Source organism: Cupressus sempervirens, chromosome 5, assembly GCF_028749045.1.
Source record: "Cupressus sempervirens isolate cs-2001-9-10 chromosome 5, ASM2874904v1, whole genome shotgun sequence".
NCBI classification, from domain to species: domain Eukaryota; kingdom Viridiplantae; phylum Streptophyta; class Pinopsida; order Cupressales; family Cupressaceae; genus Cupressus; species Cupressus sempervirens.
The window spans coordinates 267,047,036-267,119,124 of record NC_143122.1 but is presented as its reverse complement, the minus strand read 5'-3'; the positions used below and the strand labels follow the sequence as shown (position 1 = coordinate 267,119,124).

At 35.3% G+C, this 72,089-nt stretch overlaps 1 protein-coding gene across 1 annotated transcript; it reads right to left on the bottom strand.

Moving 5' to 3' along the window:
• Positions 1-33,456: 33,456 nt before the first annotated feature.
• On the bottom strand, positions 33,457-58,710 carry LOC149555583 (nifU-like protein 4, mitochondrial). Its single transcript, XM_089833658.1, has 4 exons — positions 58,434-58,710; positions 56,684-56,845; positions 35,715-35,863; positions 33,457-33,862 (listed from the first exon to the last, which is right to left on the bottom strand). The coding sequence occupies exons 2-4, from the start codon at positions 56,829-56,831 to the stop codon at positions 33,794-33,796; spliced, it is 366 nt and encodes a 121-aa protein (XP_089689784.1). The 5' UTR covers positions 56,832-56,845; positions 58,434-58,710; the 3' UTR covers positions 33,457-33,793.
• Between the last annotated feature and the right edge of the window lie 13,379 nt (positions 58,711-72,089).

Genomic DNA, 72,089 nt, shown 5'->3' with positions numbered 1-72,089 from the left:
CTCAACCAACCAAAAGAACCTGCGTACCACTGAATTAAGAGTCCCCCCCTGTGATAATGCTAAACTACACCAATCAACAATGCTACGAGCATCAAGAAGCTCTATTGTTGAAATCTTCAGTTGCTCCTTAACTAGAGCTCTCTTCACACATGCCCCTGCTCCATCATGTTCCCCTTTTCCATGGCCGGACTCAAAAAAACTCCAAATATGAGGCACCCCTCTCTCTACGTGCATCCTACACAACCAATAAAACATGCGAGCATTCTTGAATTGACCTGTACAGTTATCTGACCAAATGATATGTCTATCCATAGCAATTGCATGCTCATGTAAGAAATAAAAAAAATTCTCGAAACAATGTTGCACAAACTTGTGAGAGTGAGATCTATCATCACTCATATAAAAATGATACTCTCTAATAATCTTTCGATTATCTTCCGCACTATCAGGGGCATGTCTATATGTTATGTGAACAAAAATTGCAATCTGAATAGAGTTGTAATACTGAGATTGTGTCTCATTTTGAGGTTACAATGTGTAGTTCTCAGCAAAATCAACAACTGATATAATAGTGCCAATGGGAAAAGTCTCCTTACACGTTCTAAATTGTTGATCCAACCACTGAGACCTGTGACTATGTCTTGCATACTTGTAAAAAAGATTTGCCTTGAAATCTGAAATAAAATTAGCCACATTGATATCTTTTCCAACCAATTCACATCTAGAGCTCTCACTCCCACTCTTCAATGTGTATTTCACCATTTCATAGACCCTTTTTTTCACTATTGTCTTTCCAAGATCTTGTTCACACCTCTCATGGAAACATGTGTCAAACTTGGATAAGCCACCACATTCTGAACACTTCTCATTTAAGCAAGCATTTTTATAAAAGGAACAACCATCAACTCTACGACATAAGAGTTGATCTAACAAGTTTCTTGATGATTTTGGAAGCCCACTAGCCCCACAATCCTCCAACATTTCTTTACTATGCAAAGTAGAACGAATGGAGCATAATAGTTCATGGTGCATAGAAAACTCAACATTATATTTGCAACATGTATTTCGAATTTTGAGTGGCACACAATAAAATGGCTTCAAAGATTCAAAAGCCCTTTGTGATATATGAACACTTGGATGACTCTCTCTAAATTGTTTGAATAACATAGTTTGACTTACCTCCAAATAGTGTTTAGGATGTGGCGTGCGGTCTCTGATGCCAATTCTCAACTTTAAGACATCTTTAGCATTGGGTGATACTCGTGAGTTAGAGTGCCAAAATTGTATAATTTTTTCCTTCACATCGTCGGATAGCTTCTTATCAAAACGTGGAAGTCTCCCACCAAATGCCCATGTTTCATTTTGAAGAGGATCATCAATTTTCTCTCGTCGACTAAGTGCTCTTCTCAAAGTAGTACGATTTAGATTCAAATCAATACAAGTTTGTCTCATATATCTACCCTTTCTCAAATGATGACTTACCAAAGAGGTTGTAATAACCCTTCGAGCAGCTCTATTATCCTTCTCTCTGCTATTTTTCCCAACGCTATTGAGAGCACTAAAAAGATTCTTCACAATAATGGCATTTCTTTCCAACTTTTTATTGACACGAATTTTCAATTTGGAAAGCATAGGTCTCATCTTTTGCATCTTTAATAAGTGCATGAAAAGCTGACATTGCTCTACCACTGTCTTGTTGCCGAAAAACATCTGATATAGTCTTGAAGCCCATAACCGAATGGTTCTTTCTGATTTTTTTCCTTCCAAACTAGTCATAATCGTTTCATCAATTTCAATTATCCATTTTGGTGTTTTAGAACCTTCATGTCGATTATAATTAGGAGATATGTAAGGTTCTTGTGCATTAAGTTCCTGTGCATTGTCATCTTCGACATGGTCAATTATGCAATTTGGATTATGACTTGGTGGCATTTCTTCTTCAAAATTTTCAATCTCTACATTTTCAATTTCCGCATTATCATTTTCAATAGGTACATTTTCATTCCCCAACTGTACATTTTCATTATCTGACTCTATGATTTCACCTTCTATTAATTCATCGTCAACTTGATTGATATTTAGCATACCTTGTCTTTTTTTTCGGTGTTTCATTTTGTCCTTTTCCCTATATGCTGCAATGTCTTCATTGGATATCTTCCTTTTACATTTATTCTTTCGACGACTGTTGCTCCCCATTCAAATGACAAATTCGAACACCTAAGGTTATATTTTCGAATTCTTTTCGATTGGTTGGACCCCAAAACACGACTTTTTACAAATCCCGTGAAAAAAGATGTAAAAAAGTAACGTTGTCAGGTCTATAGGGACAGTCAAATATTTGAAATTGATGCCAGTATAATCGGATATCCGATATAGGAAAAGGACTTTTGGGGGGAAAACTTGCTAAGGTTTCCCTCCTTTGCCACAATAATATTAATATTATGAAAATATTTGGAGGCAAACGACTTTAATTTATAACTAAGTTAATAGTATATTAGTATTAGTATAAAATATCAATAATATTAATATAAAATAGTATTAATATACCTATAGTATCAATATTATTATTATACCTATAATAGTATTAATATTATTAATATAGATATAATAGTGTAAATATATAGTGTTTATTTATATTAAGCTACAATATATAGTATTAATATATATTATTATAGCTATAATAGTATTATTATTATTACTATACATATAATAATATTAATATTTAGTGTTTATTTATATTATAATTATTATCCTAAAATAGTATAAATAGTATATCCTAAAATATTACGTTATATATACTAAAATATTACGTTATTATATAGATATATTAATAACATATATATTAATATAATAATATTTATAATATATAATATATTTAATAAAGATATTACGTTGTTATATATATATATATATATATATATATATATATATATATATATATATATATATATATATATTATTATACATATTAATATAATAATACATAATACAAAGAGGGTCGTCATTTAACGGGTCAAAGCGGGTCATAGGTCACCCTATGACCCCATTTGACCCATATGAATGACTCGACTATGTCCCTAGGGGTCCTAGGACCCCTAGGGACATACGTCGTCGTTTAATGGATCAAAGGGGGTCATAAGTCACCCTATGACCCCCTTTGACTCATATGAACAATTCAAATATGTCCCTAGGGGTCCTAGGACCCCTAGGGACATATGTCGTCATTTAATGGGTCAAAGAGGGTCATAGGTCACCGTATGACCCCCTTTGACCCATATTACCCATTCAAATATGTCCCTTGGGGTACAAGGACCCCTAGGGACATATGTCGTCGTTTAATGGGTCAAAGAGGGTCATAGGTCACCCTATGACCCCCTTTGACCCATAATACCCATTCGAATATGTCCCTAGGGGTCCTAGGACCCCTAGAGACATATGTCGTCGTTTAATGGGTCAAAGGGGATCATAGGTCACCCTATGACCCCCTTTGACCCATATTACCCATTCAAATATGTCCCTAGGGGTCCTAGGACCCCTAGCAACATATCTCGTCGTTTAATGGGTCAGAGAGGGTCATAGGTCACCCTATGACCCCCTTTGACCCATATTACCCATTCGAATATGTCCCTAGGGGTCCTAGGACCCCTAGAGACATATATCGTCGTTTAATAGGTCAAAGAGGGTCAAAGGTCACCCTATGACCCCCTTTGACTCATATTACCCATTCGAATATGTCCCTAGGGGTCCTAGGACCCCTAGCGACATATCTCATCGTTTAATGGGTCAGAGAGGGTCATAGGTCACCTTATGACCCCCTTTGACCCATATTACCCATTCGAATATGTCCCTAGGGGTCCTAGGACCCCTAGAATCGTCGTTTAATGGGTCAAAGAGGGTCATAGGTCACCCTATGACCCCCTTTGACCCATATTACCCATTCGAATATGTCCCTAGGGGTCCGAGGACCCCTAGAGACATATATCATCGTTTAATGGGTCAAGAGGGTCATAGGTCACCCTATGACCCCTTTGACCCATATGAACGATTCGAATATGTCCCTAGGGGTCCTACGACCCCTAGAGACATATGTCGTCGTTGACCCATATTACCCATTCGAATATGTCCCTAGGGGTCCTAGGACCCCTAGGGACATATGTGGTCGTTTAATGGGTCAAAGGGGGTCATAGGTCACCCTATGACCCCCTTTGACTCATATGAACGATTCAAATATGTCCCTAGGGGTCCTAGGACCCCTAGGGACATATGTCATCGTTTAATGGGTCAAAGGGGGTCATAGGTCACCCTATGACCCCCTTTGACCCATATGAACCATTCGAATATGTCTCTAGGGTCCTAGGACCCCTAGGGACATATGTCGTCATTTAATGGGTCAAAGGGGGTCATAGGGTGACCTATGACCCCCTTTGACTCATATGAACGATTCAAATATGTCCCTAGGGGTCCTAGGACCCCTAGGGACATATGTCATCGTTTAATGGGTCAAAGGGGATCATAGGTCACCCTATGACCCCCTTTGACCCATATGAACCATTCGAATATGTCCCTAGGGTCCTAGGACCCCTAGGGACATATGTCTTCGTTTAATGGGTCAAAGAGGGTCATAGGTCACCCTATGACCCCCTTTGACCCATATTACCCATTCAAATATGTCCCTAGGGGTCCTAGGACCCCTAAGGACATATGTCGTCATTTAATGGGTCAAAGAGGGTCATAGGTCACCATATGACAATCTTTGACCCATATTACCCATTTGAATATGTCCCTAGGGGTCCTAGGACCCCTAGAGACATATATCGTCGTTTAATGGGTCAAGAGGGTCATAGGTCACCCTATGACCCCCTTTGACTCATATGAACGATTCGAATATGTCCCTAGGGGTCCTAGGACTCCTAGAGACATATGTCATCATTTAATAGGTCAAAGAGGGTCATAGGTTACCCTATGACCCCATTTGACCCTTATTACCCATTCGAATATGTCCCTAGGGGTCCTAGGACCCCTAGGGACATATGTCGTCGTTTAATGGGTCAAAGGGGGTCATAGGTCACCCTACGACCCCCTTTGACTCATATGAACGATTCAAATATGTCCCTAGGGGTCCTAGGACCCCTAGGGACATATGTCATCATTTTATGAGTCAAAGGGGGTCATAGGTCACCCTATGACCCCCTTTGACCCATATGAATGATTCGAATATGTCCCTAGGGTCCTAGGACCCCTAGGGACATATGTCATCGTTTAATGGGTCAAAGAGGGTCATAGGTCACCCTATGACCCCCTTTGACCCATATTACCCATTTGAATATGTCCCTTGAGGTCCGAGGACCCCTAGGGACATATGTCGTCGTTTAATGGGTCAAAGAGGGTCATAGGTCACCCTATGACCCCCTTTGACCCATATTACCCATTCGAATATGTCTCTAGGGGTCCTAGACCCCTAGAGACATATATCATCGTTTAATGGGTCAAGAGGGTCATAGGTCACCCTATGACCCCCTTTGACCCATATGAATGATTCGAATATGTCCCTAGGGGTCCTAGGACCTCTAGAGACATATGTCATCGTTTAATGGGTCAAAGAGGGTCATAGGTTACCCTATGACCCCATTTGACCCATATTACCCATTCGAATATGTCCCTAGGGGTCCTAGGACCCCTAGGGACATATGTCGTCGTTTCATGGGTCAAAGGGGGTCATAGGTCACCCTATGACCCCCTTTGACCCATATGAACAATTCGAATATGTCCCTAGGGTCCTAGGACCCCTAGGGACATATGTCGTCGTTTAATGGGTCAAAAAGGGTCCTAGGTCACCCTATGACCCCCTTTGACCCATATTACCCATTCGAATATGTCTCTTGGGGTCCAAGGACCCCTAGGGACATATGTCATCGTTTAATGGGTCAAAGAGGGTCATAGGTCACCCTATGACCCCCTTTGACCCATAATACCCATTCGAATATGTCCCTAGGGGTCCTAGGACCCCTAGAGACATATGTCACCGTTTAATGGGTCAAAGGGGGTCATAGGTCACCCTATGACCCCCTTTGACCCATATGTACGATTCGAATATGTCCCTAGGGGTCCTAGGACCCCTAGGGACATATGTCGTCGTTTAATGGGTCAAAGAGGGTCATAGGTCACCCTATGACCCCCTTTGACCCATATGAACAATTCGAATATGTCCCTAGGGGTCTGAGGACCCCTAGGGACATATGTCGTCATTTAATGGGTCAAAGAGGGTCATAGGTAACCCTATGACCCTCTTTGACCCATATGAACGATTCGAATATGTCCCTAGGGGTCTGAGGACCCCTAGGGACATATGTCGTCGTTTAATGGGTCAAAGAGGGTCATAGGTTACCCTATGACCCCATTTGACTCATATTACCCATTCGAATATGTCCCTAGGGGTCCCAGGACCCCTAGGGACATATGTCGTCGTTTAATGGGTCAAAGGGAGTCATAGGTCACCCTATGACCCCCTTTGACCCATATGAACAATTCGAATATGTCCCTAGGGGTCCAAGGACCCCTAGAGAAATATGTCGTCGTTTAATGAGTCAGAGAGGGTCATAGGTCACCCTATGACCCCCTTTGACCCATATTACCCATTCGAATATGTCCCTATGGGTCGTAGGACCCCTAGAGACATATATCGTCGTTTAATGGGTCAAAGAGGGTCATAGGTCACCCTATGACCCCCTTTGACCCATATGAACGATTGGAATATGTCCCTAGGGGTCCTAGGACCCCTAAGGACATATGTCGTCGTTTAATGGGTCAAAGAGGGTCATAGGTCACCCTATGACCCCCTTTGACCCATATTACCCATTCGAATATGTCCCTAGATGTCCTAGGACCCCTAGGGACATATGTCGTCGTTTAATGGGTCAAAGGGGGTCATAGGTCACCCTATGACCCCCTTTGACCCATATGAATGATTCGACTATGTCCCTGGGGGTCCTAGGACCCCTAGGGACATATGTCATCATTTAATGGGTCAAAGGGGGTCATAGGTCACCCTATAAACCCCTTTGACCCATATGAACGATTCGACTATGTCCCTAGGGGTCCTAGGACCCCTAGGGACATATGTCATCGTTTAATGGGTCAAAGAGGGTCATAGGTCACCCTATGACCCCCTTTGACCCATAATACCCATTCGAATATGTCCCTACGGGTCCTAGGACCCCTAGAGACATATGTCGTCGTTTAATGGGTCAAAGGGGGTCATAAGTCACCCTATGACCCCCTTTGACCGATATGAACGATTCGGCTATGTCCCTGGGGGTCCTAGGGACATATGTCGTCATTTAATGGGTCAAAGGGACCCCCTTTGACCCATTAAAGGACGACATATGTCCCTAGGGGTCCTAGGACCCCTAGAGACATATATCATCGTTTAATGGGTCAAAGAGGGTTATAGGTCACCCTATGACCCCCTTTGACTCTTATATATTAATAATGTAGATATTAATAATATACACATATATTAATAATATACATATCAATATAATAATAATATATATATATATATATACATATACATATTACATTATTATATTTAATGAAAATATTACGTTATTATATAAATATATTAATAACATACATATTATTATAATAATATTTATAATATATATTATATTTAATAAAAATATTACGTTGTTATATAAATATTATATTATTATACATATTAATATAATAATATATAATACATATTACATTTAATGAAAATATTACGTTATTGTATATATTAATAACATACATATTAATATAATAATATATAATACGTATTTTATATATATATAAATTACGTTATTATATTTAGTAAAAATAAGAATAATATATATTATATTTATAGATTGTAATAAGATTAACATAAGATATTATTATATATTACTAGATTATATCTTGTATGTTTACATTACGTTATTATATATATATATATATATATATATATATATATATATAATATATTAAAATATGCCTTTACATATTAATATAAGTGAAATAATTTTAAAATAAAAAACTAGAACGTTTAAATCGAATTTCCCTCCAAAATTTGAAAATTTTTGGAATTTGACTACGGAGCCATATCGGATATCCGATCAAGCTTGGTATTTACCAAGCCTGCCCGGTCAACCCCAAAGACGTGTTTATAGAAAGTTTTAGTGATACTCAGACTTCGGGTAGCCGTCTGACAATGTTATTTTGATCGAAATTGAATGAAACGAAATAGGTTTTTTAATATCGCTCTCTAGATTCGATCAATATAATTTCTGTCAAATTCTGAGTTCGATAAGTATTTATTAGTTAATTATCAATGAAGATTATTGTAAAGTGTTGATTGACATACTGAATAAAAAATAGCTATAACTTTCAAACGGTATAACATTTTTTAAATCTAAAAGTTGCGTCACATTCTATACTTCGCCTAGTATAAGAAAAAAACAAAAAAAGAAAAATTTGATCAAATTTTCTATTAGTTAGGGTGGTCAGACACGGGACTTTTTTTAATCCGAAAAAGTTTTGGTAGAAAATTCATATTTAATTATTTATTTGGAATAAAAATATCAAAAAATATGCGTCACATCTGGGCATGAGTCTAGTTTTCATATCTATAATTATATTAAAAAAATATTATGATTTGATTTTGATTAAGGTGGTCAGACATACACCTACTTTTTATTTTCGCCCTGAAATTTTCTTAGTACTGCATTAAAATTCAAACTTTTGACCAATCAATTATTTTTTTCCCCTGATAAGGCCTAGTAGTTTAGAAACTACATTCAATTTTCTACAAATTATTTTCTTACAACTTTTTGATATAAAGTCCATAACCACTTCAAAATTATGTGTCAAGTTGACATAAACCTGATTTGCTGATTTTTCACTGCCACTTAAGGCCATAGTTTGGTACACCATGATCTTGCACATACCCCCTTCTACTATGAGAAAATTGAATTACTAGATCTTCCCTCTATTGATTGGTCAATTCAGGAGTTAAAAAGTCCAAAAGAAAGAATTGCCTATGTCCTTGAAAGAACAAGGGAATGGGTCAATAGAATGAGAGCAGAAAAAGTGACTGATGAATTCCAAAATAAAGAGAGGAGAATTAATGAAGGAGAATCATCTCAAATGGTATTGGAGGCAACTTCTAATGAGAAAATGCAGCAATTAGATACTAGTGGTCTAGATAAAGATGAAGATCTAAATTAGCTAGCTAAGTTCACAATCAAAAGGAGGACAAAAATGAAAGGCAAATCTGATAGAGTGAATCAGGAAGGAAATAAACCTAAGGAGAAGGATCAAAGCACTTGTCAAAATGCGGAAAAACACATCCCAATTACATCCTTTCATGATGTAGTAATTCCTCCTTCGAGCTTCTCTCCTCCTGAGATATCATTAATAGACATCACACAATTAGATAATCAATTATCTAATCTAGAAGATTTGATGATGATTGCTGAAAATACAACAGGCGACATGCAAGTTTCACTTCTAGTTACTATGCATTCATGACTTCAAACTAGTCTCGAAAAGAAAAAGAGAGTTGTTCAGATGATCCCGCCTCCATTTGATGTAATCTCTAGCTTCTTCCAAAAGCCTCCTAAAGTGAAAAAGACTAAAGTGATGTCTAAGTTGGTTGTTTATAAAACTTCAGGCAATCTATGCATAGAAATAGCAAAGCCCATAATTGAGAAGAATGTTGATGAAGTATCTGAGTCGGATTTCATTATGGATAAGGTTGATCTTGGTCCATCTACTGCAGAAAGAGATTTTCAAAATTTTGAATTGACTGCTACCCAAATGTTACAAAGAGCGAAGAAAGAGAAAAGGTCCAAGGAGCAACTCAAAGAACAAGTTCAGATGTTGGTGTCTTACACCAATTCAGTTAGCAATTCTTCTAATACGAAGGTAATAGTTACTTTGCCAGCCTTTGCGGGCCCTGATGGTATTCTTGATCATACTGTTGTTGAAAGAGTAAACAAACACAAGTCACATAGTATGATGATCGAAGCTTGGATAAGTAGAACGATATAAGATGCTTCAAAACTCATAATTGGAGTGAAGGAAATATATGGAAAAGCCATCAAACAAGTACAAGAGATGTCTAAAGAGATAGAAAGTAGCATGGAGAAAAAATTCACCTAGCAAAAAGTAGCTGATGAACTACAAGAAATGTCCAAGTTAGATATAAACACCCTGGTTCTCAAGAAAATTATTGCTGATCCAAGTGAGAATTAGAGATGTATCTGGAGTAAAAGTATTAATTGGAAGGTGATAAATATTAGCAAAGGGATCAATGAATTTGAAAAACTAATAGCCTCATGTGAATAGCTAAAAATGAAAGTTACAAATGAACTAGTCTCTATTATCATAGGTGGATCAGTAGTAAATGATCTTCAACATATTGATTTCCAATTTCTTCTTGATTCCTTCAATATCAAAATTTATGCAGAAATGGAGAATCAAGTGTTGGATGCCAAAACTATGATGAAGCTCAGTCTAGTTGCAGTCACTGTGGAAGATTGCAACATTTCAGCCTATCAACAAGAGTCAGAAGAGATCCAGGATAAATACTTTACTACCAAACTTAGGATGGAGAATGTGTTCATTACCAAATATAATTCAATGGTGACCATCCTCGATGCTTATAGAGCTTTTCAGGATAAGTCAATCATGTCCAAATAGATAGAGTTCATAGCTAGAAGACCAATGATTGGATATGTATGCATTCTTAGAAATTCTAGTTTAAGTTTTATTTTTGAAGTTTTCCTTGTATAGGTTAATTTTACTGAGGTTAATTAACCTCTCCAAAATTACGTGTTTTGAAGGTAGTTATTAACCACAACGGGGTAGTTCTTAACCCCTGTGTCTATACAAGGAATCACTTTTGGCTTTATAAGAGACTTTTTGGACTTTTGGAAAAACCGAGCACTATGCTAAAATTTTGATCAGAAGATAATAGTTGGAAAGTGTGTACAAATTTTGTCTTTGTCATAAAAAATTCCTCTCAGGTTCTTAGTGCAAGAAAATAAAGGAATGTGCAGTTTGAGTTCTCTTCTTTCGAATCTAAATTGTTAGAAATATTGATTCTCTTTGCAGTGAGCATTCTCATAGTATTGTGTAGATGTTTATGAATCTTTGGATCAACATTGTGCTAGTAATAGTTCTCAAGCATAGATCTTGATTGTTGTTATTAGTAGTTTTAAGTTACTCTAGGAAAGCTTTAAAGTTGTGTGGTGCATTCGTCATCAATGACTTTCTATTTATCTTATAAAGTTTGATTTCATCTTTATTTGAAAAATCTCAAAATTATATCATACAAGGGAGTTGCCCCTCTAAACATAGAGGAAGACTGCATATCAAAGGCCTATCCAACTATTGTGAACAATTTGCCACATACACTCCATTGGGCCATTTTCAAGTGACAAATCTGTTTACTAGCATGTTAGAAATTTTTTGTCATTTTCCATTGTTGATTAAATTTGGATGTCTCTGTGTCATGAATTAGTATTATGAATGTTTGGTATGCTTTCTAGATTATAATTTTCAAATATTTGATATGTAAAGCATTATCCATTATTTTTCTTATTTATTTACTTTATAAACTATGTAGTATTATTATTATAAACCTCTAAAAGATTTATTATCTACTCATTTTTATAATCCTTCCTTTTATCTCTTGAATATTGTAACTCATAATCTAATAATAATAAAAATCCCTTACATGGTGATTACACTAAGCAACAATTATGTTTTCTTAAAAAAATTAAAACAATATAAAGCAAAATTATTGGTAATTTAAAAAAGAAGATAAAGAAAAGTTATTAGTACCTGCCATAGGCATTCATTAGATGCAATGAAAAACTATAAAATGTGTTAGTTTAACCAATAAGATTCAAGAATTATTTTAGGCTCTAAGTCTTTAATAAAGTTTGAACATTTTTATTATTTTTTGAAATTGAAAAAAGTTATTTAACTGAAATCTTATTGGCTCACACTAAAAATAGTAGGGGAGAAAATTAATTTTTGAAACCAAAAAAATTAAAGCTCTAACTTTTAGCATTAATTGTGCAATTAATATTATTGAAAATATCATAAAAGATGATGTGACACTTTGTCATTTCAAGAATTTGAGATTTTAAATTCTTTATAAATTTTGAACAATTTTTTTTTTTTTTTTTTTTAAATAAGAATAATATTTAATTGAAATCTTATTGGATCTTACTAAATACTAATGGAGAGAATTGATTTTTAAAACCAAAAATCAAAGAAAATTTAAAATTGTAACTTTTTGTATTAATTGTGCAATTAATTCAATTATTATAAAAGATTTGTCACACTACACTTTACTTTATCATTAGTCAAATTAATAATAATAGAATACTAACTCATAAAATTTCAATTCATTACGTCTTTAAAAAGAATTAAAAGTAATAAAAACTAAATAATGTAACAAATAATTTTAGAATGATAGTTATTGTACATACAATTATTTTTATGTATTTAAAATTTAAAATATCTTATATTATTTTTGGATGTCAAGTTGTAGATTAAATATTTTTTATAAATAAAAATAGCATATAAAGATGATAATTAATTGTATTTTTATTTTAGAATTGGTCTTACTAGAGCACATGTACTATTTCCTTACATTGGGCATTTCCTTCATATGTATAATTATACAATATGTTTTATTATCTACTCCTTTGTAACTTTTTTTGTAAAGGTGTTGATGCTAAAATTATAATGACACAAGGAAGTAAAGGAATTACGATTTTGCACTTGGTAAAAGCTATAAGTTATCTACTCACATTCAACTACAAATATTAATGCAAAATGTATTTAATTCTTGGGTTCTATGTACAATTACAATTAATTATGCCGAGAGGCATATACAATGGGAGAAACACTTCCCGGCACAAAGAATATTCCAAGGAATAATCCGTGTAAGGAAAAAAGATTTGGTGAGAGTTACAAATGAAATTAAAATATGGAATGCCATTTGGCAATCAATAAGATTTGGTGAGAGTTACAAACGAAATTAAAATATGGAATGTCATTTGGCAATCAAAATGATTTGATGAGAGTTACAAACGAAATAATAGGCCCGAGAAAGTAGGGCCCGAAAAAGTAGGAGACGAAAAAATAGGGCCCGAAAAAGTAGGGCGTAAAAAAATAGGGGCAAAATAATTTCAATATGATTTTTTTTTTGTTAAATATAATTTTGCATGCACATTCATACTTGTTTTTTGTGGGGAGTGGGGGAATTTGAAACAAATTCGTGGAATGTGAAGAGACGTCTGTTGGGGGATATGAGGAGCCTCTCAGAAGTTATAAAACCAAGGCTCACCATTTCATTTTCATTTTATGTTTTTGCAGGAAGGAAGAGGTGGAGGTTATTGGAGGATTAGATTGGAGTTTTTGAATAGGAGTAGATTGAAGTTTTGGAGTAACATTTTTGTGAAATTTCTATTTTTTATTTACATTTTCATTTAGATTTAGATGTAGATGTAAATTGAAATTCAAAATTAGTTATAATATTCTACTTTGATTTAGATTTCAATTTTAACTAATTTCATTTAGATTTAGAATTCTGTTCATAACTATTTAGGCTTGCATTTAATAGTTTAGTTTTGCATGTTTGATTTATATTTAGATTTGTATTCAAAATCTATTTGATTTATATATTTTATAATACTTTTCATTTACATATTATAAAAGTGCATGTTTCAAATTAGTTTTATATTTGCATGTTTCATATTAGTTTTAGATTTTCATATTTCAAAATAGTTTTGGTTTGCATGTTTTAGATTTGAATGTTTCACAATAGTTTTACATTTGCATGTTTCTAAGTATTTATATTTTCATGTTTCAAAGCATAATTTTATTATTAATCTGGATGAGAATGCCACCATATCAATACAATTTATAGTTTATTAAAGTTAATTATTTATTTAAAGTAGATAAATCATATATTTAGTATATATTTTAACATTATTGAATTATAAAATAAAATAAAATATTCAAAATAATAGCTAGCCAAAATAATATTAAGCCAAATGGATGTTGAAATAATAGAACCTGAAAAAATAAGGCCAAAAAAATAGAACGCAAGAAAATAGGGCTGAAATAACTTAATTAAAATTTTAAATATAAAATATTTTCTTTTTGTTAAATATATTTTTGCATGCACATTCATGCTTTTTTTTTGTGAGGAGTGGGGGAATTTGAAACAAATTCATGGAATGTCAAAAGACATCTATTGGGAGATATGAGGGTTCTCTCATAAATTATAAAACAGATGCTCCTCATTTCATTTTCATTTTGTGTTTTTGCAAGAAGGAAGAGATGGAGATTATTGGAGCAATTAGAGTTTTTTAACAGGAGTAGATTAAAGTTTCATATAGTTTAGCCTTGTATATTTGATTTAAATTTAGGATTCAAAAACTTTTTGATTTAGATATTTGATAATACATTTCTTTTGCAGATTTTTAATGTGCATGTTTCAATTTAGTTTTACATTTGCATGTTTTACATTAGTTTTAAATTTGCATATTTCAAAATACTTTTGGTTTCCATGTTTAGATTTGTATGTTTCATAATAGTTTTATATTTGCATGTTTCAAAATATTTATATTTTTAATGTTTCATAATTAAATTTAATCGTTGATGCGGACAAGAAGGTCACCCTATCAATAAAACTTGTATTTTATTAAAGTTAGTGATTAATTTAAAATAAACGAATCATATATTTAGTTTATATTGTCATTATTTAATTAGATTATATATGTGGCTACTAAATATATTAATTAAGAAAGAAAATCATAAGTCTAAATAGATTCCTTAATGATAGGGAGATTTATTGATTACAATTCTTAATCATTGCAATAAAAATTGCATTAGCATTATTAAAAATTCAACAATATATAATGTTCTCACATCATCATGGAGAAATAATTTTCATAAAATTGACTCTTATATATTCTTTCACACTTTTAACATCATCTAAATTGTTGTGTTGGGACTTATAACTTCCCTTTCATGAATTAATTTTTCCACTATTTGAGTCATTTGTATAACATATATCCCAAATTTGACCATAGTTGTACTCCAAATACTCCAACACTACACCTAAATCTCATACTTCCCTTAACCCTGTCCCTTATTTTAGCGTAACATTTAACCACTTATTAACCCTAACAATAACACTGAGTGTCATATAAATGAAATTATAAACCTTGGATCCTAACTATAACTCTTACTCTATATATGATTGTACTAATCATTTAGTAACTTATATACCTTAGCCTAACCCTATATGTATAAGTATCTAGAAATTTTATTTTTTTTATAAGTGATAATATGTATATACACACACCCAGAGAGAGAGAGAGAGAGAGAGAGCATATATGTAGACAAGAAGGAGCTCATATTATGTTTCTTATAGAGGCATGTTTTATGTAGAGAGAGAGAAAAAGAGATTATGAGGTGTATCTAGAGAGTAGGCACAAAGAGAGTTAGGGTTAGGGTTAGGTTTAAAATTAGAGTTAAGAGTTGGGATTAGGGTTAGGGTTAGAATTAGGGTTAGAAATATAGTTAGGATTAGAGATAGAGTTAGGGTTAGGGTAAGGGTAAGAATTAGGGCGAGGGTTAGAATTAGGGTTACAAATATAGTTAGGGTTAGGGTTAGGGTTAGAATAAGAGTTAGGGTTAGGGTTAGAGATAGAGTTAGAATTAGAGTTAGAATAAGGGTTGGAGTTAGAGTTAGAGTTAGAGTTAGGGTTATATTTAGGGTTAGAATTAAGGTTAGGATTAGAATTAGTGTTAGAGTTAGGGTTATGGTTAGTGTTAGGGTTATAGTAAGGGTTAGAGCTAGAATTGGGGTTAGGGTTAGAATTAGGGTTCGAGTTAGGGTTATATAGGTTCGGGTTAAGATTAGGGGTAGAATTAGAGTTACAATTAGAGTTAGAGTTAGAATTAGGGTTAGGGTTAGAATTAGGGTTACAAATATAATTAGGGTTACAGATTGATTTAGAGCTAGAGTTAGGGTAAGGGTAATAATTAGGGTTAGGGCTAGAATTAGGGTTACAAATAAAGTTAGGGTTAGGGTTAGGGTTAGATTTACAGGTAGGATTTGAGCTAGATTTAGAGATAGAATTAGAATTAGAACAAGAGTTGGAGTTAGAGGTAGGGTTAGAATTAGGGCTAGGATTATGGTTAGCATAAGGGTTATGGTTAGAGTTAGGGTTAGCATTAGGGTTAGGGTTATAATTAGTGTAAGTTTTAGTGTTAGTGTTAGGGTTATAATTGGGACTAGAATTGAGGCTAAGGTTAGGGCTAGGGTTAGGGTTAGAATTAGAGTTTCAAACATTATTAAAAAGACTCTAAATACAACCAAATCACATAATCTAAGAACTAAAACATAAGTACCCATCATAGGAACAGTTAGAATGCCCAAAATTGCTAAAATAATTGCACCTACAACTGCCGTTACAGAAGCAATTTGTTACTCCAATCTGTTACCTTTCTTAGACTAAAGGAGCACAAGAAAAAGTGAGATTGATATTATGAGTTACAAAAGAAATTTGAATGTATTTATAAGCATTTCTGCTCAGAGATTTCCTATAACATTGTGTTAATACCAGATTTCCCTTTTTTTCAATTGTATTGCTAAGAAAATCACCATGGCCGCATTCTATATCTAGAGCAATTATCACATTGGACAAGTCGTTCAGCATTGACATAATTATTTGCACCATTTTCCAATGAATAATCCCATCAGAATGCCACATGCTAGACATCATGACAAAATTACAAACCAATGGGAATGAGCCAGAACCTCTCAATCCACACTTAACCAGATTAAACCACCGAAAGAATAGGTAACGGGAAGGAACCTATAAATTGGAGCCGCAACAGAGCCAATTCCAAATGCATATCCAGATCCAGAGTCAATCATTTATCTTTAATCCATTCCCATTCAGTCCCAGCAACGCGCTAATAGCGTCAGGAAGCTCCATGCATGAATCAAAAGAAAATGGATAGATCTGGTTAGGAAAGTACATATTGGACCAAAATATTTCATAAATAAAAAAGAAGACACCCCTAAAACACTCCCATCAAGCACCATTAATAATGAAAAGTATTATAAAATATATATATCAAATAGATTTTGAATACAAATCTAAATCTAAATCAAACATGCAAGACTAAACTATTAAATGCAAGCCTAAATAGTTATGAATAGAATTCTAAATCTAAATGAAATTAATTAAAATTGAAATCTAAATCAAAGTAGAATATTATAACTAATTTTAAATTTCAATTTACATCTACATCTAAATCTAAATGAAAATGTAAATAAAAAATAGAAATCTCTCCTGCAAAAATGTTACTCCAAAACTCCAATCTACTCCTATTCAAAAACTCCAATCTAATCCTCCAATAACCTCCACCTCTTCCTTCCTGCAAAAACATAAAATGAAAATGAAATGAGGAGCCTTGGTTTATAACTTTTGAGAGGCTCCTCATATCCCCCAACAGACGTCTCTTCACATTCCACGAATTTGTTTCAAATTCCCCCACTCCCAGCAAAAAATAAGCATGGATGTGCATGCAAAATTATATTTAACAAAAAAAAAAATCATATTGAAATTATTTCGCCCCTATTTTTTCGGGCCCTATTTTTTTGGGCCATACTTTTTCGGGCCCTACTTTTTCGGACCTATTATTTCGGCCTCCATTTGGCTTCCTATTATTTCGGCTAGCTATTATTTCGGGAATTCTTTTTTAACATTTAATTTGGAAGTTTGTAACCGCTCCCAATTCTTTTTTATTGACAAGAAATCTTGGCATATTCCCGTGCTGAGTTAGAATTAGGGTTAGAGTTAGGGTTATATAGGTTTGGGTTAAGATTAGGGGTAGAATTAGAGTTACAATTAGAGTTAGAGTTAGAATTAGGGTTACAAATATAATTAGGGTTACATATTGAGTTAGAGCTAGAGTTAGGGTAAGGGTAATAATTAGGGTTAGGGCTAGAATTAGGGTTACAAATAAAGTTAGGGTTAGGGTTAGGGTTAGATTTAAAGGTAGGATTTGGGCTAGATTTAGAGATAGAATTAGAATTAGAACAAGAGTTGGAGTTAGAGGTAGGGTTAGAATTAGGGCTAGGATTATGGTTAGTATAAGGGTTATGGTTAGAGTTAGGGTTAGCATTAGGGTTAGGGTTATAATTAGTGTTAGTTTTAGTGTTAGTGTTAGTGTTAGTATTAGGGTTATAATTGGGGCTAGAATTGAGGCTAAGGTTAGGGTTAGGGTTAGGGTTAGAATTAGAGTTAGAGTTAGGGATCAAGTTAGAGTTAAAGTATGATGTAGAGTTGGGGTTAGGGTTAGATTTAGGGTTAGGGCTGGAGTTAGGGTTAGATTTAGGTTTAGAGTTAGAGTTAGGGTTAGAATTAGGATTGGGTTTACGATTAGAATTAGGGTTAGGATTAGAGTTACAGTTACATATAGTGTTAAGGTTAGTATTAGCATTATATATAGTGTTAGGATTAGGATTATGAGTATGATTAGGGTTAGAGTTAGTGTTAGAGTTAGGGTTAGTGTTAGGGTTACAATTAGAGTTAGAGTTATAATTATAGTGAGGGTTAGAGTTAGATTTAGAGTTAGAGTTAGAATTAGGGGTAGGGTTAGGGTTAGGGTTAGAGATAGAGTTGGAGTTAGAGTTAGAATATGGGTTTAAATTAGGGTTAGATTTAGAGTTAGAAGTAGAGTTAGGATTAGAGTTATAGTAAGGCTTAGGGTTAGGGCTAAAATTAGGGTTAGGGTTAGAATTAGCATTAGATTTAGGATTATAAAGGGTTAAGGTTAGGGTTAGGGGGAGAATTAAAGTTAGAGATAGAGTTAGAGTTAGAGTTACGGTTAGGGTTAAACTTAGATATATATACTTATATATACTTATATATACTCTTATATATATATATATATATATATATATATATATATATATATATATATATATATATATATATATATATATATATAATGCCGAGAGTCATCCTTCTCGAGGCACCTATTTTAATTCAAATCGTATCCAACACAAAAAAACCATTACAATTCAAATTAAAATAGGTGCCTCGAGAAGGATGACTCTCAGCATTATATATATATATATATATATATATATATATATATATATATATATATATAAGCTAGTCTAGATTCAATCATATGCCTTTACACTAGTACCATATAAAGAATCTAAGGTCCACCCGCCTAGGTCTTGTAGAGCCTAAAGAAGGAGAGTTAAATAGCCTTATAGTTGGCCCTGGTGTATGAATAGGTGCATTAAGGATGGAAGTTAGTTGGCCCTAGGTGTAAATGCTCTTCCACTAGGTTATTCAAAAGTTGTTAATTCAGAAGCCAACAGAATGCAAATTGAATGTTGTTGAAGAAGGCAAGGTCCTTATTAGTAGAAGCTTTTCTGCATATATTGAAGAGTTGGTGTAGAGAAAGAACTTGTTTAGAACTAGATGTAAATGTAAAGGATAAGTTACATAATGTTATCATTGATGGTGGTAGCTCTGATAACTTAGTTTCAAAAGAAATGGTTTGCAAATTGAAGTTGGAAAGGAGGAAGCATCCAAATCCATATATGATTAGTTGGTTAGAAGATGATTCTAGGGCTAGGGTTGATGAGCAATGCCTAGTAGCTTTAAGATTGGAACTTATTATGATGAAATATTATGCGATGTCTTGCCTATGGATGCTTATCACTTATTGTTTGGAAGACCATGGCAGTTTGATAAGCGCGTTGTGTTTGGACATGTTAATACCTATTGGATAAGGAAAAAGTCATCAAAGTATGAGTTGCTGCCTTTGGAAGATAAAGCGGATGGAAGATGTGGAGTCAGTATGATCTACCCGATTAACAATGTCAGACATGAAACTCAGAAAATTGATTCACTAGTTTTGGAGACGATAGCTAAGGAAAAGAATATCACTGGTGAACTTTTGGAGGGTAAGGCACAACTGACATCTTTGACCTCACTAGTTCAAAGGATGACGGAAATTCTGAGTACTGGACAGAATTGTGAAGCTGACTATGGACTGCAGAAGGGTCTTGTGGAAAGGTCTGAAGATAAAGTGGTTCTGGTAAGTAATTGTAAGCAAATGCAGCAAAAGGTTTGTGGTGGAGTTACTTGGATTGTGGATAAGGTGAAGGATGATAGTGGGGATTGGTTACTATTTGTTGCTGATAAGAATTTGAAAGGAATGGTAGGAAAAAGGATTTGCAAAACTTGAAGAAAACCAACGAGCAGAAGCTCAGGTTGTAGATGAGGAAGACTTGTGGATTAAGAATGAGCATGGTATTTATGTTTTGAATTCTATCAAAATTTTCATTAGTTCCTCTTATGGAACATCTTCTATTCACCTGGGGTGTCTCATGCAAGAGCCTCCTTGGGTAGCTGGCAATTTTGTATCACCCAAAAATAATTTGTGTTTTCTTTTCCTAACTGGAAGATCATGTGTGTTGTTCTTTGTTCTAGCATTATTGCATGTGCTCTTTTGGTAGCTAATTGAGAACCTAATTAGGATCATGCTTTAATGATTGTGCATCATTTGGATTCCTATTCGATGAGTTATCCTTGATTTTCTCTTAGGTAGCATATTCTTTGTTGGCACCTTAACCAATTGGTAGATTTTCACATTTGCAATGTATAATTCATGCGTGTGATGGTTTGAGGTTCTTCGTGGTAATTATTGGATCTCGAGTTACGCATCTTTATGTGCTTATTGGATCAACCGTTGATCTTGTCTTTAGGGCTTGTTCTATTTGTTGTAACATGTTTTCTTGATATTGGAGAATGTGATTCTTTGAGCCAACTTGTGAGTCTCAATGCCTACAAATATAATTTATGTAGTGTAAGGTAGGGTAAAAGGAGGCAAGGGAGCTATAGAAGGAAATGTTGCCTTTGAGTCTTGAGAGATCATGAGGGTGATCTAAATTTGGTGTTTTTTGTTTGCCTGCAACCAGGAAAACCTTACAGCCTAGGATCTATGAAGCAAGTTTAAATGTAATTGGATTACATTTTGATGATACTTTGTTGTTTTCTAATCTTGTTGTTTTCAATGTGTTACTCATTGCTACAAGGTTTGGACATCTCCTTTGGGGATTCTTGAGTTGCATCACAAATCTAGTCCTAAAATTGATTCCTCAATTCGCACTATTTGTACATACAAAACAAACCTCTCTCTATTTTGCCCTAAATCATGCATTTTCCACAATTACATAGTTATCTTCCATAATAGCTAAGGATCACAACATCTAATTAGTGTTGAAGCCTCCTTGAGCTTAGTGAATCCTCTTCCTTCCAAAATATGAAAGAAGATAGGTTTGGACTTCCTAGTTTGTCTGCACATCCTAATGAACCACCCACATGTATGACACATTTTCTTCCATTACATTTTGGTTAACCCCATACCTTGCATTTCCATTTTGATTTGGGTGTTTGGATATGACTTGGATGATTATATTTGATTTACATAAAATTAATTAGTTATATGTGCAATCATGGATCAATTTTTTTTATCATATTAGACCTTGTTTTGCATAAACTTGATGAATGCTTACATAATCTTTTTAAATCTATTTACAATGTTAGTTGACTTGAGCAACACCTTGTAGGGAACTTGTAAGTCTATAATTTCTTCTCATAGGGATGTCATATGTAGGGCTCAAGGTTATGAAACTCGTGCACAACACAATAAAAGAAGGGAATGTCTAAACACTGCAAATTACTAATAAATTGATCATTTATATTTTAAGCACTACATGAAAGTAAGTAATTTTGGAAAAATGCAACTTTCTCCATGGGAATGTAGGGTTCACCAAAATGTGATGAAGGAACATTTGTGTGATATGTGTGGGTGGTTTATTCAGATGCATGGACAAACATATTTTATTTCTTACATTGTAAGGAAGATGATCTGCTAGACTCGAGGAGGCTCAACCACTAAGTGGATGTACTAAAAGTGGAAATGCAATCTCTAAGGCAAGGTAGAGAGAGGTTTTTCTGCATGTACAAACATACAACAAACTAAGAAATCAATTTTAAGGATGGATATGGGAAGCAAAGACAATGGTTAACTTGTAAACTGAATTTCAACCTGAAACAAGAGGTCAAGTCGACAATAATGTACCCATTTTCATGAACATCAGATTCAAGGGATTAGCCTATTATTGTGACCTTTGTAGGCTGATTAATATGGGTACAGGGTCTTCTGAGGCAAAGACTTGGTTAATGGAGGATCTTATCTTCTCCATGATTCTGTATGTTCCAGTTTGGTCTTCGTTCAAGTCAAATCAAGCTTCATTTGGGGTCTGTTTGCTATACTTACTAATTTTATAAAGTCTAAGGTTGATCAAGAAGGGCCCTTTCTATTTTTAGTAAGGCAGACATATGAATAGAGTATTAAGATAATATCTTATACTTTCTATAATAGTCAACTACTTGTCTGTAGTCCGTCTTTCAGTCTAGATAGGAATGTTTCCTATCCTGTCTCTTTTTTCTTCAGTCCAGATAGGAATGTTTCCTATCCTGTCTCTAGTTTTGTTTCTAATTCCGTCTTCAGTCTACGTTGTTTCTTTTAGAAACAACGTCCTTGCAATTCTTTATAAGGAACACATTTGTTCCTCTGTTAATCAATGAATCATCCGGAAATCCGTTAATCTGCCAACTCTTCTTGAATCTTGTAACATGGTATCAGAGCCAATACTTGATTCATAATTTCATTTGAAATTATTCGCTCAAATTTTTCGAATCCCGGCTAGGATTTCTGTTCGGTCAGCAAATCACGATTTTGGAGTTTTCAAGTGCAGGGTCTACAAATTGCGGGCAGATTTTTCTTGGTGTATTTTGCAAAACCCTACCTCGGCTCGTCTGCAACTCCATTTTTTTTCAACACCCATTTTCTGCAACTTCGCATGGCATTAATTGTCCGAGTTTTTTTGGCAAATCGCGGGTCTGATTGTTGAAAATCGCGGATTTATTTTGGTCTGCATTTTTGGCTGCCGTTTTTAAACAGCTCTGCGTGTTTTCCAGCTCCGTGAGTTTTGTTTTTTTGATTTATTTTGGTCTGCGTTTTTGGCTGCCGTTTTTAAACAGCTCTACGTGTTTTCCAACTTCGTGAGTTTTGTTTTTTTGCAAACTCGAACTCCCATGCTGCCTAGACTTGGACAAACTCGTGATCAGATCAGGAGGTCGTTTTTTCTAACGTTTTTGCTAAAAACGGCTCTTCGATTTCCGAAATCACATCTCTGCTATTTCATAAATCTGCCACTGTTTTTGTAAGGTCAAACATGACTTTTTTAGTCCCGTCTCAGTCTGTCATTGTGCTCTAGGAAGCAGATTCGACCATTTTTATCAAGAAATCTGAAGATTTTTCAAGCATTTTTTAGCCAGGGCCGTTTTTTTTCGAAACCCTAATTTTTGGGGTCGAAAATTTTTTTTGTTTGCAAATTCTTGGTGGGTTTTTCGAGACCTCATCTGGGTCTTCGTCAGAATTTTCTGGGTACCTCATTTTTCGTGTCTCGATTTTTGAGCCGGCGGATTTACATTACGACTGTAGATTCCTTCTGGGTTTTCTGTCTACTCTTTTGGGCACTTGTCATTTTTTTTTCTGGGTCAGCCTCAACATTGCCTCGAACTTCGTGCAAATGGCATCTTTGACTAATCTAATGTTGGAGGGCAGTCTACGATTCAATGGCCACAATTATAATCATTGGAAGCAGCGCATGTTAACCATCTTCAAATATCGTCGTTTGGATGAGCTTGTTCTAGGCACAAAGACTCGTCCGACCTCTGACCAAGCAGAACAGGACAAGTTTGATGATCGCAATTGAGAGGCTGTTATGCTTCTTAAGCTCTCTGTTATCGATGATCAGCTACCACAGATTCCTTTAGGCAAGTCAGCTGCAGAAATCTAGAAATATCTGAAGGAGCTGCATGAAACATCTGACAAAAGTCGGGCATTCTTTCTAAAGAATCAGTTGTTCTCCATTATGATGGATGAACGTATGTCCTTACAAGAGCATCTGACAAAGATTAAGGACATCCGTGATCAGCTCGAAGCTATTGGTCGGAAAATGGAGGAAGAGGATATGGTAGTCATCACTCTAAAAAGTCTACCATCATCCTATGAGCACTTCATAGAAACACTCAACATTACGTCAACTAATGTTGATCTGAAGTTTCCAGAATTATGCACCAGACTTCTGCAGCAGGATCGTTGGAAACAACAGTTTGGCAGCAGTGCTTCTACAACCTCCTCAGAGCAGGCATTTGCTACAAAATCCTTTCAACAGAACATCGGCAACCATCAGCCTTCTCAGCCTTTCCAGCATCAACCTTCTACTCAATCCCTGGATGGCTCTACGAAGCAAAATGTGCAGTGTAATTACTGTCACAAGTTCGGCCATATGAAGTTCGAGTGCCGGAAACGTTTGGCTGCCCAAGCAAGGCAAAATGCTTCCCAGCCAACAGCACAAGTTGTCGAGCTTCCTGATCAAGGCGAAGCTGCATTTTTCGCCTTCTGAATCTGTTTCTGTTTTTCATGGGTTTGTTGATTTTCTCCTCAAAAATCATTTCAAGTTGTCTGTAATACGCAAGGTTGCGTGAGATTTTGGGTTTGTTGATTTTCTCCTCAAAAATCATTTCAAGTTGTCTGTAATATGCAAGGTTGTGTGAGATTCTGGGTTTTACTGTTTTTTCCACAAAAACGAAGTTTTGTAAATGCAACCTATTTTGAGTCATAGCACTCTTCTGGCAAAGCTTCTTGGTTTCAACATTCTGTAGATCCAGGGAGGGTCTCAATTATCACAGAATGTTCCGACATCCGTACGTTGACCATTAAGGGAGGGTATTAAGATAATATCTTATACTTTCTATAATAGTCAACTACTTGTCTGTAGTCCGTCTTTCAGTCTAGATAGGAATGTTTCCTATCCTGTCTCTTTTTTCTTCAGTCCAGATAGGAATGTTTCCTATCCTGTCTCTAGTTTTGTTTCTAATTCCATCTTCAATCTACGTTGTTTCTTTTAGAAACAACGTCCTTGTAATTCTTTATAAGGAACACATTTGTTCCTCTGTTAATCAATGAATCATCCGGAAATCCATTAATCTACCAACTCTTATTGAATCTTGTAACATAGAGGATGCAATGGTTGACTCCCTGGTTCAGAAAATTTGTTGAGTTAATGAGTATTTAATGAGATATTAATTTTTTAATGGCCTTTATTGATATTTAATTATTTGAGACTTGAGTTATATTAAAAGTTAAAATATAAAATTGGGGGCCACGTTGAGGATAATGAGTAATTAATACTCACTGATTAAAAGTGTGATTTATTAATGATATATTAAAGTCAACTCATTATTGTAAAAGATATCAAAATCATTAAAGCGTCTTGCTAATGAACATTCATGGAAGGTTATTATAAAAGAGCCTTGTAGAGAAAACAAAAGAATTCTGCATTTGACTTTTACAAATTCGTTGAGTAGTTGTGCCAAGGGTTTCGGATATTGAGAGCTGAAAGAATTGAGAATTCTTCTTAAGTGTTTTTGCACTCTAAGCTGGTGGAACTATTCAGGGAAATTGTGGCCGGAGGTGGCATCATTCAGTGCCATCCATTCTTACAATTTGTGGGTGATTTTGTAGAAGATTTTTCAATGTCTGGTCCAGATATTAATTTGAGAAGAAGTTTCAGCATTTAGATATTGTTTACCAAGGCTGAGAATGATATATGATTGCAGAATATAGGCAGCTGCAGCTTTAAATGGAGTGACAGCAGTCTTGTTTACAGCCTGTGATTAATTACAAGGCCCTGCACTTGGTTTTCAAAGGCAGTGGTTTACATTTAAGGGGCATGTTTTGGGTTAAAGGTGCTGACAATTTCAATATCCAAGCATAGGTGATAATAGTGACAGTTCACAATTGGCTGCAATATCAATTTAAATGTCAATTTGAATACATGTTGCTGCTATAGGTTTCAATAGTTACTTAATTTCTTACTTCATGCATACATTTGACATTGTAGATGGTTTGAATTAAATGTGGAAGAACAAGAATGCGCACCAAATGTTCAATGTAATGCGATATTTAAATTGCTCATAGTCAGCTTATTAAATTGCATGCCAAGTGTTTGTGAAAATGTCCATTGGGTTGTAAGTGCATGTTTTAAATGTAGAAATCATATTTATGCATTCAAAAACACAAAAAATATTGCATTTGCAATTTGGTTCTTTGCCTAGATATCTTAGAAATCATTTGCAAGCATTTAAATGTCATTTAAAACCATTCCAACTAAGCAAAAACAAGCTGAAAAATAGAAGACAGTGAGATAGAGCTTGCACGCAAAGTGTTTGACAAAATGTCAAACAATTTGGTGTTTGTTAGAGTTAGAACCAGCAGAGGTTCTTATAACGACCTGTAGGGTCAGGGGCGAGTCAAACCTACCTTTGACATTTAAGTTTTGATAAAAACAACTTGTAAACCATAACTCTCAATCTGACCTTTCAATAGTTCCTCACATGCACCACTTGATTCCTGCACACAAAAAAAGAGGGAATAGGGTTGTGGAAAGGGGTGCGCCTAAATCAAACCCCAATTGAGGAATTGCCTTGTAATCTATGTTGCCAAATCAGGAATGGGAACGAGTACAAGTACGTGAGTACAGAAAAACAAATTTGGGGGGGCTTGGGAACATTTTTGATACACACACACACATATATAGATACACACACACACACACACACACACATATATATATATATGAATTAAGTTTAGAATGTCATATACCAATACATATGCTAAACAAAACCATTACAAATTTCAAATTATGAAACATATCATTCTAATTTAAATTCAGGCTTTTGTATTAGAAAGTTCAAGCCAGAATCTCGTGATAGATAAGTTCAAAGTTCGCTAATCAGCACTCTGGGTCTTTAGAATATGTAAAAGATCAAATTAGAATCATTGAACATTTTGGCATTTTAAAACACAAATCCCAAAAGTGTACCTAGTGAAGATTTGCTTCAACATCTGATTTTAGTATGTTTCATACCTGAAATCGCCTGGAAAAGTCCCATGATTCAGCAACTTAGCATGAAATTGAAAAGAAAACACCTAGAAAGGAAGCACGCAAATATATAGCAGAGGCTTGATAAAATGCTTATACCTTCACGAACCTTCTTGATGTCAAAATGCTCATGAAGATGGTTGATATTGTCTTTGACGTTGTATTGACAATGAATCTAGGATAGGAAAATCATGAATACCTTCAAAAATGCTTAGATTTACAAATTACTCCTCTTCCATGCCATGAATGCTTGAACTTGATGCTTGCTTGATTTTCTGAATTGACTTGATTGCTTGAGGGATGGAACAGATGCTTGAGTCAAGGTGAGATTGAATTCATACCTTACCAAAATGAGGGAGGTAGCCTTGATTACATACCTATCCTAGCCATTTTGAGGTGCAAAACTTGAAGGACGCCAACATGGATTTGGTGTTCTTGCTGAAATCAACTGATTGTTGTCTGATTCAAATTTGGGGCTATTTCTCAGGGTTAGGGGCACCCCAAATTTCACACTTGACCCACAGAGTCACCGTTGACCACCCAATACGGGCTCAAATTTGGATCCAAAGTCCAATTTGATATAGGGATGTCAAAAATATATGGGTAATGAAGGTTGGATCAAGCACAACGAGCATGGAAGCCATGAACATTATAATGGGGCCTAATTGAGGAACAAAATTTATAAGGATACAATTTAGGACAATACACTGAGTCTTAGGATCCAGCATTGGCTGCAAAGAGTTCATCGTTTAGTATTTTTTTGCACAAGTTTGTAAAATTTTGGGGCAAACTTTGTGTAGTTAGTAGAAAGACCATGAAGGAAAGGGTATTAAAGTAACATTGTAATATTTAGCTTATAATGATCATTTAAGTAGTTCTAACTTCCAATTATGTAAATCAATCAGTCAGTTTTAGTAACTTCCATTTATGTCTTCAGTTCTTGATCATTTCTGATACGGAAAGATCTTTGTAGTATTTTATAAGTATTCCTCTCCTTTGTTAATAACAATCAATTACAATTTCATTGGCTACTACTTGAATCCAAAGTTTTCCTTCTCTTTAGACTTTGGGACTAATGGGGACTTCATCAGGGGGCTTGCAACACTGCAGAAGGGAGGTTGTTTTCTTCACCTCTATTCATTTAATACAAGATCGACATTGTATCCAGTGAAAAATATATATTCAATGTTTGACATGATTTATGTAAAGGTTAATCAAATTTCTAATTTAATATCAAGATATATGCTTGGATTGTCTCTTCTTGTATTGTTTCAGATTTTAATGTAATATCACTGTGGATATATTTCTAATAACTATTTGCTGCAGATCACTGGAAGATAATATTAATTGATTTCGATATTTCTTCTTGCTGATCAGGTTTACATACATATACTTTTGTGAAGAGGCACGTCCATGGATAGACATGCCTCCACATACATGGAGACATGTCTATACATAGATGTGTCTCTATGTTAGACCCAGCGATATACATATGTCTATTGATTGTCAATGGTTGTAACCATTCATGTTGGTTTCACACGATAACACTTGCTGTTACTACTTGATGATTCCCGATTTGTTTGGTTTAACACAGTGATTTAAATTGGTTTCAAATCTGGCATGGCACATCCATAAATATCAATGTTACTGATCAGTGACAATGGATTAAACAGAGGCAATCTCTCCATTATTGCAATGGCATAAATCAGTATATCTAGTGATGTTCATTAGCTTACAAGATAGATGATTGAATGAGAGACTTCAACCGTCTCTCATTCAATCATTTATCTTACCGAAGCTATTATGTTCTAACAATTTAAGTATTATTTTTAATAAGTTCAAAAGTAAATTTCATCTTTAAGTTGAAATTTTAGTTTATTTTTCAGTTTACTAAATCAACAGTTTTGTCCTTGCAGATTTGTAGTGCGAAGATTACGGCACAAAAATGCCTCACCATTCACATTTTATTCCAGCCCATTTATAGGCATTTGCTCGATTGGAGCACATTTGAGGCCAATCGCTCCAAGAAGTGCAACAAGTTGACTCAAAAAGTTAGAAGTATCTAAATGATCTCGTTTTGTACAGTACAATCTCTTATAAACCAGAAAGGCAGACAGAAGGGTCATACGATGCCATTGACCTTGATAACATGGATTGATATTCAAATTGGATCACTGATGATGTAAATTCCCTCGTCTCCACAAATGAGATCACCGATGAGGAGTTCATGGAAGAGCCTTCAAAGCTACAGAAGGGAGGATGTTTTCTTCACTTCTGCATATTTAAAGATCAATTTTGCATCCAGTGAAAAATATACATTCAGTGTTCAAAACATATATTTTTAATATGTTCAGAACTTAGTTTTATCTTTAATGGGTTCAAATTTCAATTGATTTTTCAGTTTATTAAGTTATAAATTTTGTCCTTACAGAATTATAATGGGAAGATTATGGTGCAAAAACACCTCACATCCACAATTTTGTTCCAACCCAACAACATTTATGGGTGTGAGCTCAATTGGAATACATTCAAGGCCATTTACAAAAAGAAGTGCAACAAATTGTCTTATAAATATCTAAATGACCATGATTTTTGTATGGTACAATCTCCAGAAAGGTGGACAAAAGGGTCATACATAATGCCATGGACATTGAAAACACAGATTGCTATTCAATTTGGATTACTAATGATGTGGGTGCCCTCTTTTCTTCAGACGAGATCACTAAAGTTGAGAGCAGTAGAAAAACAGGTAGCAGATGCAGTGGCATAAAGGAGGCAGAAGGTGAGGTTGAGGCATCAGTTGGGGCTTCATTGGATGTAGCTTCAAGGAACAAGCTAAATTATTGCCATACACTTCGAAAGCACCCACAAAAAATTTACTTATAAGATTAGATAAGACAGGATAAATTTATTAATGTCTAACAAGAGACCATAAGGGTCTAAGGGACTGAAAAATGTAGACCAGGCGACAACCAGCAAGAGGAGCATCAAATGGTGTTCACGGAAAGAGCAAGATGAAAGCCAAAAACATAACAAGAAAAGGCTAGATGCTCCTCATAGGAAAGAAATAGTCCAAAAAAACTAACAAATATAGTTCGGAGTGAGGGCAAGCTTCAGGCCATCTCAAAGAACAGTCGGAGGTGGGTTGACGCTAACGAGTGTACCCTTTATGAGGCCTCACAAACTTGGTGTGACCCGAAGAAGAAAGGTCGACTAACCGCTTTGTCCCTTGGGGAGGTGATCCAGGAGTGGAGGCAATAAGCTGGGCTTAAATCTGCCTCAATGGGGACTGAAGAGGTAAAGAGTGATGACAAAGTCGCATGACCTTCTAGAGATAGAGGGCAGTACGCTACTAATTGGCATATCTAAAGAATGAGGAAAGGGACATGCACCCTTTGAAAAAACAGTAGAATCTCCCCCTAATCTCATACTAGATGGGGCAATGAAATATAATGCATCTTTGATTCTACCTTCCCAAGGGGAGGAAGGCAATAGATCCTATCCTCCCTATCAAAATGATGTTCAATCTGAATATGTAACCAATTGGAGCCCACCCAAATAGAACCCAAATAGATGTAGAGGGCATGAGTCCAGTGGCGAGTGAGGTACCAAGGGTGCATGATAACCCCATCCTGGATATCCATGTAGTGCTTATTATAGAAAGCCATCCTCGGGCAAAGTCCCTCCATAGGGTTCCTCCATGTTTTGATAATGTACTGTCTATAGATGTCGGTCTTGATGTGCCAATTCAACTCCTTCTGAGAGGGGAGGAGGTGAGTTGAGGCATTTTGAGAAAATAGGAAGGGGGAAAAGGCGGTCCATCACGATCCCAATTGAGCCAAGGAGACCAAGGGTTTGGGTGAACCAACAACGAGCCCTATTGGCAAAATTGGAACCTGCCACCCCCTCTAAAGAACAATAGGCCAAGTAGGAATACCTATGATGACCCTTAGAGGAGTCCATGAAGCCCAAAAACCGACAGAGAAACCAGACCAAGTCGAAGATGGTCTTGAGCCTGAAAGGGTGGGCACCAAACTCAACCGTGATGATGTTGTGGGGAGTGCACCAATGACATTTGATAATGCGTCGAAGAAGGAAGGTCTGGACACTCTCGATTAAAGCCTAATCCAACTCCAAAAAAGAGAGGCCCCCTACACAATAGAGTCATATAGAACAGTCGGCTTGACCGAGGAGTCCAAAAGGGACATCTTGGTCATGGTATCTTGGAAGTGACGCCTGAAGGACTGTCTCTCGAGCATAGCCAAGGAACTAAGGCCCTTACTGGCCCAGGGCTACATGGAAAGTCTCAATATGAAACCGGATCTATAGAAATTTACCCCCAAATAGTATTGGAGGAAGTAATCTTCAATCTCCATGCCCTGAAAGTAGAATCACAATTAATAGTCGCGAATCACAAAAGGAGGCCAACCCATGAAGAAGTCGTTGGAGCCCCTCTAGTGAAGAAGCCAAGAGAACCATGTTGTTGGCAAAAAGTAAAATGGAGATCAAAACCTAGTGTAAGTAGCAGTCATTGTCACAAAGCGAGAAATCCCAAAGGAAAGTCTTGAGCTCATAAATGTAGATACTAGAAAGAGTTGGGGAGAGAGGGCAGCCCTACTCAGCCCAATGGTGCTTTGAATAAGATCTGAAAATCCCTGTGGAGAACTCAACTTGCCCACCACACTCATCAAGAGAGTCCCAGAGATCCCACTGTTCGTTAGCCTCTAGAAGAGAGTCACCCAAGGAACAAATCAAAGGCTTTGTGAAAGTGTATGAAACAACAATAGACTTTCGTCATAGGGTGTCATGCCTCCTCAATGATTGTCCACAGAGTCAAGATACGGTCCATGATCTAAAAATCTATATGAAACCGCACAACAACACCAACAATCAAGCTCCTTGGATAAGATGGTATTCAACATGGTTGCGTAAAGTTTAGCAAATGTATGTCCAACCATGATGGTCCTATAGTTGTCGGGGTCCAAGACCAACCTAATCTTATAGATCGGATAAATAGTACGTCACGACCAAGAGTCGGGGAAGCCAGTGCAAACCACTCTATTAAAAAGCATTGTGAGAAAGGAACCCAAAATTGTAATACCAAGCTTAAAGAGCTCCACTTGGAACCCTTCCTCATCTATTGTATTGTTGTTGTTCATGCATCTTGTTACATCCCAATTTTTGACCTAATTTAAAATATAGCCGTCAAGGTTCACATGAAGTCAGTTGGCAGTTTAATTTGTTATAATCTGGCGAAATGGTAAAATGGTTAGTCGTTATAATTTCATGTGAAGATAACATGCTAGTTGATCATTTATCACGATTTCATGGATGGTTAACCGTTATGATTATTTATGATTAAATAATTTATTATGATAATATAACTTAACTGTGGAGAATTTCCTTGTAGGAAGCACGTCGAAGGGGTGGAAGCATTGTCGGAAAAGAATTAGGCAGGAGCATCACCATCACTGGGCAAATGGATTGAGGACCTAGCGACTTGAAAATAGGATAAATCTGTGGGACCCACATGAGCTATTTAAATAAATAATTTAAGAAACATAAAATAATTGAGTTAAAATATAAAACGTACCTCAAAAGATTTAAAATGATCTTTCACCATATTATTATAATATATATGTATATACGTACATATAGATATAAAAATAAAAATGAAATGGCACCATTATATTATAATGATATAATAAAATGATGTCACCACATTAATATATTTACATATACGTATGTAAATATAAATTATAAGAATAATCGAATTATAAACTTCCAACTCTTTTTCCATCTTTTATTCTTTTCCTTGTTTGTAACCAATTAAACACTTGGCGTTCTTATTCGACAAATATTCTTTATGTTACGAAAGCCAAAGGGTCTTATTTAAACCTTTTTATATCTTGAGTCGAGAAAAAGGCAGGTAGTTATTATTTTTCAAGTATCCGACTTCTTTTATTCACCCAACCACGAATTCTTAGCAACTATGTTTCAAGATATCACCCGTATTATGAGACAGAAGGCAGTAATATTATTTCATGGCACCCGACTTATGTTTTCATGGCGCCCGATTTATATTTTCATTGCATCCGACCTTTACATTCTTTTTACTATTGATTACTTCTGCCGAATCCTTGCTAATCGATTGGTAAGCTTATTCAAGTAGTATGATTTCCATTCCTTGCCGTGCAAGTATTCTGGTTGAGAAATAGAGATTTTATGCATTGAAAGTGACATCGCAAGAAATTGGAGGAAACTGATCCATTTTGCAATTTCTTCAAAAACAAACCAAATTCTTATCATGTCTTGAGTTATCTTTCTAATGTTTTTTTTAAAATACAATTTCTATAGCAGCCGGCTAGGCACAGGAACCTCTTTTCTTTATGACTGTGTTCGCGTAATTTAACTTGCCGAATAATCCCTATGAACTATAATGAATTTCCTTCTTATTTTCATAGTAATCAGATTTATCATAAAAGAAGTTGAATAGTATCTCTTTAGGAAGAGTTTCCAAGTGTAATAAGAACTCGGATGAATGTTGCTGATCTCATTAACATGTTTTATTTTGCCACAACTTATGATAAAAGATATAAACAATGATAAAGGGCAGAATGCTCATAAACTTCCAAGACACCTAGGATTCATCGGCTGTGTAGTCATGAAAGGTGAAGAGGTGGAATGAATCTGCAAGAAAGTAGAAGAGAAAATCAGACACGATTAAATAAATTAAATTAAACATACTTAATAGCTCATGCATGATCTTGTTTATTGTATTCTCCTGCTATCAAGTCAAATGGGTGATTCAATATTAGAATGCTCGATGAATGACCAGCTGTTCCATGTCTAATTCTGGGTAGGGAGGGCTTTCTTGTTAGAGATTGTGTGGGAATAAGTTATGGTCCGAGGTTGGGTGGTTAAGCCCCTGACAATGTTTCAACTCTACTTAAGTTGTCGGACGTGCAATAGACAAAGATAAGCTATGCATTCAATTGTTTATCGGAACAAGTATGTTTACTTTTATAATGTACATGCAAGATGAAGGTAAGAATAATTGAGTTATATCATCGTTATAGTTATTTTATATTTAGTTGCGAGAGATAGATTTATCTGATGAATTTATATATCAAACTTTCTTTTATATGAATAATAAATATGAGCATATCTCCTAATCTTAAGTTATTGCCACAGTTAAACAATCAGAAGGAAAGGAATGATACAATGGTATCTGGAGCCCTAAAATGATACAGTGGTATCTGAAGCCCTAATTGATTCAATGGCATCTGAAGCCCTAAATGATACAATGGTATCTGATGACCTAAATGATCCAATGGTAATCGAAGCCCTAATTGATACAGTGGTATGTGATGCCCTAATTTACACAGTGGTATTTAATGGTAATTATCATTTGATTTTTGATATAGTGGTATTGGATGGAAGTCGTTATACGATATTGTTATAGTAGTATTTGTGGACTAATCTGAGTGATTGCAAAAGCATCCCTACAATAATTTATCGGATCAAATTCCATGGTATGTGGATTTTGATTTCTATAGTAAATTCATTGATGATGTTTTAAGTTCTTAGTTAAGAAATTTTGTTTAACTGATTTTAACGGTAAATCTCATTCTGACTGATATAACTGTCTTCCTATGAATTGAAGTAATAACTGTATTTTCTCGAGTATGTTAGTTGTTAATTGTCTTCCTATGAATTGAAGTAATAACTGTATTTTCTCGAGTATGTTAGTTGTTAATTAAGACCCTAGAAATCTGGTTGTTACACATCTAACTGCCTCACTGATGTTGGAGAACGTGAAGAGGTGGCAATGAAGCTGGGGAGTGAGGTGGAGAGGGGCTTGACAGGAGATCTTGTACAAAATGTTTGAAAAATATCAATATGGATTTGTGATTACTAATTTATGATCTTATGACACCATGATGTGTACTGACCTCCTTATTGATCCATGAATGAACGAAAAACTGCTTATCAGCTCTCTAAATTCAGTGTAATGCATAATTTAACAATATTTTTGTAAATATAATTTGCCAGGATTTTGCAAGTTACCAAATCTAAGTACAATGTGCATCTTCCAATTCATAAGTTTTTAAACAATAATTCAAAGTTCAAACATCCAATTTTTTTACGAAATAACACAAGAGAAGCATTGAAAAAAATTGGTTCTGATGTGTTGGGTTGCTTCCATCAGATGCTCTACATATCTGTTGCGTATGCTCCTGGACAGGCACTTGGTGGTTGAAGATTTGATAGTTATGAAACACATTTTTCATTTAGCCTGGAATTTATTGAATTCCATGAATCCATTCAAAACTTCAGGGTAAAAAGTGAAATATTACTTGCATAGTCACTTGTTTCAATTGCTTAATGTTTGCTGCTAAGCCAAACACTTATTGTTTTAGGTTCATATTAGACAACTAGCATGCTTCATTAATTCAGTCGATCCATTTTGCTAATTAAAATGAGAAAAGGTTATTATGTTCATTCTTAGAGGAAGAATCACATGTTAATGAAGATTTACCTCTGTAATGGCAGTATCTTTGGAAGCTCCCATTTTCGAGTTGTAAAACATGACTGCTGCAAAGATTTCAGGTTCTAAAACATCCCACGAGGCCTCCTCTAATTTAGTTACTGTTATGTGGTCAGATCCGAAATAAACACGTGCAACACCTGAAAACGCACATTAAAAGAAAAACTTTAAAATGGAAAATCAAAATATAATCTAATCTAGATCAGATATTTTATGGTGAGAAGCACCATCAAAAACAGTCAATATAAGTCCAAATATGAAATTTATAGTCATGTGAGAAGAATACAAACATCTTTCATAGTACCTTGAACAAGAACTAACTTTCATAAGAGCATTTACTTCAAAACTTTTACATAACTCCTACACTAAAAATAAACAATGTAGTATGTATTCAGACTATTCACCACACATGAAACCAGAGTCAAGAAAAGAAATACCAACCAAACATATAAAGGATTGATGATCTTATTATCAGCATTTAAATTTTAACCTAAAGATAGACACTATATAGGTTTGTAGCTTTCAGCTACAAAATGATACAGCCTTAGAAAGTTGAAACTTGTAAATGATTATTTTGTACAATTCTGAAATCTCACACTCCTCTGTTTTAGACATGTTCATTCTCAAAGCTTTTTCTCACCATAACCAACAACAATTTATAATTGTAGGGACAATAACATTTCAATCACCCACCAGTTAGTGTTACAATGCAATTCCTTCTTTGTTTCTAAAAGATTACAGCAGATACATGAAAGTGACTTTGTGTCATTAGTTGTAAAACAAACTGTTGATTCTGTTTAGATGTAGCTTGATTTCCCTTCCTCTATCAACAGACACAACTGCAACTTGTTGGATAAGATTATAATCTGACCATTATACATATATCTTAAATTCTTCGATCGACTTTTGTTATGCTCTTCTACTCTCAGTCTCATCTTCATTATGATATTGGTCTTGGCCAGCATCACCACATTGCAATGCAGGTTTTGAAAACTATAAAATTATAAAGTTACACATACTTACATAAATATAAAAAATACATATATGTAGTTGGTTTCAGGATCATGCATCATCTTCAGTAGCTGTAGCTTAATACAGTTTCTGTAGTAATCATATTATACAATTATCCTACCTTAATATTTATCAACATATTTGGACCTAACCAATGGAATTGTTTATTGATACTAAAAACAATATTATGCTGTAAGTTGCATTTATCCTTCCTGTATCTTTTTCAGCATTAAACTCAACAATATACTCCATCATAAACCTGCTCCTGAAATACACTACCAATGTTGCATATTTGCAGAATCCAATTTCTAGCATATAGCTTAGGGCACACTTTATTACATAATCTTCATTTATAGTTCCACAAGCACAATCAATTATGAATTCATAACATCCATCAAACCTCAGTGTGTATGCATGCATAATGTAAATGGGTACATATATGATAAATCATTCTTGATCTTCTTAAACTCACATGAGAATTTTCTGAAGGGTTCTTCTTGATACACTTGGATCAAACTTCAACAAAATTAGTTTCTAAATAATACAACTTTAACCTGACTTGGATTTTTGTACCTTTTACTGCACTTCGCTTACATGTCTTTTACTGTACTTTGCAATCTCTGCTTTCAAGTTATAATATTTTTCTGAACTGCAATGATGTGGCAACTAATCAGTGACATGAAGGCTTTGAAAAAGTTTGTCCACAGAGCAGATTGTAGACAACGACAAGAAGCAAAAGAACCACTAGCTCTCCAATAGCCTTCACAAAAAACCACCAATTGTAGTATGGGGTTAGGCTATTTATTGTGTAGAGATTTCTATATTGCATCGGCTTCTACTTTAGCATTGATTTCCTACTAGTGCTGACTTTCTTTTAAGAGTTAAAATGCATGTGCTAGATATTAGAGAATGAATTATAATGATAATATGATACTGAATGGGTATAAAATCCTCTTATTCACAAGTGATTTAATTATTTGACTAACTAATTGTGAGGTACATACTATAGCTGCAGCGCTGACTTTCTAAACAGTGTTGACCAAGCACATAGCTGTAGTTGACCAACTCTCCAGAGTGCAATATATATTTAAGGTGAAACTGATGATGGCTGCATTTTCAAGATATTACGCATCACATTAACCTTCTATTTATTGAATTTCACTGCGATTGTTAAAGGTTGATTGTTTGTACCGCTCAGGTTGACCACCATAAAAGATAATTACTGTTGCTCTAAGCCCCTGGTTTCAACAGAGAAAACAGAATAGGTCAGCACTTCAATCAAGAAATGTGGCAAAGACAGAACAAGCCAACAGTGGAAAGAAGATTCTGGCCAACAAGAAGCAGGATAAGGGATGCTGGCAAAACCAGAAGAGGTCAGCAGTTCCATCAAGAATTGTGGCAAACATAAAACAAGTCAACAGTGGAAAAAGGATTCTGGCAAACAAGAAGCAGTATAAGGGATGCTGGCAAGTGACGATGGCTGCATTTTCAAGGCATAAAGATCACATTGATTTCCCAATTACTGAATTTCACTGCAAAAATGAAAAGTTAATTATGTTAATGTTTTGAACCAGAATATTATAAATGCAATAATCAGAACCTTTAACATCAAACTACAAGATAAACAAACAAAGATTTACCCTGAGAAAACCCTCCTACTCGAGGGAAAAGACCTACCACACCCAGTATATACCCTTTATTGAGTTTTCCAAAACAGTATGGTTATCTCTTGCTTATGCTGGAGACTTCTACCAGTCAGTTGATAAACTTTATGATCAATTCAGAATAAGACAAAACTCTGTACGAGTATCTCTCAGATATGTCTATCACATAAAGACTTACAACTGCAATATCATTATGTAAATCAAACACAGATCAAGTACACTATTAATTATGCACTATGTATAATAACTATATCATCTGAAATTTGAAAACAAGGCTTGAGAAGCATATGAATCAGACATAGAGTGATTCCCAAAGAAGAGATGTCATACTGATGCAACAAACAACCAACAAATGTTGTTGAGAGATACTCCCAAGGATCTGCCGTAGCACCTACCAAGAAGAGTTCACACAACAGAAGAGTCTCCACCAAGGAATACTAGAGTCTGCCATCACAATAATAAACTAAAATCAATCAACACAGTAACTGTCAACGGCCACATGTAAATACGCAAGTCATAATCATCAGTGAAACCGGGGGACTCGCACCCCCCCCCCCCCCCCCCCCCCCCAAACTCTTGAAGTACCTATCCCTCAGATGTCCCTGCACTGGGTACTTGAAGTACCCGAGTATCCCCACCTCCATTCCGCAACCATGCTGTTGCCGGGATGGGTACCTGAATTTCTATTTGATTTTATGTTTTTGAATGTTACAATGTTGAATGTTCCATAGTTCTGTTTCACGTTGCACTATTTCTATGTTCAAATATTTTAATTTGGTATGATATACTGAAACATCATTTCATAAGTAGCATTTCAAGTTCTATATGTATGGTATACAGCACCCCGTTTGCCCCCCACCAACTGCCACCATTCCCCTGCCACCCCCCTTAGTCCCAAAATTGAGGCCTTTCGCCCGCACCCATCCTCTTGGAAACTCGTCCTGACATACCCCAATGTTGGTGCTACACTATAATTATGAGTCACCTCACAATGGCCATGCAATATATGTGAATGATGCCGAAACATACTATCTCAGTAATGAATCAAGAATAATATCAGCAAGAGAAACCAATCTCATGCGAACAACTTGGTCATGACTGGGAGTCAACATGATGACTCAGCTGGGCAGAACAAAAAACCTGGAGGATGCCGAAACACATTTGAAATTCCAACATCTCACAAAGAGGGAGAGAGCAATAAAAACATCTCAATGCCAATTAGATGAACTACACAAAGCCATCAGGGAGCTGGAACTCATATCAAATAACAGAGCAGAATGAAGCATGATAAGAAGAGATTATCATCACACAGAATTTCTCAGAATCCTTACAGCAGACAATCACAGGTAACTAATCTCTCTCGCAGCTACATAACTTAACCAATTATTTGTAGTTTGTACTTCTCAGGTTGACTTCCATAGAAGATAATTACTGTTGCTCTAAGCTCCCAGAATAAACATGAAAATCAGAATAGGTCAGCAGTACCATCAAGAATTGTGGCAAAAACAGAACAAACCAACAGTGCGAAAAAAATTCTGGCAGAAAAGAAGCAAGACAAGGGACGCTACCAAAGTTATAAACCAGAAGTTCCACTATGGATGGTATTAATGATAATTACGAGCTTACAGTAGCATATTAGAAGCAAACAGTCCTCTAAGAGATGGTGACCATTGTTATATGCCTAAGTTGAGAGAGATAGCACAGAATATGCAGATTCAACAGGATTGCATAAGACCAGAGATGAGTGAAATACAGCAATAGCATGAATATCAGAGTCACATTACACCATAAATGATTGATATATGTTTCATAGCATAATAGTTCCCACATTAACCACATCCTCACTTGTTCCAAGTTCCATACAAATAGACTCTATACAATTGGTTATGTCTCCAACTGTCACCATCTGACAACACAAATGACACCTCTTCGAAACAGTGATTTATTAACTAACAAAAGTCTTACCTACCTATTCATGGCATAATTGGCACCTACAACCATGATAATTAAGACTGACAACAACTAAACCAACAAAAGTCTTACTGACCTACTCATGGCATAATTGCCACCTACAACCATGATAATTAAGACTGACAACAACTACGGACAATGACCAATTTTAGATGGCAATATCATGTGGGATGGTGAAATCATTTTTAATTTACCTGAGACAAGAGACAATTTTAATAATAGCTGATGTAAGTTTTATTTTTATAAATTATCCAGCATATGTTTAATCTACTATAATTTTTAAAAAAAACCTATAGCTAACACTAGATTTCCAAGAAGTGGCATCACTCAAGCAATAGTTTTACCTCAAGCATATAAAAGATACCAACTAAGGACTCTTGTGGTGTGGCTTTGTTGACTATTGTTACAAAAGCAAAAGATCACATAGTTGACTCTGCACACTGGCTTAAGGATGATTAAAGTATAAGCAACAACAACTGCTTTTTAACCAAACTATCTTTAAGCCTTCATCTCCATTTAAGATTCATTGTCCTTTACTACGATGGTTTGGATATCGTTATTGCAGATTGTCTATCTCCATATACTCAATCCGTTGGGAGTACTATTGTCTTCTCTGACATGAGAAGCAACAGTTTAGTTTCTTGCTTCTCAACAACTTGCACTCCATGAAGATCTTCATCATTTCCGCGAGACCTTGCCACCCACTCTTCTCCCAAGAAAAACTACAGCTTCTAACATCAGCCCTAATGTATGGATTTCCTATGCTAGCTGTTCTTTACAATGTGCATGACCAGATTAATGTCTTGGTCCCTACCCCATTGCCATCAGCTACCACTATCTCCAAGTACATCATCGAGAAAGTTGTTATGAAGGTCTGCAAATTGTAATTATACAAAATAGTGTTGATCAACTATCATCTTACCTTCCCTTCACCAAAACTTTCCAACAAAATGGTTTGTTCAAACTTCTCTTAGTCTTGGCCCCAACACATAACCATCCTACTCATAAATTTGGAGGTCTCTTCAACCTTGAAATCTACGAGAACATCATGAATCAGGATCCATTTGCCAAAATTTATGCCACTATGTCAGACATGCAATTTCTAGGGGCTTGGAGAGAGGCAACATTAGAGCTCAGCAAGCAGCTAGATTCAAGAGACAATCAGACCATTGGCCACATATTGACACTCCAAGCTATCGTTATGGAGGCTCCCTATTAGTCTTCGCGATCTCTTCTTGTTTTATAGACTTCAAGGCTCTTAACTCAATTTTGAGACACCTAATTTTCTAGAGGATACGAGATGTTATTTTTCATGATTCTCTCATTACCAAAGCTTGGATGATTTATGAGACAATTATTAAGCACTTGTGTATTTCTCATGGTATTTTTAACTTTGTGAAGAGTGTCAATGGGGTCAAAAAAGGCTTTCCTCTTCCATTAACCCTCTTCAATATTTACATTGAGGAGTTGGGAGTTACTTTGGCAACACAGCCATATAAATGAATCAATGATGGTTGGGTTTTACATGAGGTCATTATAGGCTATAGCTATGCTACTTCTTTCCAATGATTTCATTCTCCTCTCCCATTTGGCCAAAGGCTTACAATGACAAATTGATGCCTTGCTCGTTTCTACGAACTTCACTAACTTGTGGTCAGCCTTAGTAATTAGTAAAGTCATTACTTATGAACTTCACCAACTTGTAGTCAGCCTTAGTAAAAGTGAAGTCATTAGTTTCAACATTTCCAAAAATTCTTTCCAGATCCCAATTCTCCCGCAATGAAGCAGCTTTGGAGATCACATCAACTTAGACATACTCAGTAGTCCAATTTTTCAGTCCAATTGCGTCTTTGCAAGGGCTATGCCTCTCTATGTCTTGGAGCATCAATGTTTCCAAATCTACTTCCAAGATATTCCTTCAAGGATGGATCCTTTTGATAAATCATCAAGGCTACAATTTTATTTGTGTTTGAAGTTTGGGGACTAGACACGGAATTCATCAAATGGACCCATATTAAGAGGGTCCGAGTCCTCATGATGTGGCGCATGAAATGTAGCAATCTAATGATCCTCAAACCATTGCCTCGATCAAGTTTATCGGCTAGCCACTACCTCTTGAGACTATCTTCTTGCTTACTTTCTAAATTCATAAACTTAGATCCATGGGTGATTCAACTTCTAGTCATGAGTGGTATCCACACTTATCTCTCTATTACTCTAAGCAGATTGCTTCATTTGGCTCCAAGTGATAACTACATTTTTTGTTGTACTGATATGTTTCTGGATTCGATTGTGTTAAGATTTTTACCATCAACGTTTCGAATCACACTACGTGATCCATCATCAGGATGAAGAGCAAGAGATGCAAAAAACAATGTTAGACAAGCTTGACTAGCTCGATCCTTTCTATCAACACCTCTATTGATAGAGTACCTCCACATATTCCACATACTCCTTAGACACTCCTACTCAACTCCTTCCTTTGAAGGTCACTTCACTAGACCTACCAAGAAGGACATTTACAAAAAGTAAAGCAGTCACTTGGACATTACTCATATGTCACTCAGTTTGGAGCTTGATTTTTACACACAACATTTCTTATAGCCTATAGTTGAAGGATTATATATTACAACATCCTAGCCATCTTTCAACATCATTGAACACACTAATTAAGGTTTACTATTGAGTATTTTAGCTTGGTTAGGAACTTCTACACAGGTTCAACATGAATATGCAAGGAAAAGTTCAAGTGGTTTGAGTTACTCTATTTTCCATTCACTTTGAAGATTAGAGTTAGTCTTTTTATTTCGCTAAATAAATCTGAAGTGCTACTATCTAATGGTGATAAACACTTATCTTCCAACTCATCCTTATAAGTAAGAAGGATATTTTGTAATCCAAGCTGAATTTAGAAAGATTAAACTTTGAGCTCAATTAGTATAAAGATAGAAGCAAGATACAGGGACAGATGGCTTCAAAAGCTTTTTGAAGGACTGAGATACTAAAGTTGTAACTTTGCAGAACATAGAACAAATTATTGATTCCATGCAATTGCGAATAATATTAGTTGTGGAGGTTGCCTTGCAAGTTTTTCAAAGCAATCAAAGACTGATTTGAAAGTATAATTTTCTATGCATGCTTCTTTATGTTGAAATTTTCATCATTGTGTGATTTAGCAATGTTATTTATATTTATTCCATGAGAACCCTAAAAGAAGAGCTTGAAACAATATCTGTCAACAATTTGGTCTTAGTTGCACTAGATTGTTTGATAAACATCATATTGGCAGAGATGAGGTTTTCAGAATCCTTCATATCGAATGCATCCACAAAATTATTTGATGCCAATGGTAAGCAGTATTAGGGAATTTGGCATCTAAGATCAACTTAGTAAAAGTTGTGGCCTTCAAATCCTATTGTTGGGGAGTGAATCCTCAACCCTATAAGTTAAGGTCTTTGTTCTAATGATTTTATATTTTGTTTTCAGTTGTATGCTTGTATTTCTTAGTTTTATTCTAATTTAGATTTATTTAGTTCTTTTATAATAGCAAGAAATCAGGTTGCAAGAATAACTGTTAATGAAAGTTCAGGTGGGGAAGGAACCGATAAATTCATGATATAACATCTCCTTTGTAGAAGCACCCATGAGAATTTCACAAATTCTAAGAAGCGGGGCATATATTTTTTAGTGTAGTTATTGTAATAATAAACCAAAAACTAGCTCATATTCTTGAGTGAAACTTCACTTTATGGGCCTTGCTAGCAAAGGGATGTGAATGTGTCAAGGCCTAGATAAGGAGTTGTATGCATACATAATTACACTTTCAAATCAGTCTTTGATTGCTTCAAAAAACTTGCAAGGCTATTCACAATTGTATGGAATCAACAATTTGTTCTATGCTGTTCTGGAAAATTACAACTTTAGTATCTCAGTCCTTCAAAAAGCTTTTGAAGCCATCTGTCCCTATATCTTACTCCTATCTTTAGACTAATTGAGCTCAAAGTTTAATCTTTCAAAAATCAGCTTGGATTACCAACTATCCTTCTTACTTATAAGGATGAGTTGGAAGATAAGTGTTTATCACCATTAGATTGTAGCACTTCAGATTTATTTAGCAAAATAAAAAGACTAACTCTAATCTTCAAAGTGAATGGAAAATAGAGTTACTCAAACCACTTGAACAGGATTTGTAAAAGAACAAGAAGAGGTTGATAGATTGGTTCAAATATCAAAACAAAACTACTTATAATTGTGTAGCGAGAAAAAAAATTAACCATTGATTTAGCTATAGCCTCCAAACATCCATTCTTGCCTATACCAAAAGTGGAAAATGCAGATGAAGTACAGGGTATTTGAAAAGGAGGGAAGAGACAATGCTGATCAAAAAATTGCACATTGCCTCTATGCCAATAGTCTTCCTTTCAACTTGGTGAGATCACAGTATTGGCGAGTGTCAGCAATCAATAGTGCACTGACTAGTTTCATAAGTTCTGGGTTTGAAAAGATGTGTGCTACCTTGTTGGAAAGAGAGGAATGCTATAGAGACCTCCCTTCAACCAATTAGAGATTCTTGGACTAAATCAAGTGTTTCTATTGTTTTCAATGTATGGAAAGATACCAAAAACCATCCATTTATTAATGTTATTGCAATGTCCCCAAAAGGAGCAATGTTTTTTAGGGTAGTTAATTATGTAGGGTAAGTGAAAGATGCACAATTCATTTCCAGAAAACTCCTTGAATACATTGAAATGGAGGGTAGTGAGAATGTGGTCCAGGTAATCACAGACAATGCAAAAATTTGTAGGGGCACAAGTGCTTTTAGTTAAGGACCCATATGAGCACATTTTTTGGACACCGCGCACTATATGCTCTCAACCTATTGGTGCAACAAATTGGCACTCAAATAGAGTGGGTGAAACAAATATACGGAGAGGTCAAGGAGATCCAGATGCTTGTGATGAACCACGAGATGTCTCTCAAGTTTGGAATTGTTGAAGGTAAATACTAAATGTAATTAATTTATTTTATTTTATTTATAACATGTTCATTTATCAATTGTATATAAATTTTCTTGATAATCATTTTTAATGTGTTATCTATGTATTGATATTGTTATTAACTTAGGTTGTTGGGAGTTGATTTTCAACCTCAACCAATAGTATGTATAGAAGGCTTCACATTCAGGGAGGACCCAAAAGGTCAAGTCATTGGTCTTGGATGAAAATTGGTGGATTTGTGTGGAATATGTATTGGAATTCACCAAGCCTAGCATGATTTTGTTCTTATTTGCTAATACACATGCACCTTTCTTAGGGTATGTCTATGATGGAATGGACACAATCGTAGAGAAAGCAAAATCGGCAATTCAAAAACATGAGGATGACCTTGTAGAATGTGAAAATGTATGCAATAAGGTGAAATCACTAATTCATCATCATTGGAAAAAGATGACTGGACCTTCTTGCATATGCCCTATCTCCAAGGTACAATAGCAAGAAAGTACTTACTATGCCAAGAAAATTAGCATCATATCGAGATGGAGTTGCTAATGGGTATTTGTGGGCATTTAGTACTCTTCCAAGATGAAGAAGTAGAGACAAGTTAGGCAAAAATTTGGCATGTTTGCCTCAAGGAGAAGTCATAGTCCAATGACTATTAATGATCAATACCCCATGGAAGTTGCCAAATGGTGGAAAGTCCATGGTCAAAAGTTTGGATTCATCCAACCTATTGCAATCAAGATCCTCTCACAAGTTTTTTGTTTTTTTACACCAATTTTATTCTACAATTTAGTGCTTAATATTCTTTAATTTACTTTGCAGTTTTACTTTATCTAGATTGCAAGTTCTTTTGTCATTGAATGGAATTGGAAAACATACTCTATCCACCCAGTGAACCATAATCAATTGGGTTCAAAAAAGGGTGAAGACTTAGTTTACATTCATTCTAATTTGCATTTTCTATCATGTAAGAAAGTACACTACAAGGATGGGGCAATAAAGCTTTGGGATGTAGTCCCTGAATGTGCCAACTTGGATGCAACCATTTAGGATCTTACTAGACTTACTATAGCTTATGATGATGATGATGACATCTCCTAAATATGGTGCATTGATGTAACATCCCAATTTCCCGGGTCTTAATTAATAACTAACATACTCATAGAAATACAATTATTACTTCAAGTTCATAAGAAGACAGTTATATCAGTCATGTTCATGTGAATGAGATTTACCATTAAAATTAGTTAGACAAAATTTCTTAACTAGAACTTATAATGCCATTAATGAATTTACCATAAAAACTAAAATCCACATACTGTGAAATTTGAACCAAGAAACATTGTAGGGATGCTTCTGCAATCACCCAAATTAGTCCACAATAACCTCCATAACAATATCATATAACAACTTCCATCCAATACTACTAAATCAAAATCAATGATGATTATCATTAAATACCACTATATAAAAATTAAGGTATCACATACCATGGTATTATGTATTAACCCCAACGGATTATTGCCTCTTTGAACACCAAAATCTTAAAACTTCAAGGGTTAGACATTTCGTCAAACAATTAGCAAGCAAGGTTGTTAAGAACCAGTGATGAACTGATGTCAAATTCTATTCTTGTAGTCAGAGTTGTACTAATACACTATGAGATTTGTCATGAAAAGAGTAATTCCTCAAATAATTCACCAATTAATATAGACGTATCAAATGCAATATAAAATCATACCTTCAATGTTCAAGGAGGAATTCTTATTACAATCAAATGTTACAATGCTTGACCATAATCCAATTATCAAACCATAGACCTGAACTGTAGAAGAAATTAAACCTGAGATTGCCTGCTAACTTACTGCATACTGAAAGATTTGAGACCCGGATAATAATACGCTGATGGGCGAGCTAATGGTCTGGCTTCTGACATAGCACCAAGCGACCTTGTCCAGCACCTACAATAGAAAGTTTTTAATGCAACTCCCCCACGCATTAATCATTATGGAGATCGCGGGTACATGGAGCAAGACGTCTAGCCACAAATTTGCGCACAAAACAGGTAATGCCGTCCTCCCAATTATAACTCAGCAGTTTGGGTCGACACTTCATCCGCAGACTGGGTAGATACTTTATCCAACTGTCTCAAGCACAAGACGGAATAACTCCCCATGCCTTATTTGTTGTCTTATCAATTCCGGGTTGGAAAGCCAAGCTACTGCAATCTTAGGCGGGTCCCGTGTATGAACATGCGTTAACCTTCATCTTCATTCCGCCCAGTCACCTCCATCTTCTTTTACCCACGTTGATGGCAGATTATGCGATTGAAGACAAAATCGCCTTAGTCACTAGACAGCTCACGGTATTAACCATTATAGAGATCGCCGGCTCAGGGTGTAAGACATCACAACTCGCAATGAGATCGCCGCCTGTCAGGTCTGTGCGATCTAATATAAAGCAGCACCCAATGAATTCATTCTGGCCTTCGGCTTGCCTATGAGGAATGTTTGTCGCCCCCGATACGTGGATACTGAGTGCGTCTTCAATAATTAATGTAAATTGACCATTATATATACTTGGAGTGCGGCAGATTCTGATATGCTGACTGGAGCTCGTCTACCAAATCCTTCAATGACAGGTCATCCTCCTAACCTGAAATTCGCATGTCAAATCTAGTCTAACCATCGAATTTTGCTTGCATGTGAAAATAAATCGATGCCTATAATGTCTTCTGCAATTTGCACCTTCTTGTCCTATTGTTCTGGATCGAATCCCTGACTTGAGGTTAATTCCTTCCAAATTCTTTTTGACTCTACAATAATTCGTGAAACGATGACTATCTCTTTCCTTGCTGATCCTTAAATGAATAGTGATGCAAAAACCATTAAGTTGGCCTTAAGCCACCGATGATCGCCCTGATGAAATGACTGAATGTCACCTCCAATCTGCAATAATTCAGATGATATTTCACACCCTCAAAATTGCGTATCGATTGAGAGTTATCGTTCTCAATGGCCAACTATGACAATTGCGAAAACCCTAGGTTCCACAATGCACCTGTGATTGAATCACAATCTGAAATCAAAGGAGAGATAAACAACTGCTTGATTTGAATGGAGCCCCGGGGTGCCTATTTATTCTTTTCTCTCCATCTTCTCCAGAAACTTCTAGAACATTTTTGATTTTATCTCTTAAGTGACTTTATTAAATATTTTATAATCCATGTCACTTTATTAAATTAATTAAATATAAAGTTATCTTTTAATATTTATTTATTTGATAACTTTATAAATAATTAACTTAATATTACTTATTTATTTAATTAAAATAATTAATTAGGCGTCCTTATAAAATATTCATTATTTTGGACAACCAGATTAATTAAATTAATTAAATCGAACTGTCACCAAAAATGGGGACATGACATATTAATTAGGGCATCGATTACTATTAGATCATTTAGGGCTTCTAATACCATTGACTCAATTAGGGATTCTGATACAACTGATTCAATTAGGGCTTCCCATACCACTGTATCATTTAAGGTTCCAGTTACCACTGAATCAATTAGGGCTTCAAATACCATTGTATCATTCCTTTCTTTCTGGTTTCTTAATTGTGGCAATAACTCAAGATTAGAAAATATGCTCATATTCAATATTCATATAAATGAAAACAATCTATCTCTCGCACCTAGCTGTAAAATATCTAAAACGCTGAAATAACTCAATTAATCTTACCTTCTTGCATATACATCATAAGAGTAAAATACCTGTTTTCGGAAACCAATGGAATGTATAGCATATTTGTCTATTGTTCATCTGACAACTTGAGAAGAGGTGAAATATTGCCAAGGGCTTAACCACCCAACCTCGGACCTCAACTTTATCCCCACACAATCTCTAATGTGAAAGGCCCTCCCTACCCGAAATTGGACTTGGAACATCTGTCATCAGCTGAGCAACCTGGTATCTAACCATACCCCTCGACTTGACAGCAGGAGATTACATTAAACGGAATCATACATGAGCTATTAATAATTCATATTAAGATGATAAAAATTGATATGTCATAACTAATTACTGTTTCATGTTATTGCAGATTTCTTTCTCTCACCTCATCACCCATTTCCTTGGCTACACAATCGGGTGAGACTCAGGTGTTGGGAATTCTCAAAACAACCGGTTCTGTCAATTATACAAGATGATTACATGCATCTAGCATTTCACAATCTGTGATACATGATAATGTTCTTTAAAGATTCCAAAATTTGATTGTTTAAGTCTAATATCCATCGGTATAATGGTTATGGATCCATACTATGTTTTTCTTGGCTTCAACAAAAGATTCATAATACTTGTTTTTCATAAGACTACAGAAACATTTTATATTCACAGCCAGTGCAGTATGCCCGACCTGGGTCTATGGCTTAGCAAAGATTAAAATTGCTTTGTAATTTATTTACTGGTTCTTCTTGAGAGTACTATCCCTTATCTCAAAGGCATATGGAAAATACTTTTGTATAAGCTTGCACTGATATGACTCCCTTTTAAACAAAGCTCTGATATAAAATCTATATTCTACTATGGAATCAATTATTCTGATTCATATCTTGCTATTCAATACTTAAGCCTATGTGCAGCCATCATGAGGAACAAAAGATACTTCTATAGAATGCATGGAGTGAAACAAGTAATGTAGTTAATGGTGATAACACAGGCATGATTATTGATTCATGAGATTCAATTAAGTTTTCCATCTTTTGAATCCATAATTGAAACAATCTCAAGGTTACTTGATAGAAAAATCAGAAGGCAAGATATCAGTCTATATGTAAATCTGACTAAGGATGGGAGTTATGTATTCGAAATACACTTTCTATTCAGTTTACTGTTCATATTATACAGCAGCAACAAAATAATTAATGGTAAACATACCCAACCAAGCACTCATTCCTTGGTATGATATTCAGAAAAGAAAGTAATGAAAGCCGACTGAATTCGGTTTAGATTTAACAAGGAAATCACGTGACCTGTAAATAAATGCAGCTTCCTCCTTCCATGGTCGGAATTCTTTATCTCCTGCTGAATATTTCTTTGCTCTGAATTCCTATCGCTGATAGAATCAAAGGGAGTCAAGAAGAGATCGGAACTTAGAGATTAGGAATGGTTATAGTTCTGGTAACATTTCCACTCGGCTCGATAAGAAGATGTAGCAGATTTGAAGAAAAGTTGGAGAAAATGCAGAGGGGAAAGAAGGAAGTTGTCTCCAAATCAAATCATGGTATTCTTTTTCATTGTTAGCCGTGACCTTTTGGCTACCATCGGTTATCAAGAAGACCATTCGAATACTTCATAAATTCGAATTTTAAAAAGGAAAGAAATAAAGAGGGAAAAGAAATAAGGAGTTGAAGAGTTATATGTTAGAGTAATTATTTGTTCTAACTTATTAATTAAATCACTTTGATTTAATTAATTAAGTTGCCTATTACTCTAGTTTTCTTAAGCTATCTTGTAGGTGCATATAATTAATATTTTATTAATTATATTGTGCAACCCTAGCTTTCTTAGGCTTTAGTTTCCCTTTTCGGGTTTCGTGATTCCTTTATAAGGATTCACCTCTTTGTATTTTATTCATTCACTTATTGGATTATATGAGATATTGCTCTTTGCATGTCCATAAGATGGATCTGGCTTTTTGGCCTCAATGATTTTTCCTTGCCTCTGTTCTTTGCTTCATCCATGTGACAGGTTTATGCATGCAGGTGTTCTTGGGAGATTAGTTTTTCACCTAATTCTAACATGGTATCAGAGCAAGCTTGCTGCTCGCTGTTCGTGGTTTGTTGAAGCATTTCAGAAGTTGCATTTTTCTGAGGGTTTCAATTTTTAGAGTTATTTTGTATTGGATTTGGAGGGGTCATTTTTTTCGGTGCATTTTGAGCCCAAATGGACCTCACCGTTGGATTCGTAGCACCCAAAAACCCCTGTTTCCATATAAAATTTGTCCAATTTGGACACAGTTGAAATTTGATGCAAAAATTTGTTACCAGATTTGGGCACGCTTTCCGAAGAAAAGATTTATTTTTTTATTAAAAAAATAAATCATAAAATCAAAAGGCTTTATTAAAAAAAGGCTCATGAGTTTTTATTAAAAAAAGCGTTTGCTTTTTTTGCAAAAATTCTTCAAAGTTTTTTGTTTTTTTGTTTAAAAAAACATTTTCAAAATCTTCCAAAAAAGGACGCTGCATCAGCAAAGTATGACAGAGAAGTGACATCAGCAAGGTACTGAAGCAGGTCTGACAGCCGCAGGTGCTGACGTCATCCATCTTTGGGCTGAAATTTGACGGCTTTCAAATCATCATTTCTATAATTTGTTTTGTTTTAAAAGCTGTTTGTGGTTTTTTGGCCATATCTTTGTCATACAGAGGTATTTTTTGATGAATCTTATATCGTCGGAAAGCTCTTTCCGAGCCCGTCATGATGGTGCTAGTTATTTGGACTTTTGATACAGTTTGGTTGCCTATTTTGGCAGTCAAAGCCGGATGTTCTATTTTGCACTCCGGGAGGCGTATCTTGAGCTTCCGATCTCCGATTTTGGACTTCTTTATATCGCTAGAAATCTCTTTCTGTGCTCTTTCTAGTGATGCTGGTGGTTGTTCTAGATTCTGTTCCAGGCACATCCTATTCAGTCTTTTGCATTTTAGCATTCTGGTGGATATCCTGTTTGTTTCAGGTCTGGGGATCGATTTTGTTGCTTCAGTTGCTTCGTTTTGGGCTCTACCTTCTGTTGTTTCAGCCTTATGTCTTTTTTGATCATTGTTGATATTCATTGTAAGCATTTTTATGCAACGCACTGAGATAAAGTGCCACTCTTGCGTTTCGGGATCCTTTTCATCATTGTGATTCGTTGTACTCGCACTATTTTATAAAGTGCCATGGGGGGGATAGTTGTTTGCCGCTTATAGGCCCTCTTTTTCATTGTTAGCCGTGACCTTTTGGCTACCATCGATTATCAAGAAGACCATTCGAATACTTCATAAATTCGAATTTTAAAAAGGAAAGAAATAAAGAGGGAAAAGAAATAAGGAGTTGAAGAGTTATAAACTTTATTTTATTATTATAATACGTTCTTATATACATTCACATAAGTATATTGGTGAGGTGACATCATTAAATTATATTATTATAATTTGTTGGTGCCATTTCATTTTTATATTTATGTGTTTGTATTTAAGTGTTTATTATAATGATAAGATAAAATTTAATAAACAATCTCTAAAGGTATGCATTATATTTTAATTTAATTTATTTTATGTTTTTCAATTTATTTATTTAAATAACTCGTGCGGGTCCCAGATGTATCCTGTTTCAAGTCGCTAGGTTCTCAATCCATTTACTCAGTGATAGTGATGCTCCTACCTAATTCTTTCTGACAATACTTCCACCCCTTCGACATACTTCCTACAAGGAAATTCTCCACAATTAAATTATATTATCATAATAAATTAATTAATTATAAATAATCACAATGGTTAACCATCTTCTTAATTCCATGAATTCGTGATTAACGATCAACTAACATGTTATCTTCACTTGAAATCATAATGACTAACTATCTTACCATTTCACCAGATTATAACAATTTAAACTGTCAACTGACTTCATGTGAACCTCAACGGCTATATTTTAAATTAGGTAAAAAATTGGGATGTAACAATTGATGCAGACATAGGGTTCAAGTTCACAACCATGTAGGCATATTTCACAATAATGGGCCCATACCCTTCACAATAGTCCTCATATTACAAAGTTCACTTTCAAAGGACTAATCTTTGAAATCTCAAGCCTTCAAATGGACAAGGATTCATCATGGATGGGTTCTCAACCAACATTTTCCTATCATTTCCCACTAACTCCAAGTTCCCCTTTGTAATACCTTTATGCTTCAATGGGTTATAAACTCCAATTAACAGCTCAATGGTTCGTAGGGCTCAACCAACTTTAGGAACATCTTAGATCCATCAAATAAAACATTTAAACACCCTTGGCAACTCTCAAAAACTCTGATTTTTTCAAACCTCTATGTGCACCCTCTAACTTACTTATCTCCTACTAGCCCTTTCAGATGACAAAACAGGGCACAACTTCCAATGAAGGCTAGATACTCACAAACTAAATGTAGATTCAAAAACCCTTTTGGAGGTTCTAAACACATATGTAAAGACACAGTTGTTTTGGAACATTTCCACCAAAAGTTGACTGATTTCAGTTTTGAGGGCTTAATTAGGTCTGTTTTACAAAGCATCTATGAGAAATTCAAAGGCTAGATTCACAAATCCAATTCCATTTCCCTCAACACATTACCGATAGACTAAATCCACCATTTTTATCAGGAAAAACAACCATCAAGTTACCTAATCATCAAACCGGAACCCTCATTCTAGGCCAATTTTGGCATGAACCAAGAGGATTTTTTACAAGTGTCATTTCCGAACCCTTCCAAATCCTGCCAAACCCCAGACATCTTCCAATAGGTCCATATATGCTTCCCAAGTCATCAAATACCCAGCCACAATAACACTTGTTCAAAACTTAACACTCATACCTCCTTGTGTGCTTGCAAACTAGCAATAACTCACCTAGGACTTCCTTAAACACGGGCAGAACACCATTTATTCACTCTACTACGACCATAATCTTTTAGAGCATCCAAAAATCATTCAAAACAATAGTTTTTAGAATTTTCCAATAATGAATCATAACCCAAATTGCCAAATTGGTCCACAAATCCTCATTGGCAAGGGTTTCCAAACTAGTTTCAGTAAAAATGCAATATCTCCCTCAATAATTAATGAATTGACCTAAAACCACTCCCAAATTAAAGCTAACTCGCTCCTTTATCCAGCCATATGAGTTTCAGATCGTGGATCATCCATACAAAATCATAGAAAATGCTGCGACCGGGCTGTTACAGGAAAATTTGGAAATTACAGCCACTAAAACGATCATAATTTCAAAACTTAATGAAATTCACCCAAACTTGTTGCAAAGGGAAGGAGACACGTTATCCTATCAAATGAAATCAGTCTCACATCATTATCTAACTGTACAAGGCCATACAGACCTCAGAGACAGTGAGAAACCAGAAAATTTGCATAGGAAAAAATGCTTTATTCATATGTATGTAACAATAAACTGTCTTCTTCACATTTCGTGAGCCTTTCAAGGCCTATTTAAATGTGTGCCATCCCAAACTAACCTCTCAAGCAACCAAAATCAAATTTTAAACATCTATGGCCATTGGCCTTCCCTCTTGCATTTTAACAACTTTGGCTTATAACAATTTTTACAACATTTTTCTTGGCAATTTGAGCAACTTGCGTAAAAACTTATCCAACTGACCCTCCAACATGAGAAATGACCTTCATAGGTCTTATAACATCAAATGGAACACATACAAACATAAAGTTAGACCCTTATGATAACTATTGACAACTTGGTTGCAAGAAAAGTTGTTTGACAACTTTCGTTGCAACTTGACAACTTTTGCAAAATATGACCTTATAATGACCTCCATTACATCATGAATGGTCTTATTATGACCTCATTACAATTTAGAGACACTAAAATTGAATCAAAGATCAAGAGTTGCCTCAGGGAGGCGTGAAGTTGACACAGAACTCCTGCACTATGCATCTAGTTTGAGTGCGGCCACTTTGGGTTCAAATGATCCTCAACTTGCAGCAGCTGAAGATAAATATTCAATAAATGATTTTACTTTATTTTTAAACCCTTTTAATGGTTGATGAATCATGAACTATATTTTGTAATTGTAATGATTTTCTGATTTTCATTGGAATCGTGAACATAGAAATACATGATATGGCTTATTTGAATATTTGTGAACTATCAATTGACATTTATGATTTATTTATCTTTGGCATTGGACATTGATAAATGCTGAGGTATCATACTATCAAATGATTTAAGTCTCTATATTTTTTCAATTATATTGTTTTGTGTGTATACATATACACATGCACATACCCTAACACATTCAAAACCCCACAAAAAATTTCATGTATCCATGTACCAGGTTCTTGTACTCGCTTCCACATGTGGATTTGAACTGGTAACTTAGTTTCTAGCAGGTGAGTGAAAATAACAAGAATTGTTCATCTTCTGCTGTTATACTGTGGCTTCTATGAACAAATCATCAATTATTTTTTGGCAACAGCAGAATACACCTCTTGGATTTTCGCAATGTTCATGAAATTCACAACTGATTTTGATTTTGCAAACCTAAACTGGAGTCCTATTTGTCAGTTTCAACATTGCTCAAACTTCAATAATGTAATCCAATCAATGGTTGCAGGCCCTCAGATGTTTGTTGGGGAAATTGAATGGTACCACAGGCTGTTCTGAAGCTGTGTCATGCTCTATTCATGTTACTGTCTTGCTTACGCAGGAGATAGCAGTCTTGACTATTGCCAGAATCTACAGGTATGAAGCCTCTGCAAAGGCCCATATGTCCTCTGATAGAAAAGTATCCACGTGTATTAACTAATTGCAGCTTCTTCAATGTTACTATTCTTCATGATTTAATTCACTATTTACAGATCATTTCCTACTATAATAGATTTCAATTCCAACACTAAATGCAGTTTTAAGGTGACTATATAATCCTTCCTTTTTGGACAAAATTCAAATGCAAACAGGAGAAGGATTTAACCAAGAAGAGTTTCAGCAGAATGCGACAGGAGACTCCTAGGCTCTGGATACTTTTACAACCAGGGGAGATGGATTCGTAGAACTCCTTATTCCAAAGAATACAGAAAGAACATAGAAATTAGATAAAAGACCATTACATCCTCAGATTAGAGGACAAGTTAAAAATTTGGAAAATTCAGAGAATCCTAGGATAGCAAGTGCGTGCTATAATTCTTTCAACAAAAAGTAACACCGTATGAGGAACTCATTTAATTAGGTAAGAGTTACATATGAGGGTTTGAATGTTCCTAATGATACAGAAGAAAATTTATGTGTTGTTCGGTATTTCAAAAAAAAACATATTAATACATGAACCAACTATAATCATAGACATGAATCAAATGAAATGGACAAGGCATCAAACCTTACATGCCCAAAAAGTATGTCTAAGGCAGCATATTCACCACTTCAAGTTCAAAAGTTAAAGATAAGAGTCTAATAAAAATTAAATGAAAGCCGTGTTTCTCACACTAACTAAAAGTTAAAGAAAAAAAGATAGGAAACATGTTTTACTATTTTATCAGTTTATTGCTGCCACCTACCATCAATACCAAAGAGTGCCTTTGCCAAAGGGGAACCCATAGCTGTATGAGCATTTGGAAAGTCTGCACTTCCAACTTCCATTACTGGCTTTCCAGGACTGAACATCAAAGACAGGGGATTGGGAGTTGACTGAGTCTGTATAAACATGCTCCTCCGTTGACCTGCTAATCAAGAATTGCAAGAAAAAAGTTAGAAATCAACTGCTGCTAATATCCCCGTGCCTCAATACAAATCAATAATGGTTAACTGCCACTCATCTCCAGAAAGTTTCAAGAATTGTGAGTAGAAATTGCACTCTAACTTGTGATGGCCACCCAACAGAAGCTTATAGGACAACTTCAATCAGTTAAAAACAGACACACACATATATAGGATTTGCCAGGCCGACAAGATTCAGAAGTCTCATTGAAACATTCTGACTACCCCTTGGCCATTAGATTATATATGTGAATTTGTTGGCCATTTTTAATAACAAAATGGTCAATAGTCAGTGGTAGTTTTTTCCCATTTCCAGGTACTCTTAAATATCAAGTGGTTCATTGTCAGAGTTATTCTTTTGTCAACAAAATAAGGACAGCCAATTAGTAGCTTTAAGTTGTATGAGGTGTAAAATTGTCAGGCTGTTTGACCATTTAAGGTTTTGGTGTTTTAAGAATAGCAGCCATTTCCAAACAATAGAAAAATGTTTGCAGTGGAATAATCACATTATATAGAACCAACAAAAGTACCATTATTTGTGCTCAACTAAAGCCATAAACTTCATGGAATTAAAGATGTAAAGAGCAATCAATGACATTATTTGTACTCCAGGATATGCATAATATGGAGCAAAGAACATCGATCTGCATGACTTTAATTACAACAAATAAATATTTTTAGCCAACAAAATCACTAAGATGGAAGCCCAAAAAAAATATCAGGTATAACGTATAATCAATATTGAAACTACAACTTTCAGCAAACAGAAACAATATTATGATGGGTGAACAGAGTCGGCCATATCCACCACAAATTACACTGGAACTACATTAATATTTATGACAAAGTGTGATGGAATTTATTACAATGTTGTGCCAGTCATACTACTTTGAATTTCAGCAATTGAATTCATTGAAATGTTAATATACAGTTAACAAAAGGCCATAGTTTGCAACCAAGTAAAGCCGTAAACTCCACGGAATTAAAGACAAAGCACAATCAACTAGCTGTATTTGTAGTCAAGGAGAGTTGTTAAAAGGAACAAAGAAAAACGACCTGCAACCAACACAATCCATTACTTAATTAATATGAATAAATATTTAAAATCACTTTGATAGAAAAAACAGAAGTCCTATATTATAATCAATATTTGAGCTATAACGCTTCCAGAGAACAGAAGAGTTTGCATTTCTTTTGAACAGAGAGAAATTTAATAAACAAAAATATTTTACTAAAACCCCACATTTTTAAAATATTTTTCGAACAAGAAAACATTTTGTTTTTTATCAGTTCCCAAAATTACTATTTTTTCCCAAAGTTTGTATGTTGAAGACCTTTGCCATTTTTTTGCTGGCACAATCTTGGTGCGTATGTTCTTACTGATGACTACTCTACCAATTTATTCTAAATGACCTAAAACTCTTTATCAATGTCTGGGTGGCTTTGTACATCTGCCCTGAAGAGCTCAAATGTTAAGACTATGCCGAATGAAATAAAGGTGACAGAAAAGAAGTGAAAAGAAGGCTTATTGAATATTGTGCTGTTCCATACATGTGCGTGAGGAAAGGGTCCTGATGAAATTACTGAGCCAAACATGCCATTGGTCAAAGGAGAACTCGAAACTACGAATAATTGACAAAGGCCGACGTAAAATTGGCTGCCAATGCTCCCAAATCTTTTTATTCTTGTAAAATTGCGAGAAAATATACCAAGAAACCCTGACATAGCAATTGCAGTTCTTGTTTTTCTTCTCAGAACGCCTTAAAACAGTGATGGTTTGACAGAAATCAAAAACAGCAAAGCTGCGGACTAAGAATTTGTAATCAAATATGAAGTCTTACGTCGGGCAAGTATTGCACGAGACTCCTAATATTTTATTTATAATAAGCATATTAAAAGATGAAGAAGATATAAATTATAGATATAAAATTGAGGTAATTTGAAATTTGCTAAATGTTAATATATGCAATGATGAGCTTAAGGGGCTTTCTAATGAATGGTTCATAAGGCACAACACTTGGTGAAGGTTTTGCAAATGGGGTTGCAAGCTTTGGGTTTAACTATGGAGGAAACTCTGTAGTTAAGCGCACTCAGGCTGGAGTAGTACTAGGATGGGTGACCCCCTGGGAAGTCCCGGTGCTTCACCCCTGTGAGCATCACCTAGATCCAATGAGTGCTAAGTTTTCCATTTATTCTCATGAGAGATGGATTCATGTTGAATCACTACTCATGAAACATGGGTCATCGAGTTTGACTCAAAAATCACACAGTTAAATCCTGATATTCATATCACAAGTTGACTAGCTGTGGAAATTATCTCTTACTTATCAATTGATGAGCTTAAGGGGCTTTCTAATGAATGGTTCATAAGGCACAACACTTGGTGAAGGTTTTGCAAATGGGGTTGCAAGCTTTGGGTTTAACTATGGAGGAAACTCTGTAGTTAAGCGCGCTCAGGCTGGAGTAGTACTAGGATGGGTGACCTCCCGGGAAGTCCCGGTGCTTCACCCCTGTGAGCATCACCTAGATCCAATGAGTGCTAAGTGTTCCATTTATTCTCATGAGAGATGGATTCATGTTGAAACACTACTCATGAAACATGGGTCATCGAGTTTGACTCAAAAATCACACAGTTAAATCCTGATATTCATATCACAAGTTGACTAGCTGTGGAAATTATCTCCTACTTATCAATTGATGAGCTTAAGGGGCTTTCTAATGAATGGTTCATAAGGCACAACACTTGGTGAAGGTTTTGCAAATGGGGTTGCAAGCTTTGGGTTTAACTATGGAGGAAACTCTGTAGTTAAGCGCGCTCAGGCTGGAGTAGTACTAGGATGGGTGACCTCCCAGGAAGTCCCGGTGCTTCACCCCTGTGAGCATCACCTAGATCCAATGAGTGCTAAGTGTTCCATTTATTCTCATGAGAGATGGATTCATGTTGAATCACTACTCATGAAACATGGATCATCGAGTTTGACTCAAAAATCACACAGTTAAATCCTGATATTCATATCACAAATATGCAATCGTGTTTTTGCTAAATGTTAATATATGCAATTGTGTTAGGGGTGACCAATGAAGATCACTATTTATATATTACTATAAAGAGAAGAGATGTTATATTAAAATAAAATAAAAAATTATAAGATTTAATACATTTTTATTTCTAATTTTAAAATATATTTAAATTGTCATTGAAAGGTTCTTAAAGAGTTTATGACGGATCAAGTCTAGTGAGTGTAAGACTCTTAATTCCAAATATCAAAAGGTCAACTGTTACCTTCAAATCCAACTTACAAATTCAAAATAATTTGTTATTTTTTAGGGAATATTTTAAAGCTAACACACAAATTTAAAGAAGTTGGTGGTCTCATAAAAACAAAAAGTAAAAAAATCCTTCTAAATTTTATTTTTTTAAATGTGAAATTCAAATGTTTGACAAGTGGCAAAAAGCACTTTTAAGCTATTAGAGCAGTTTAAAGCCCCGCCCTCCTTTTTCACCTACTTGTTAAAAAATAAGGGCTCCTATTTTATAGAAGAAGAATCCAAATAATCTATCAGCCCCCCTCATAGAACCCACTCCCTAAACAAACATAGAAAAATCAACTTAAGGGAGAAAAATGATCAATTAATTTGGGGTCTTGATTGAGAACTCTAGATTCAAATATATAAAAAATATGGATTATAAGTAACAAACTATAAAATGACATTTTAATAATGTAAAACTAAAATTATAAAAGACTATGGAAAAAATTTTAGATTAAACTTGGAATAGTTTTTTTTTTTATGACTAAATATATTTTTAAAATAGTTATTATACAGTATTTTAAATAGAATATTTAAGAATAACATATTGCTAAAATTATTCAAGACACAATTTTGACCTCTACATATAACCATTATTCTTTATTAAGGTAAAAATAGGCTTTTTAAGGGGTAGTGAAATCCTTTACAATTAGATTTTGAAGGAGATTTATAATCCCGGTAAGATTAATAGTTGCCAAAGATAAATAATCAAAATAGCAAAACTAGCAACTAGACAATGGCTTAAAAATGAATTGCATGCAAATCTCTTGTTGCCCCTAAGAATAGAACACATAGGCCAATGCCTCACATCAAAGAAATAATCTCCCAAGATATTCATAAGGTTTTGGAAGGCACCCCAAACCACATTGAGTTTTGAAATGGCTTCCACAACAATAATGGGTTTAAAATACCTCCCAAAACCAATATACAAAGATTTAGCAAGCTAACCAAACCTTCAACTAATAAAATCAAGCTTAAGATTGAGCAACAAAGAACTAGCTTGGAAAAAAAAATAGCCTCCAAATCAAGAACTTCACATTATGTTTTAATATGGCTCCCAAAACCATCACCACATACCACCTTGTAATATTGATTTATCTAAAAGCTAGCTAAAACTATGGGGTTTTGAAAGACTCCTTGGATAATTGTAGGTTTTGACTTGGCTCTCACAACCACCTTGGCTTCTAAAATGGTTGTCAAAACCATTAAAGGGTTTTGATATGCTCCCAAAACCTCTATTAACAACCTATAGAGCTAAGGCAATAGAAAGCTAGCTAGAAAAGGAGAAGAAAAAAGTCATGCCACCTTTAATTTGGGTTTTGAAATGGCTTGTAAAATCAATCCAAAGTCCATAACTATGACCTACCAACCAACCTACAACACTTTTACAAAACTCCTATCCATCTCCGTAGAAAAGGATCACCTCAATAGGTGTTGTAAAGGACAAAACCACCAAAAGGGTAACTAAAAACTATTCTAACCCTACAATTTATCTACCACATCTAAGATAAAACCACAAAGCACCATTGACCACATTCCACCAATAGTACTCCACTTTAATAGGATATATCAAGCCACCTCTATATGTTAGAGTAATAAGATATTGCCTTATTAATTAAATCATTTGATTTAATTATTAAGTCACTTATTATCTCTAGTTTACTTAAGCTAAACATTAGGCATATAGTAATTAATTTTTTAATTAATTATTATCATGCAACCTAGGTTTTACCCTGTTAGGGGTTTGATCTCCTTTTACAAGGATTGATCTCTTTGTAATTTATTCATTCACTTTTGATAATAGCAATCTCTTTTTTTGCTCATAAAAAAAGTCTCATCTATGGATTTGGGATTTCCAACCTCCATAGCTTTTTGCTTCCCTCTTTATTTGACAGGTGTTTGCATGCAGGTGATTCTTGAGAGCTGTGGGGTTGATCTTTCATTAACTTTAACATGGTATCAGAGCTCCAGAGCTTCATGCCCCTATTCTATTTATGAGAAGTTTGTCTTGGCTTTCAAATCTATGCTTTTTGTTTAGAGGGTTTCATTTTTTAGAGTTTTGTTTGTATTGAATCTAGGGGGTTACCATTTTTCGATGCACTTTGAGCCCAAACGGGCATTGTTGTTGAGCTCAGACCACCCGAAAACCCCTATTTTCATATTAAATTTGTCCAAGGTGGCAATTTTTCTAAATTTTGCACATAAATCAAGATTTTTTTTTGGCATGTTTCTCAAGGCGATGATTTTGTAATTTTTTGCACAAAAATTGATATTTTGGGGCACACAAATTGAGATTTTTTGTACGTTTCCCGAGGTAGTATTTTGTGATTTTTGGTCCCAAAATCAAGATTTTTTTGTATGAAAATTATGATTTTGGGGCACAGACATTGAGATAGTTTTGGTATGAAATTGGCACAGTTCTTGAGGTAATTTTTGGTACTATTTGGTTCGGTTTTTGAGACATTTAGCACAAATCTCGAGGTAGTACCTTTTTTTTTTGGCTTTTCCAACTCTTTTTTGACCTACATGTGGTTTTTTGGCCTTAACTTGCTCATCCAGACTTCATTTTTAGATCTAAAAGAAGTGTCAAAAAGATGATTCCAAGCCCCTCATGATTGTGTAGTTTATTTGGATTTTTCATGTTGTTTGGTGGTATGTTTTGGTTGTCAAAGTTAGAAGTTAGATTTTGCACTCTAAGAGACATTCTATTTTCTAGATTCTGCTCCAGGCAGATCCCATTCGGTTTTTTGCTTTTTTGCATTCTGATGGATATCTTGGTTGTTTCAAGTTCGGGAATTGATTTTGTTGTTTCAGATAATTTTTCATGGGTTATACTATCTATTGTATCAGCCTTATGTCTCTTTTGATCTTTTTTTACATCCTTTTGAAGTATTTTTGCAAACGCACTGAGATAAAGTGTCACTCTATTGCATTTCAGGATCTTGGATATCTTTGTGCTTTGTTGTACTCGCACCACATTATAAAGTGCATTGATGGATTTTATGTTGGCCTATTTGCCATCTTCCTTTGTCAAGTGAGTGTTCCTTCCACAACATTAGCCTCATGATGTGTCGATGGCACATACCAGTATAGGTGTTTGTACTTCTTTTGCAGTCTTGATGTTCCTAGTTCTTCTTTTTGCATGAGATATTGCATTCAGTTTCAGTGTTCATGTCTTCCCTCTCAGCATTGTAGGGGGGTTATGTTGGTTCTATTGCTTTCTTGGTTTGATGGAGTGATTATGTATTCAGTATTTGATCCTATGTACTAGGCAATTGCGGTGGATTGATACCTATGCATTTTGGTGAGATGGATCATTTACTTGATAAACATTCTTTCATTCCTATTTTTGGAGGCCATGAAGATACCTTCCATCTTTGATTGATCATCTCTTTAGACTTAGTCTTCTCTACCTGGTCATGTTCTATAGAGTGGACGTTCTTCAGATCAATAATTTGGCAGTGTTTGCAGCTTCATGCTTCAATGGTGTTCTTCGTGATCATCTTTTGTTCCTATATTCTAGAACAATCTTTCTATCTTTTTTTTAGTAGGATTTTTCCCATGTGGTTTTCTTTATTTCTCCTCTTTATAGAGATTTGGTTATGTTCGGGTACCTCATCAGGCCTTGTTGTTGGGACCCAAATTTGTTTTCAGCAGTAGTTTATAGGTTTTTAGCAACTCCCTAAGTTTATCTTAAGGGGGGGGTGTTAGAGTAATAAGATATTGCCTTATTAATTAAATCATTTTGATTTAATTATTAAGTCACTTATTATCTCTATTTTACTTAAGCTAAACTTTAGGCATATAATAATTAATTCTTTTATTAATTATTATCATGCAACCTAGGTTTTACCCTGTTAGGGTTTTGATCTCCTTTTATAAGGATTGATCTCTTTGTAATTTATTCATTCACTTTTGATAATAGCAATCTCTTTTTTTGTGATATGAATATCAGGATTTAACTGTGTGATTTTGAGTCAAACTCGATGACCCATATTTCATGAGTAGTGATTCAACATGAATCCATCTCTCACGAGAATAAATGGAACACTTAGCACTCATTGGATCTAGGTGATGCTCACAGGGGTGAAGCACCGGGACTTCCCGAGAGGTCACCCATCCCAGTACTACTCCATCCTGAGCTAGCTTAACTATGGAGTTTCCTCCATAGCTAAACCCAAAGCTTGCAACCCCATTTGCAAGCTTTGGGTTTAGCTATGGAGGAAACTCCATATTTAAGCGCGCTCATGCTAGAGTAGTACTGGGATGGGTGACCTCCCGGGAAGTCCTAGTGCTTTGCAAGCTTTGGGTTTAGCTATGGAGGAAACTCCATAGTTAAGCACGCTCAGGCTGGAGTAGTACTGGGATGGGTGACCTCCCGGGAAGTCTCGGTGCTTCACCCCTATGAGCATCATCTAGATCCAATGAGTGCTAAGTGTTCCATTTATTCTCGTGAGAGATGGATTCATGTTGAATCACTACTCATGAAATATGGGTCATCGAGTTTGACTCAAAATCACACAGTTAAATCCTGATATTCATATCACAATTTGACTAGCTGTGGAAATTATCTCCTACTTATCAATCTCTTTTTTTGCTCATCAAGAATGTCTCATATATGGATCTAGGATTTCTAGCCTCCATAGCTTTTTGCTTCTCTCTTTCTATAACAGGTGTTTGCATGCAGGTGATTCTTGGGAGCTATGGGGTTGATCTTTCATCAACTTTAACAATAATACTCCACCTTAATAGGATATATCAAGCCACCTCTATACGAGGTTGGAAAGGGGGGAACTAGAGAAATATAATCCAATCCCGCATTATAGAACATGATGTAGGAGTTAAGAGAAGAGAAAAGAAAGTCGCATGATCTAGTTAGGAAGGGAAAATCCTTAACAAAACACACTACTAACCAAAAATAGACAAAAGCCAAGATTGGCACTTGAAAAATGATAGCAGTTGCTTGACTCAAAGGAACACAACCAAACCAATAAGGAAACAACAAAGGAAAAGCCCTAACACAAGAGAAGAAACAAAGAAATAACAAGGAACCTAGAAAATCAACCCAACCTAAAAGGCCTAACACAAAAGGAAACAGAGGAACCCAAAAATCTAAAATCGTGCAAAAAATAATAAAAGGAGAGAACACCTCACCCAAAGCTACGAAAAGCCCCCCCATAACAATAGGAAAAATAGTAATCATTAATATCCCTAAAATTGAATTTCATCATAAAGATACTATATATCAGAGATATTGACTTGCTTCTATACAAATTACAATGGAGTTTTATAACAAAGAAAAGAGAAAATGCAAAGTGGAGACATAACAATCCAACTAATCTAATTTAGGATGGTTAACACCCTCCCCTAATTAAGACAACTATTGAATCATAAAGATAAGCATTGCAATTCCATTTTGAGGTGTTACATAGGAGATGCTCTGGTTTTGAAACCCTAAGTTAATCCTAGTCAAGTCTGTAATATGTGTAAGAAATAATTAAGTTTTTTTGACGTTCTCAAATGACAAGAAGGGAATGATCACATTATAAATAAAGATAAAGTATTAATCAATAGGTTGATAATGTGGATGAAAATCATGAATATTAAACTACATCATTTCATCCCCTTTCTAAATGTGAATAAGATGAATAGTTAACAAACGAGATTACATGAAAAGACTAGCAACTCTTTGTATGATTGTCTCTTTGTAGTCTCTTCAATTTCCCTCTTTCTTTCAAACTCCCTTGACTCTAATTTGCTTGGGCTCTCTTTAAAGTCAGCTCAGATTTTTTTAATCTCACAGGGTCCCTAAGATGAATTCAAAGATCAAGTTGAGGGGTCCCTCTCCCCAAATTGCATTTGATGAACCTATCTCTAATGTGCATCTCTCACTAATATTGCAAAACACCCATTATTTGATCAAGAGAGTCATATTTAAAATTTTGGGAAAGGAATTTGTGAACAATATAGACTGGTATAGTGTCTTTAGTAGCATCCTTGCCATCACTAGTACATTTGGGCTCATTTTTCGACCTTTATTAGTCAAAATTTTGACCTTTATTGGTCAAAATTTTGACCCATTTTTTGACCAATCTTCGACCAAATTCGACCAATGAATTGGTCGATAATTTTTCGGTCAAAAATTCGACGAACATACTAGATGGTCAAAATTTTGACCAATACGTTGGTCAAAAAATGTCCAAGTTGTTGAGCCATTTTCTGCCATTTATTGGTTGAACTTTCGACCAATGCTTGGTAGAAATCTGCGGGGTATTGGTTGAAATTTTGACCAATGCATGGTGGAAAACTAGATGGCACTGGTTGAAAACTTTTTGGTCGAAAATTCGACCATCTAGTAGGTTGGTCGAAACTTCGATGAATACGATGGTCGAAAAATGTTGGCATTATTAGCGCATTTTCTGCCATTCATTGGTCGAACTTTCAACCAATGCTTGGTAGAAATTTGTAGGGCCCATATCATGGATAGCGATATCATGGACCCACTTCTCATGTACTAGGTACGAAGATTTTTTATCGTGAGATCGAGCCAAGATCAAAGGGTGGCGTTGACTCACTATGAAGAAGTGCTCAGAAGTTAAGTATAGCGAGTTAGCGAGTGTGGCCCACTACTGTTGAAGTAAAATTGTTGTCCACAAGATCAAGTCTGGATCGATGATGCTCATTGACTCGCTATAAAGAGATGTGCGAAAATTAGGTATACCGAGTTAACGAGCAATGGACCCACCATCATGTTCTTAAAGGTTGTTTCAATTGTCTACCACACAATTAAAGTAAGATCAGTGATCATCGCTAGCTCGATGTGGAAAGGTGCTCGAGAATTATGTATAACGAGTTAGCGAGTTGATGACACGTGTGCGTAGTCATGCATGGGCCCGATTTGAAGCACTAGCCTTGAAGGAAAGGTGGAGGTGGAGGTGTTTTATTGGCTTGACTGCAAATGTGTTAAGAAGAAAGCTAAGTCAACTTAGTTGTAATTCCTAGATCGTAGGATTTTTCAAGGATCAACGGCACAAGTTTAAAAAAGAAAGTGTGATGCCACTCTGTTTTTCTGTTCGATGCATTTATGATAAGTGAAAGCTTCGCATGTGGGAGAAACAGAGAATAACACAGAGATTTTCATTAATTCCAGTCCCACACGAACAGAGATTGCAAATTTTATGAGCACAAGAGCCTGATTGATTGTGTCGTGTTAAGCTTGGTAAAGACGTGAAACTATTCTTCTGTCGTTTGAGAGAAATTTTAGAAGTTTGAGAAGAACAAATTCAACAAGTCAAGTAAGTACTCATATTATTGTAATACCCCAAAATTGGCTCATTGCCATCTCAACCAATTCTAGTCTATTTCTGATCAATCCTAAAGACCTATTCTAATAGGCAATTCTCATTTTGCTATTCGCTACTTGACTTAATTGTCAGATGCAGAAAACCCTAATCTACATACATCATATTTCTTATTTAATTCCTATAGTACGTACTCATATTAGTCGCATTAAACCTACTTGATTTAATTATAATTTAATTATTAAGTATTTATACTTTAATTAAATTAAATTATATCCTAAGGCTAATGTACTATGGAATTAAATTTATTTAATTTAATAAATATGCCTATTTTAATTAATTAAACAAAATTATTTAATTAAATGGAGAACTTACTTCTAATTAATTAAACAAAGTTATTTAATTAAATGGGAAGTCATTCCTAATTAATTAAATGAATTTATTTAATTAAATAAGAAAAGTTCCTCTAATTAATTAATAGATTATTTCATTAAATAGAAAAGGTAATTATGAGAGCATATCTCATTTTATTAAATTAAATATTTCACCAAAATCTCTCTTCAGCTCAAAAAGGGAAATTTCCAGTTCACTATTGATCAAAAATGAGTTAAATCAGTTAACTCCTTTTTTTACTCAAATTAAATTAGTTAACTCCTTATTTTACTGAAATTAAATCTGTTAACTCTCTTTAATTTGGGAATCTCCCTTTATGACTGAACTTCACCTTTAATCCTGACCGTTGATTGAAATCGATCTCAACCGTTGATGGATTCCAGGAAAGTCTATTTAAGAGACCCTCATCTCTTCATTTTAAGAGGATGAATTTGGAGAATTTGCATCGAATTGCTGTTGGAATTCATACTCACATTTGCTCATATTTTTACATACATTTTGCATTCTTAGTTTAAATTCATCTAGCTTAATAATGCATACATTTTTAGTTTAATGTCATTTATTTCTTAGAATAATTGCTTGCATTTGATCTAGACTACTTGCATATTCATATAGCTTAAATTGCTTTCAAATCCTTCGTTCTTACAGGGTCTAGTTGCCCGCACCTTGATTCTGAGGATATTAATAAGCAAAATCCCTGTAGATAGAAGGCAATAGGTTGCTTTGCAGGCTGATTTTCAGATGAACAATCCAATGTACATTTCGGGATGAATCCGCATACAATGACCGTGTTGAAGTGTGTGTGTTAGCATAGGCCACATATTCACGCATACATTTCTAACGCCCACCGTGGGGCATGAAAATCAATTTTTCTAGCCTCTTTCTGTATTTTTTAATCATTTTTTTGTTCTCTGTCCGTACTGTTCCGTACAGATTTGGGAATTTTCGCGCAAGACTGTTCATTTTCACACAAAGATCCAAAATCTTCGCACGAAGATTCTCTCCGGGTCGCGCGAGAAAGTTTCTGAGCACGCAAAATTTTGCACGACACTTGTTTCTTTGCGTAGGCTGAAAATAGTTTCGCACAGGCTCCAAACAGTTTCGCGCGAGACAGAAATAACTTCGCGCGGATCTGTCAAAAATTTCGCACAACACTTGTTTCTTCGCGCGGGCCGAAAACAGTTTCGCGCAGGCTCCAAACAGTTTCATGCGAGTCAAAAATAATTTTGTGCAGCTCTGTCAAAAATTTTGCGCGAAACTCTGCTATTTTTGCATTGATTTTCGTGTTTTCTGGTTTTTCTGCTAACTGCTCACTGTTTCTGGTTTTTTCATGTTTTTGTTTTATTTGGAACAGCAATACAGAAGACAGCTTTTTTCCAATTTTCCAGATAAATAATGTAAAAAAAAAAAACAAAAAAAAAAAAGAGTATAAAATGAATTTTGACTTTTGATGTTTTCATAGGTTTTAGCATTTTCTAAGCTTTTTTATGGGTATAAAAATGAACAAAAAAAGTTAAATTTTATTTTCCCATAGTTAAGCTTTAGTTTTCACTAACATGTTTTCTCTTAAGCATCTTTATATCCATTTTTTTGATTTTTTTGCAACATAACAGCAGTTTGCGGGACAATTGGAAAAGCATGATAAAGTTGCTAAGAATAGGTAAAACATATACTAAGCGCATTGCAAGGATTACCAGGTAATTCTCTTTGACTGATAACACTTCATTTGGACCTAAAACGAACATCTCTCATGTCAAGCTTGTGTGTATTTCCTTCCATGTTTTCATTTTACAACACATGCATAATTTGATACTAGGTTGTGATCTCTATTAGTTTCATCTAGCAAGCTTAGTTATTAGTGATAGATCTAATTAGCTATCTTGGGTTATTGGACTCGCTAATCCGTCGGCCCCTTGTTCCACCCTATGGTTGCAAGATCAACACCACGTTAAAGGGGAGGGGTCTACAAGACATAAGCGTTAAATGCTCCACAAGGCAACCCTTTTGTGCTTTCTAGAACTCACTAATTTCTGAGTTGTGGACTCGTTTTGGCTTATGTGAGGGGTTAAATGTTCCACATCTTTGGACTCACCTCGCATTAGTTAAAGCGTTAAGTGTACCACCTTGTGCTTTTTGATTGCTTTTGGATAGATTTGCTTTCAAGAATTAACATCTGTACACACATAGTAATTAAGCCCCCATGAACACTATTCGTGGATATTGAGGGAGTGGGTTCCTAGTGAAACTCCTCTCTAAGACGGATTCTTTGTAGGTGGGGAGGATATTTTGAGCATCTCACAGATAGATGAATCTTCAACTTGTTGATTAAGGCATGCTTTCTCCGGAGAGGTTGATAGATCACTGGGAGTTGATATCATAGATCTTTAAGAGATACTCTTAGTTTAGCGTGTCAGATTAATCTATCTGCTTTGATTGGGCTAAAGGTGAAAAGGTGTCAAAACCTTGAATCTGGAAGCTAAGTCCCCTTGTGGTATATTATTATGAGTCGGTCACCTTTAGAGAGGGTTAACCGTAGCAGACAATCCCTCTACAGGGAAAACTGCGGTGATGGAACCTCAAGCGGTAATAGCCATTTTCGCCATGGTAGTGACAACCACTATATAAATGTCCTTGTGGAAGAAATCTCCACGGATGTGGTTCATTGTGGGTTGTCAGATCTCCCTAGCAGCTCTTAAAGATTAAGTTCTCAGACTGTGTCAAAACCTCGGTGCGCCGGGATTGCAGGTCACCCTTGTGAGTCATAAAAGTTGCAGAGTCAAACCATTACTAAAAACCTTAAAGAGGCCAACTTTTATTTTCTAGGGATGTATGCGTGATTGAAAAACTCTTTGAAAACATACACAATTAGCTCTCTTAAGAATCAACGCGTACTAAGTCACTTGATTATTCATGCACAAGGTTGCTTTTGCCCTTGCTCATTATTTTCAGACATGCTTGATATCACCTGCTTGCTGTTCTACGTTCCTGTTTATCTGCTTGCTTACTAAAACAATCAAATTTGTTGTCTATTAAGTTGAACTTGACTCGAAAATCTGCCCAATCTGTCTAAAAAGTCCAGAAATCTTGCCAAAATCAGTCGCTGTTATGAAATTGATCTGCTTTCTCGTGCAAAAACTTTTTCAGTCTCACACAAAATCATTTGGTCCTCACATGAAATCATTTTTTCCTCGCGCGAAATTAAAATTCTGTCATGAGTCTTTGCACGACCCTGTGAGCTTTCTCGCGCGAAATTAAAAATTGTCACTGAACTTCGCGCGAGACAGAAACTTCTTCGTGCGACTTGTAAAATTTCTTCACGTGACTCGTAAAGGTTTCTCGCGCGAGATCTTGTGTCAGCATTTCCACTTTTGGTCTAATCTAGCTATCTGTGATCTACACGCTACCCTTTTTTGCATCTTTTTATCGCTCTTTGTCTGCAAACAGTCCCAAATAGTGGCATCCTGCTTAGCTAATGACTTGTGATCCATATTTTAACTAGTCTTGTCTCTCAGTTATCTTGCTCTTGTCCTTTAGTTCTTTTTGTACTCTGTGTCATGATAGTCATAATCTTTGGTTGTTCTAGCCTTCAAATCAGACTATTCATACCTTAGTATACTGCACTGTTATCTTGCTTTTCTGAGACTACGTTCTAGTGTGGTCCTTGTCTAAGCTGCTACTTTTTGTCATTGTCCATGACTGTGGCAACTTGACTTATGTTCTAAAACTTGGTTGTCACTACTTGAAACATAGTACATCAAAATGGCTAACAACAACTGTGCTAAATCCAATATTCCTAGTGAGGAAGAAAAGCTACTTATTGCAAACATGAAGCAACAAATTCAATCAATGAGTTCTCAACTTCACAAACTAAAAGAAGAGGAAAACACATCATCAAACAAATCCTCCTTGAGAGAAATTTTCCCTTCCTTCTATGACAACCAAAAATCACATTCTTGTGATCTTGAATCCAAGACATCTGAGAACACCTCACATACACCCAAGAAATTTAGAAATATCTTTGAAGAAAAACCTTGGGAACCTAAACCAAAGCGTGATTTCACACCTTTGGGAAAATCTTATGAATTAACCTTGGAAGAACTTCTTGAAGAGAAACTCATTACTTTACCTAAGCTCACTTTGGCGGGAGTTTCCTTTATGAGTAACTATTGTGCCTATCATAGACATAATTTACATAAAACTTCCC

What these genes read in the sequence shown, in the direction of transcription:
- LOC149555583 (XM_089833658.1), bottom strand. Translation starts at nt 56,831, where the DNA reads ATGTTTATACAGACTCAGTCAACTCCCAATCCCCTGTCTTTGATGTTC. An exon ending in GGCACTCTTTGGTATTGATG is followed by an intron (nt 35,864 to 56,683) that starts GTAGGTGGCAGC and finishes GTGCGTTTTCAG; the next exon opens with GTGTTGCACGTGTTTATTTC. An exon ending in AAGATACTGCCATTACAGAG is followed by an intron (nt 33,863 to 35,714) that starts GTAAATCTTCAT and finishes ACTTTCTTGCAG; the next exon opens with ATTCATTCCACCTCTTCACC.